The sequence below is a fragment of the Mercenaria mercenaria genome, chromosome 8 (genome assembly GCF_021730395.1).
Source record: "Mercenaria mercenaria strain notata chromosome 8, MADL_Memer_1, whole genome shotgun sequence".
NCBI lineage: Eukaryota > Metazoa > Mollusca > Bivalvia > Venerida > Veneridae > Mercenaria > Mercenaria mercenaria.
The window spans coordinates 79,925,540-79,997,628 of record NC_069368.1 but is presented as its reverse complement, the minus strand read 5'-3'; the positions used below and the strand labels follow the sequence as shown (position 1 = coordinate 79,997,628).

At 33.8% G+C, this 72,089-nt stretch overlaps 1 protein-coding gene across 1 annotated transcript; it reads left to right on the top strand.

Annotated features, from left to right (window-relative positions):
• Window positions 1-21,487: 21,487 nt before the first annotated feature.
• LOC123523259 (dentin sialophosphoprotein-like) lies at window positions 21,488-61,833 on the top strand. Its single transcript, XM_053549206.1, has 3 exons — window positions 21,488-21,591; window positions 43,797-43,952; window positions 60,240-61,833. Exons 1-3 carry the CDS (start codon window positions 21,488-21,490, stop codon window positions 61,831-61,833), a joined length of 1,854 nt encoding a protein of 617 aa, XP_053405181.1.
• The last annotated feature ends 10,256 nt before the right edge of the window (window positions 61,834-72,089 follow it).

Genomic DNA, 72,089 nt, shown 5'->3' with positions numbered 1-72,089 from the left:
GCTGGCTTTTTAAGAGTTTCGGAATTGTATAGTCTCAAATGTTCCGACATTTCATTTTACGAAAGCTATTTAGAACTGAATATCAGGTCAAGCAAAGTAGATCAGTCTAACAAAGGAGAAAAAGTTCAAATTTCTAAAACTGACAATATTACTTGCCCTTATAACGTTTTACAGTTGTACTTTAAAAAGGGTAATATTTCTGTAAATGATGACTGTTATCTATTCCGACAATTTTCTTTCTGTAAAAAACGTAATGATTACGTATTTCGGAAATCGAATCGTTTGTCTTATACTCGATGCAGTGAGATTCTTAGAGAATTATTAAGCGAACTTGGACTTAACGCACATGAATATGGAACACATAGTCTAAGAAGAGGTGGCGCAACAGTAAGCGCAATGAACAGTATATCAGATAGACTGTTTAAGAAACACGGAAGGTGGAAGAGCGAGAAAGCAAAGGACGGTTACGTCCTAGAAGACATTGATGAGAAATTAAGTGTTACAAAAAACTTGGGTTTATAAAAAAAAAAAGAAAAAAAAAATTAAAGATCTCATTGACATTACACTTCAAATATTTGAAGTAATTAACATTGTGTGTTACTGTTTACTTTATATGTAAAATACATTATATGTTGATATTTATAGTTATGCTTAATGAAAATTTCCAGTCTCAAACGTAATGTTATTTCCGGTTGTCGATTGATTTGGAATAAGTCTGCGTGGAGGCTGGTAATTTTCCGGTTCTTTATTTTTCGACGGTTTGCTAACGATCCCTCTAGCCTAATTCAATCTTGTGTTATGTTGTTTTTAAAGTGTATGTTCAAAGAGTGTAAATGATTTATGCTCGTTTGAGAGTAACGAATTAGAGCATAAATGTATTTATTATCGGGAGCATACACCGTAACTAGAAATTTCCTTATAAGGAAATAAGCGGGTTTATGATTATGATTATGATCAACAATTATTACGTCATACCATTTCACATGACTCACAGTATTTAATTTTAATTTCAGATTTACAGTTCGGCAGGCGATTAAATGGAAGTGTAACAATTGTGAAACATATTATGGACTCTTTTTTCGCCACATGAAATTAGTTTGGTTTTTCACATGCAATTATACATGTACATTGTTTTGTGCCTAAAGACGTTATTATACGTAATGTAAAAATCGATTTATATTTCAGGAAAATTCCTTCTATACTTTCAGTCATGTTTTTGGCGTCAAAATTACAAAAACGTTTTATTTTGCTTCAAAATTGGGTATATATGTCTGGCAGGCCGGAAGGAGCCGCTGGTCTTGAGCCTTGTACCCCTTCATTAAATACCTCCCCCTCCCACGACGGAGTAGGGTTAGGTATCCCGCTCGCAGCACACCTGACTTTGGCTTTTTCAGAAATTTACAAATATGTTTTTATAAAGATATTTTATTAATTAGAAATTTCATTAAAATATTTTGTTGGTGAACGAGAAAATGTGTAATATTTTGACAGTATGGATTCTGACAGTATATCTTTTTGTTGGTTGGGTTAATAAACGGTTGATTGGGACGCTTTGCTAACGATCCCTCTAGCCTAATTCAATTTTGTGTTATGTTGTTTTTAAAGTGTATGTTCAAAGAGTGTAAATGATTTATGCTCGTTTGAGAGTAACGAATTAGAGCATAAGTGTGGAGATAACGGAACAGATATACATGTTCTATTATAGAAAGCTAATAATGCCCAGTCTTCAACGTATAAAAACAAACTTACCACAAATACAATAATACTGTTTGGCTTCCAAATGATTATATGTATTTTTAGATAATATAACGATAAATGTATATATATTGTTGGTTGTTTATTAAATTTATATTTATAGTCCTTTCCATTGGCCTAGATGTAGTCACATGATCAATGATAAAAAGTCGTATCAACTCAAAGGCGGAGCCAAAAACACGTATTGACCTCCAGCTGTAACGTCATCAAGGTTTCTCGTCAAAACAATTTGACGTCGTACACAATTTAATACGAAAAATGACCGAAGGCTGCAGATATTTGTATTTGAATTTTATACTTATAAGTAGGCTGGATTAGATAATAAAACAATTGTTGCCTTTGAGGTTCGGTCGATATGTTCGGTGGCGCCTTCGGTTGATATCGCTTTTATCAGGTCGATAAATCCACATATCGACCTCACCAAAAGGCAATAATTGTATGGTATTAACTGCACAAACAAAGTTGATTTGTTTCATATGTGTTACAGTAAGATGGAAATAATCTTACGTTATATCTGGTACTCGAACATTTGAACTGTCTTAGAAGAACGATAACTTATTCGAAAATAATTACATTTCCAGCAGTTGTTACAGCGCAACTATAAGCGCAGTTGGCAGTCTGTTATTTAGTTATTATCCATTGGGGTTAACTGTCAAGTTGAATGGTTGCGGACGGTATCGGGACACTTAGCATTATTCGAAACACACTAGTAAAATCATCAGTTGGTAAACAGAAAAACAGATTAGTTTCTATCTAAGGGAAAGGCAATTGCAATGCAATGAAACAGAGACGTCTATAAACAAATAAGAAGACGGAGAAGGAAATTGTAGTGTATGTTGTTACTGTTTATTTTTATGCAAGACGTGTACTTGTTATAATGATATTTGTAGTGTTCTTATATGTATAGGAAATCATATTCAGCTATATAGGCTGTCAGAGATAAGCAAAAGAAAACTATTTGTTAAATTATTTGATGTAGAAATGAGTTATTTTTAAAAACAAATGAGCCTACATCTTAGTGGCAGAGAGTAATGATTTGGGAAACAAAGGTCCTGATACCGGACCTACGTCCACACATGTAAAACAAGGTAAAGGTCAAGATCGTTGCTAAAAAAGAAAAGTGGTTTTCTTATGCAAACTTCAGTGCTCTGTGCTTCCGAGAAATCTACCCTTACCTATTATCTTTAGTAACAGGTATATGTTCTTCGGAACTGTCAATTATCGAATAAAAATATATAATGAGAATAAGATTGCAGACCCTGTATATAGCCAGCTGTAAACCCGTCAAAATAATGAATAGGATTGTGGAGTATATACTATTTTTATTAGTTAAATACAGTATTTTTGCTGTACACCGTTCATGGTGTCTTTCAATGTGAATGATTGTTGATTCGTCTCTGTCCGTCGGGAATGCCAATCACGCTTCATCTGTCCTTCAGTGTCAACATTTATAGGGCCAAACAATTGAAGAGCTAAGCTTAAACAGACATATGACATTTGTGTATCAGTGATTTAAAAATAAGGGCAGACCCCCACCCCCTCCGAGCAAAACCATTGAGCCATGCATCGTAAAGTAGACCCGCAACAAAAAGAAAATATAACGGAAAAAAGCAGGCGGGTTGCTTTTAAATATCCAACAACAAATACATTTTAATTATATGCAAAACACATAAATGGGTAAGGGGTAGATAAAAGAAACCATAATCACACACAGCCTTAATATTTTTACTACATGTATCTGGAAAAAGCTTGCTGTAACAATTTTTGTTAGACTTGTTTTCTGTTATACAACCTATAAAAAAGTCCTTTGGAAATGCAATCAGGTGCAATCAGGTAAACAATAGCAGGCTCCGTTTGATTGAGTATGTTCATGTGAGGTAATTCAATGTTGAACACCCCAATGCCCACTAACAGCTTAAACGGAGTTCTGTTGTTGTAAAATTGAATGTTCTCCATAATTAAGCATGACAACAAAATACAAAAAAACACTGAATCTGAACGAGGAGACTTTTACCTTTTTAAGCTACCTTTTATAGCTACCACTCTGCACTTAAAAACTCCTGTAGTGGTAATAAATAAAATCTTATGACGATCGTTTGAAAGTAGAGAAAACAACAAACCAAAATAACAGCAGACTCCTGTTCATGAAAGACAATCCCTCAGATCCACTAGCAATAGCTTAAGCGGAATTTTATAACAGTAAAATTGAACGTACTCAATGATCTCAAAGAACAGGAAGACTCCAAGTTCGTAAGCTACACATTACTGATTACCATTCCTTTTTAGCATCATTTTTGTTGATATCAACTGTGGTTTTGTCTCTTTAATCTCAATGCTATTTGCGTTCTTGACTTGATGATGACAAAACATGACTGCAAAACAGAAATAAAAACCTATTGTAATGTTTGCACTCCTTATATTTTTTCAAACGATGAAATGGATTTTTTTTGTCGAATATATATAGGAATGATTTTTTTTTTGTCAGTCAATTCAGATAACTCGGGATGTACAGACTAATGAAGCTAACAGATAATTTTGCTGGACTGCTAGGTAATTACGCAAACAGACTATTAATGGTTCAAATATAATTAATCTTTTAATATTACCTATTTCACCACGTGACACTGCACAATTCATCAAAATTCAGTATTTATTTTTCTACTCATTTTTAATTTCAATCTCGCAAAAAGAGAAAATTGATGTCATAGAATCTAATGAATCTGACTGAAATCATACTAGCAGATTGCAGATTTGAAAACAAATCCGCTGCCGTTTCAATGCAATGACATATGACAAACAGCATCTTAATTTGTCTTAATGGAAAAACTATTTCAATATCATTGTTAAGGCAAGTGCGTTAAGAAAATTAAATAGTACTAGTCCATGTGGTTTGTGCTTCAGCAGTACCATGTAAACAGTATTGGCTAATGGTGCTATGACATAGTGTAACCAGTTTCTAAATTTCATTAAAGGCTGTACAAGCTATTCTAAATTAAAGAGATCAAAACTATATGTTTTGAAACGAAAATGGTGGAATCGAATATAATCAGATATGAAAGGAACTGCTCTAAATTTACAATAATTAGAATACTCTCAGTCGTTTTAGAGTAATTTTTCCCTTGAGACCTGAACTATTTCTGTAATAGTGTTAATGCAAATGTATTAAGCAATTACAAAGAAGTACTTTTCCCTGCGGAACAGTTCTAAATTACCATAAAAGTCATACTGTCCAGCAGTGTAATTGGTAACATATAGTAATTGTCTTAAGCAGCAATATTATGACTTTCATAGAGTTATACAAATTGTATGTTGGCTACAGAAGCACATCTTTAAACGTGTGATATTTCCAATTGATAGTAACTATTAGTAAATAAAACACATAAAGTAAAGGCCTCTGCATCGTTTGTTATCTCATTTACCACGGTTATAATGCACTGGGACAAGAACTGCGAGAGAGTAAGACCGAGTATGTAACGATGAACCGTAGTAAATCAAACGATAAACCACAAGAAGACCTTGATTGACCTCATGACAACAATAAAACTTGTCTCCTTTATACAGTAATGAATAGACTATACCATGTTCTCTTACCTGTCCGCATGTCAACCGTTGTTTATCGGAGAATATGCCACGCTTGATTTCCATCTTTCAACTGACAAGCAGATTCAATAATATAAACATGTGAAACAAACTAACATGTTTTCAATTACACTTACAAATTTTCACTTATGTATAAAAATGTATAAACAGGTATGTTTTTTTTAAATGTTTATAGAATTCATCACAGAAAGTTTCCTATGGATTTACATTTGTCCAATTTGAAGGTATCCTTTAATTGAATGTTACTATTACTACCATTGGCAAAGTATGATTAATTTCCGGTCTTTTGAGAAAAAGAAAACATATCAGTGTTGTGGATTTGATTATTTAAACATAGAGTCGATCAAATGAATGCAACCATGGAGAACAGGTAGTTAAACAATGTTAGTTTTCTAAAACAGATAAGATTTATGCAATTAATGGCTAGTCTCTGTTTTCTTTAAAACAGCGTTACAATTAATGATACAAATTGCAACATGGCGTGATCCTTATAATTTTTTCAGTATTATTTTCAATAATATTTGTCCCATTTCTATGAAAAATGAAACATTCCATTGACGTTGTACTGTGTCTCATACCTTATAGAAACAACTGTCAACCATTCCAGAATTTAATGATATATTTTACGATGTCGTGATTTTGTTTAAAGCTGCAACATGCAAAGGAGAAATACAAGGCATAAATCACGATACGAAATATAGACAGTATGTGAAGCGTAAATTTCTATTATTCATATACCGCAATATATTACACCCACGTCCTATGTAATCTTTTCAACACCTAGAGCAGTCACGATTTCGAATAACACTGCCAATATATTGACATTGATGCTTCATCAAATCCGGCTCATATTCATTTTTATTTTTTTCGAATATAGCGTGATTTCCATATGCTTAAATGTTGATATCTCAAACACCAACAGGAGTGTCAGAGAGAAATGATTTGGCAAAGAGATTCTGATGACGACTTTATTAGCCTACACATGAAATATAAAATTCCAGTGGCACATAAGGTTATGCTTATTGGAAAAAATGTAACGTTATTATACTATTCATATTTCAGTGATAACTGTGATATGTGCTAATCGTGAATTAGAGAACAGCTGTAGATTAATTAATTATTTGTTTTGAAATGGGTGTGTGCGCATGCTTCTCAATAAATTCCATTTAAGCCTCAAGAAATGTTGATAGCTAGCCAAGGTAAGATAACCATCACAGTGAAATCTTTTTTCGTACTTGATTTATCTGTTTCCAAAATTCAGGTTACAATTCATTTATATCATTATTATCAAATACAAATATTAGATGACAAATTAAACAAACTTTATTAGCAAAATCAGCATACACTATGCCTATGGCTAATAATGAACCAAAATATACGTACACAAAAACACATACGCACATGCATAACTTGACAAAGTACAAAAACAGTAATACATCTATATATAATATATATTATGTCTTAAATGTGGAGAAACAGCTAAATATCGGACATAAAGATAAGTCACATTACATTATCATTTCTTACTTTGAAAACTTCATATCGAGGGTTCAACGCTATAAGGGCGTACCTACATATAATAACTACAATGTATATGTAGATACGACCTTATTGCGTTGAACCCTGGATATAGAAGTTTTGAAATTTTATCTAGAGTCGACTGATTGATTCTTGACATTAAATTGTTAAACCTTGCTAGGAAAGGCGGTGAATTATTTGGAAAATGTGTTTTGCGTATACTGAAGTACTTTCGGCAAATGAACAGAAAATGAAATTCAGTGTCTACCGCATGCATATTACACTATTCACATATTATATTTTGTCTCTCAATTCCTTGTTAACCTGTTTCAATTGCCGAATTGTGACTACTTAATCTTAAGGACGCAAACTGATTTATCTTCTTGTCACTTTTAATTTTGTTTATCATACCACATTCATAAAACACTTTTCATCCGTTAGAGCATTCTACACGAAACACACGAAAACAAGTCTGAAGTTAAAAACCAAACATGTCAGAGGAGTAAGATATAAATAAGTGTGTGGCATCATGACTTGTGTTTGTAAGAAAGTTCCATAGTCTTTGAACAGTGTACGAAAATCTCCCTTTGTTATAAATCAAGACTCAAGTTAAACTAATGTGGTTACCTTAAAGTTGGAGTGTAACCATTTTTAATATTCATTACCTTAAAGGGTCATAATGCCTTTAGTTAAAATCTGGCTGTCACAATTTTTGCTATGGACATAAAATACGTATTTTTTTGTTAAATCTGATGTGTGATATTTGTTTTCTTATGTATTTGTCATAGGTATTATGTGTGTTATTTGTTTTATCATGTATTTGTCATAGGTATGACTATATGATTAACATAATAGAAAGTACTTTAAAATGCACTGTTTTGATTTTATCCCTTTATGACCCAGACTTCATAATTTCATGTGTAATATCTAAAGTAGCCTTTGTCTAACTATTCAATTATGTGTAATCTCTATTTGGACAGCAGCATTATCTGATTTTAACATAAAATTAAAAGCCTTCTGGAACTTTAAAGAATTTATCTTTATCTGCATTTTCAACAAAGCTCTTATAAAATACCAATGTAAACATTTTTATTATCAAAAAATGGCTATCAACGATTTTCTACCCGTCACATTTGTATACATGTTGATGTTTAATGGTCTTTCGGTCAGGTGGCAACTGTGATGAAGAGCAAATACTGCGGACAGCTCTGAACATTTGAAATGTCTTATGTTTTACTTTAAATGGTGTTGCATTGTTTATTTACGAATATCAAAAGAACGATGGACGAAAATTTTATAAAAGTTAAGGCGCAGTTAATGAAATTATTGCGTGACAGATTTCTGGTAAGATTCAATGTTGAGTCCGAAGCAGTATTTAAACGTCTGGACAACTTTAGCCACACAGAACTGATCTGTTTGAATGTTTTATATGTGATTGCATATTCATGTGTCTGTGTAGTCAATAATGTAAACAAGCAATGTAAAAACAGAATCGCGTGAACCGTCCTGCAAAACCTTGCAGCGATATCAACTTAATATGTATTTAGGACAATTTATTTATACATTTTATCTAAGCAAGTTTGACTTTAGGAAGCTTTTCATTGATATGGTTAAATATGATAAAAATGTGATTTGATAGGTTCTAGGTAAATGAGATCATGTTATTCTGTACACGGTGTCGTACATTTATTCTTCTCTGGGGTCAATATAGACTTCTGTAGGACTTTTGTGTGTACGGCATGATATTCCTATAAAATTGGGCATTGCGCTTACTGCTACAAGCACGCACCGTCGTTTATAACACTGAAAAATGTTGGAAAGACAAAAAAAACCCCGATAACAACACGCACACACATGGAAAATGCAAATATGTCGATTCTGGATTTATTGATAAAATTGCAATCTCCGTTTTACAATAATTGTCGTTCTTTATTCATTTAATTAATTAATTTATCTATTTATATTGTTGGGTTTAACGTCGCATCGACACAATTATAAGTAATATGTCGATTTTCCAGCTTTGATGCTGGAGGAAGACCCCAGGTGCCCCTCCATGCATTATGTCATCACGAGCGAGCACCTAGGTAGAACCACCGACCTTCCGTAAGCCAGCTGGATGGCTTCCTCACATGAAGAATTCAACGCCCCGAGTGAGGCTCGAACCCACATCAATGAGGGGCAAGTGATTTGAAGTCAGCGACCTAAACCACTCGGCCACGGAGCCCCCCTCATTTAATGAAATCTTAAAGTCATACCAGTGGCCATATTAAGTACAAGTTGCCATATCGACAATTTAGGTTATATTGTTAATTCTAAGCAAAGACATTTGTATAAACATGTTCAATTAGATCATTAAGGAGATCATATTACATATGTATATGGCTGCTTATAACAATAATGTTTTAAAATAATAACAATACTCTAGATGCGATAGATACATTTCACAAGAAATAACATACATACACTGTATTCTTAAATGACATGTTCAAGTAGCATAACCATGTACAACTTAGATCAAGGGAAAATGTCAATTATAAACAAATAGTTCTAGATTTATTTTTACTCTGTATAAGCTTTTATCATCATCTTTCTTTTCATTTTCTAGGTACAGATAAGATAATGAAAACAAAACATCGGGGAGAAAGGTACTGAACCATTTACGAAAGAGATATTATGATAGCAAATGCTAAAAAATATCCTATTGTAAAAACCTTTCAATGTAAGCGAGAATATGTTACTAAACAAACACATCATATATACAATACATGTATGCATTATGGACATTCTCATAGCAGTGTCACGTTTATGGAGAGTTTTAATTATCTATCTGAAAGTGAATTTAATTCATTTTTATGCTGTCAGCTCTGTTGATTGGTTTGAAACTTTTATAATATTTTTTTTCTTAAACTGCCTTGCTTCTGATTAAAATGACTAATGATTCTTACGTGATTATTCGAAACATAAATTAACTAAAACTGAAACAATTCAATATGTCGTCCTTTTTATATAAAACTCGAGCTGCTCAATCAAACCGAGCCTGCAACATTTTCGTTTTTGTTGTGTTGATCGACATGTAGAGTTTCCACTTTTTCTATCTGCTATCAAACATTCTATATCTTTGAACTTATACCAGCTATGTTTCAAAGTTAGCACATTTACAATTTATCCTAGGATGACTATATGGATCAGAGACCGCAAATATGAGCATACGTCACAAGCATGAGAGACTAACCTTTTCACAACCAACTTCGGTCAAACCGAAACTCTTGTCTTAAACCAAATGTCTTTAACCTTAAACTGATACTTCAAACTTTAAAGTGTTTCGTCACAAACCTCTGTTTCAAACATTGTCTCAAGTACTTCCAAGGTTCAGCTCTGTAACCTTAAATCATTAGCATATATAATACTGTGAGCCGTACCAATAGAATAATATAGACACAACTAAAATGAATCGAATATGAGGGGACAGCACCTAAATTATGGCTTAATTATTAATCATTTTTCTGCAAATTCTCCTAGATCTTTACTCTTGGAATTCTATCAATGATCTGACCAACCTAGAAGAGCAGTGTATACTTATATCCATGTATAGCGTCATGTATGGATATGCCTCAGACGTTTTCTATGTCCACTGTATACCAATAGTTTCAAATACGTACTTATACTTGACCTTGCCGAGTACATCGAGGTACTAATATTAATTAATATCAAGTTAAGAAATTACAGTAGGCAAGTCGATAGGCAAGTTTAAGGGGATTGGCTATTCAATGTCAAAAATGAACCTGTATGCGCATCATAACGAGGACATATTGAAAATATTATTACATTGGCTTGACAGTATTTATGTTTATTTTTATAGGAAGACGTTATATAACTAACATACTCTGTGATTGTTAGTTCATTAGGTTTTGAATAAGGACTCTAGCCTGGTTCAAAGGAAGATAGTGATACTCATCCGCAATGTCTCAATGTCTGGTTATTTTCAAATTGACATGTTCGGGCATTTATGTCTATGTCAGAAAAATCTGCCTGTTTAACATGGGGAAAATGATTTCCTTTCATTAATTTAAAAGCCAGTCTGCATTTTTTAGTTTAAGTATATAGTCCTCTAGTTAATTCGATTCCTTAAAGATGCTATAATTCAACCCTTTATTTGAATTCTGTAAAGAGGCATGCCAGTTTTGATTATGTTATCAAGAAATATTAACTATTAAAAGTTTGGTTTTGTATATGATTTTGATTATTCTAAATATCATTTCTTCCAACTTCACTGAGTAGCGTTTAAATACTTTTAATCCTGTTAGACTCAAAGTTTGCTAGTTGAATTTGTATCTTTCGTTGTTTTCCGGTTGTACATTGTGTCTATTCTAATAATTTATCTTCTTACTTTTGATTGTGGTAATAAGTTGGTAACGACCAAGTTCCTCCGAATATAAAATGTAAAGTGGGGTTGATTGCATTAAATCCCCCATAGATACTTCAATAATACCTTATTTTCTGTGTTGGCTAGACCCCCCCCCCCCCCCATAGACCCACCATTGATACCGATATCTTCTGTGCTTCCTGGATACCCCATATATACTTTAATGATACCTATATCCTCCCTGTTCATTGAATCCCCCACAGACCCTCCAATAATTCCTGTATTTTCTGTGTTGGCTGCACCCCCTTTAGACCCACCATTGATACCTATATCGTCTGTGCTTCCTGGATCTCCCATAGATACTTTATTGATACCTATAGTCTCCCTGTTCACTGGATCCCTCATAAATACTTTACATGTGCACTGGACCCCTCATAGACACTCCAATAATACCTGTATTTTCTGTGTTGGCTGGACCTCCATAGAAAAGACCTTCTTACCTTCATCTTTGACACAATAATCACCACTATTGATCATTACTTTTATCTCCTGGAGCAATTCTTGCTGCCTTTCTTCCAAAATATACAGAGTACGTACGCATCTTCACTCATCTCTGAAAAGCTTTCAAATTCGGAACATGTACTTTCAGAATCATTTTGATTTTGTTCAGTACAACATTTACTGTTTTCTAAAGAAATTTGTGGAACTTCAAAAAATGTGTCTCTGCCATTATCTTTCACAGGAAAGGCTGGCACACAAATGCATATGGAAATTATAAAGATTGTTTAGACTGCTATGTCCTGTCAAGACTGCTTGCGACTGTGTAGCGATCTACTGTAAGAGCATCAATCAGACTGTAAAATGTAGAGTCTGTTTTTTGTCTGTCAAGAGTGCCGCAGTATGTTCTTTCAATGTTTAATTTTTCTGCTTTAAAATATTGTCTAAATCACATCTCTGCCATAACTTTGGTGCTTTTTCCATGCCTAAAACCATTGTCTGCTGTACACTGTTTACCAGCACACTAGAACTGACTAGCCCCTTGATGTGATGTTGCTAGAAGTAAATGCATCCTGAAATACAAAATAATGTGTATAATGACTTGGGCACTTAATAACGTAGTTCTGTGAAAGTTTGGTGAAAATCGCAGGAGAAATGTAGTTGCACACAGAAGTGCATATCCAATATATATCAAAATGTACAAAATATACAAAGGGCCATAATTCTCCAATAAATGACCAAATAGCAAAAGCACGACAACATGCGCTGGGTCACTTTATAACAGTAGTTCTATGAACGTTTTTAGGATATGTCATGAAAAATGTAGGCGGAGTTGCACACAGAAGAGTATTTCCCACATACATGTATATTAATATGTACAAATTAAACAAAGGGCTATCATTTCGCCAACATGACCGAATCGCGAAAGCTGATGCACTTGATTACAGTAATTCTGTAAAACACGAAACAAACCCTGTTAACCTTTGACCTCGTAAGTATGACCTTGACCTTGGAGCTAGGGGTCTGGGTCTTGAGCATGACACATTGTCTTATTATGGGGAACATTTATGGCAGAATTATGAACCGGGCAAGAAACAGACCATGTTAACCTTTGACCTCTAAGTATGACCTTGATCTTAGAGCTAGGGGTCTGGGTATTGCGCATGATACATTGTCTCATTATGGGGAACAATTATGCCAAGTTATTTCAAAATCCCTTCATGTATAGCGGTTATGGACCGGACACGAAGTGTGACAGGCGGACGGACGGACGAAAGGACTCAGCATATTTCTATATCCCCTTTTTTATACGCCCGTTTGATAAACAGGACGTATTGTTGAAACGCCCCAGGCGGGCGGGTTGATGGGAGGCTGGGCGGCGTCCAGACTTTGTCTGGAGCATAACTTCTTCATGCATAGAGGGATTTTGATAAAACTTGGCATAATTGTTCAGCATCATGAGACGGAGTGTTATGCGCAAGAACCAGATCCCTAGATCTAAGGTCAAGGTCACACTTAAGGGTCAAAGGTCAAATTCAAGAATGGCTTTGTCCGGAGCATATCCTCTTCATGCATGGAGGGATTTTGATGAAATTTGGCACAACTGTTCAGCATCATGAGACGGAGTGTTATGCGCAAGAAACAGGTCCCTAGGTCTAAGGTCAAGGTCACACTTAGAGGTCAAAGAATACAAGAATGAAAACTTTGTCAGGAGCATTTCTTCGTCTGCTTGGAGGGATTTTGATATAACTTGGCACAAATGTACACCATCATGAGACGGAGTGTCCCTTATTTAGAATTACTTCCCTTTGTTGTTACTATAAATAGCTTATATTGTAACTTTTTCATTACTAGTCGTAGGTAAAAAATTGAGACCACTTTTCTGTAGTACAACATGCATGTTACATCCACTTGAGAGGTGTATTTTGCCATAACCGGGGTAAAAATAGTCACAGAAAAAGTATCCTTCCTTTCTGATCATCTGACATCAAGCTTGTCCATCTGTGAAAGCTTGAAGCAAATCAGGCTAATAGTGTTGGAGAAGTTGGACACTCATGATTTCGGAACGTACTGACGAATGGACAGCAGCAACGCTATATACCTCCCCATAAATGCGGGGGTGGGCATAAAGACATTTCCGGACGACACACTCCTTTCACATCTCATTAGATATTTATCACGATACTCTGTATTCAAAAGCGTGCATGAGACACCTTTTCGCGGATCTTTATCACGAAATAAGCAACACCATATAAAGCTTATGTCTTCAGTCAGATAACAATGTCGTTGTGGTATTCACTTGAATCAATGATCCAGCCGTCTGAATAAATTTATGAATTCTATTGTGATAACAACTGACAATGTTTGAAAAACTGCACTGTTTAAAGACGCGCCACAGAAAAACTGTATTCTTTTGTATTTCCATGATGGTAGTTATACATGATTTGCATAAAAATGAGAATACAAATATCTATTTACAAATTGACAGTGACATATATAAGACCAAGACAATGTGTTTAATGTCTAAACATTTTATTAAATTAATGTAGGAGTATTCACAGTACTTGATGCATTAAGTTAAAATTAGACCACACTTTGTTTCTACGGTGTAAGATGTTTATTTATGTTTTTAGAATTTTACTGAAAAGAGATTGACTAAGTTTCCAAATGAAATTTAAAAACGCATACATTCTGGGAAGGCCTTAATGTCCTTCTGTCCGCTGGAAAAAAAAGTTTGCCACTAGATTGTGGTGGATTTTTGAAGCATTTTACGAAGTTCAGAATGTGAATTGATAGCCCCTGTTCTGTATTTCAGTTAAAGCATCTGTCGCTAGCCGAACACATCACAGGAAATAAAACTGTCAAAATAATGATGGCCAACAGCTGAAATATAATTGGAAAACAGCACGTTTGTATTCAACGATAGTTTATTAATCTGCGCGTTTAAAATGATATAAATAGTTTATTCTCATTTGCTCTGCCAGAGTGGCGGTTAAAAATAAGATAACAGATATACATCATTAATAAGTAAAACAGCAGTTTAACGCAAAAGTATTGTTTGGCGTAGAATTACTGACCAGAGTTATGTTTTCTGTCTGTGACAGTTGGCAATGAAACAGAAGATTTAACTTTTCACACTATGTCCGTTTATGCACATGAAGTTGCTACATAGTGCTTCGACATTTTGCTACATGTTTTGTAATGTATGTCGTAGATATTAATTTTTTGTACAATTCAATTTGTCCTTCATCAATTATGAGAGGAATATGACATTGTCTACCAAAAAAAAACAACACACATTTTGTTGGTGTATATCTAGTAAGAAAAAAGGATTACAAGTAATAAGCTATACCAAAATAGATGCAAGTCGAAATAATGTATCAACTGATCGGCTTTCTGTGCAATTTAAATACTATTAGTTACACAGTATGTTGTTAACCTAATATATTACTTGATATAAACCGCCGGTCCATAGTGTGCTTTCCAAAATTAAAAGGTAAAACCGTAAAAAATAATTTCTTACATCATGTAATAAAACACATATTTAATGGTTTGCTGGTCATTCGTAAAAGCTATTCTCTCTCGGTATTTCAAGCTATACAATAAGCAAATGATATACACTACCAGTACGTATTTCATTTAAAATATTAGGTAAACTACACTCAACGCATCGTATTTATTTTACCGACTACTTTTTATGTGAATGTATCTTCTTATTTTGAACGAATCATATGAATACTTATCTATTAATTTCCCCATCCAAAGCCTATAACTGCTAGGCACACTTACCTGACAAGTTATTTTTAAATTTCGTGTTGCTTTCATCGAAACGTTGAAATTTGAAATGTCGACACTTTAACACTTCCACCTCCATCGTGTTATCATTTCCAAAATAAGTTCCGTAAAACACTCTAGAACAGCAAGGGAAATGACGCTGTTAAATAGAAATAAATAAATGGAAATCATACGATCTCAACACGGTGTTAATTGACCAATTTAATAACTAGAATTTAGTTATTAGACACACCGGTAGGACAAAGCAGCAACTATATATTGACCCTTTCCATCCAGCCCTCGTCATCGTCCGTCCGTCCCTTCTTTACTCGGACATAAATTTTCCTTGCATGGCTTAAAAGATACGGCCATTTGATATTGTTATAGAATGCTATATATAATAATAATAATATCTATAAGAAAATCGTTTGGAAGCATATAATGCAACCAAGCAAAATAACTGCAGACACTGTTTGATTGAGGCTGTTAAGGAGAGGTGATGAAATGTGCAAAAACACTCACACACCCTTACACCGGCTGAAACAGAATTCTATTATAATAAAACTGAAGGTACACCATGATTACAAAGGAAGGACCAAAAATAACAACTCTGAATCAAAGTACGGAGAAACATTTTACAGCAGCCGCACTGCACTTGAAGACTGCTGTTGTGATAATTAATAAAATATATAAGAAAATCCTTTGGAAACATAGGCAAACCATATCCGGATGAATTCCCTTACATTTTCGTATGGGTTTGTCACAAACATACAGAAATGTATCATTATGCAGTTAACTTATGCATATTTTAGAATATACGTGTACCATCCCTGGGGTAGGCATTATTTGACATAGGCTGTTGTGCTACGTAAGAAAATGTCTCTTTTGCAGCTCCAAAATGGCTCTTATGGTATATAAGAAATCCTTAAAGACGGTAATAGAAGCCACCTTTCAATTCTCTCGGAATAATTTATCAAAATCGAGCATTTGTTACAATGTAGATCAGATAATTGAACATTCATAAATGTTGTAATGTGTTCAAGTGTATAAGCTGAAAATAATTGGTACAGTCACTGTGCCAATACATACCCATAAAATTTCGTATGCAATTCCAAGACAAAATATCTAGAAATATCTAAAATATAACGATGCAAATTACCGTGAAGGCCTCGGAAATCAGGTCGTTGCCTTAGATTGTAAATTAGGGCATCGAAACGAGACATTTTTAGATATCACTGGCAAAGAGAAGATGGAAAATTTTGTTTAAATCATAAACACAAATTGCTATCAAATTAATGTAAAGAAACCATGTATGATTCAGAAAACACGCTCTAGAACTATAAATTGTATCGACGTTCTCCGAATATCTGAATATTACTTAATAATCGGAAATTAGGCCGTCGTCTTGTAACAGATAGGCGCCGGCATAATAAAAATCATTCAAGTTAATATTCTTGGTGGTCTCAAAACACAATTATAGTCCATAGCAGAAATCAATTAGAGTTTTTTATATGCATAAATCTAAGTTACCACCCAAGCACTTATATTGTTGAGCTTGCAAATTACAAGATGAACTTATTTACAGGTTCAGTGATATAAAACGAACACCACATAAAGTTTTTGTTAAAACGTAGGACAATACATTTAAAGACACCTATATAATTATTCGTTGCGTCAATATCGCAGCTACAGCAAATCGATTGAGCTATACAGAATTTCTTTTTCATCCAGTACTTGGATATAGGTAATGGTACCATACCGATCAATACACACAGTTATTCCGGCTCGTCACAACTAGTAGGTATTCCGGAAGGTTTCGGCCCGGTAACATTTTAACTTCTTCGATGTACAAGCATTGTGCATTTCACAATAAAATTACAGCAATGGCAGCTTTTTATTTCTTAAGTCTAACAAATCTAGACTGGCAAACAACTGTCATGAACAATCCACTTTTTGCTATACGTCAATATTTTATTCAATTTCTGTCCACATTTTCATACACATTTGTCGGGGCTGACCTGTCTGGAGTATTTTTTTAATAATTCGGCGCAGGAATATTGTCCTATAGAAAACAGACAAAAATAATTAAATGTATACATGTATACAAATGGCATAAAATTTATACAATGCCAATAAATACATATGTATTGCAATAGCACTTATACTGCATTTTTTCACTAGTATTTATGTATCATACTATGATCCTGTTCATGATTTTCTGCCAAATTTTTTGTTAAATGTTGACGTTGTCGTCATTGACGTCACGTCCTTTGTTTTGAACCCTGAAGAAGGCTAATGTAGCCGAAACGTTGGTAAAAAATAAAGTGACTTGTTAAAAAAGTTTTTGTAGTTTTGACTACCTTAAATACAGGAAATGTAAACAGTCACAATAGGGATGGGTTAAAATTTTGGACATCATAATTTCAGAAATACTACTTCCTAGGATACAATGACCCTGAAGTGACATCTAAAACGAACGAAAAAGACCGACCCATTCGATTCCCATGGAGGCTTTTGTACCTTGCATTTTGTGTTAGCAATTGCAAATGCAATGCCAAACTGTGCATCCGCTTTTTGCAATACATACACCCAAAGAGACTCTTTCTAAATGAAGGTTGTTTCCTTTTTTGCGTAAATGGTCGACAGTTATAGCAACTCATGTGTGGGCAATTCCAACAACAGCCAAACAGACATAGAATATTTATATAAACAGTGTATATGAAATGATGTCGTAAAACGTAGGCTGGATGATTTTAAATCATTTTGTGATTTAAAGTTTATTTGTCAGGCTTTACATAGATATTCATCATTGCTTTGAAGGAATATTTTGGCATGTAAAAACTTTTTAATGTTAGATCTACATTAAATTCAAATCTGATATTCAAAAACACAAACAAATACGTAAAATAAGGGGTTTATGTGTATAAACATTACTATGCATTAGTTGAAAAATAGTACAAACTGTATACATGTACAGATAAACACAGTATAAATGTGTACTACCACTTAAAAGCTGGCTGTTTTTTAACAATCAATTGTTACTGCATAATGTAGTTCTACATGCATACTTAATTCATATCTTTAAAAGGTAAATATATTTGATGAGGATTTATACATTTGAAGCAAATACCTAACGATAAATTATTTTACTGAAAGATGCTCACTGGATATCTTTAAAGAAAATATTAAGGGCAACTGTTTGCAATGATTTGAGTCCTTGTGGCAATATCAAATGCCGTAATACATTTGTTCATTGTCGATTCCTTTCTAAAATAAATAACTATTCATTTTTTTTTTGTCGAGAAGGAGCGGATTTTATAAACCTACTTCATAAACAGTATGACTAAAAAGCAGATACTGTCTTATTCGATGTTAACCGAAAGGCTTCAAATCCTTAAAAATGTATAACTTGAAAGTTGATGATATAACCTCATTAATTAAATCAAATACAATTTATATCATACTTTGCATCTATATTTACATTTTATTCGAAGTCTATTGTGATGAAAGTGTTTACATTTATTTTGTAACCATTGGCACATATTTAAGTGTGTTATTTGTACATATTTTGTTTTTTATTCTGATTTGTGCAATTTTTAATTCTTGATCATGCGTGAATAAGCGATAATATCCATACCACAGATGTGATACGATGCGAAAGGTTTATAGGATAAAACTGTGCGAAGAATTGGCACACTTTGAACTATATGTAAAGCTCAGACTTGATCATATGAAAGGGTTTTTCGACTGGTCTCACTTGCATCCTCCATGTATAATGTGTTCGAGGCATGTTTAAATAATATGATACGTCAAAGATGTAAAAGATAGAAACTGATATTTCTGGACCATTGTTTGAGGAAACAGACCATAATCTATTTTTGAAGTGAATTTTACTTTAACAACTACATTTTGTTTTGCTTTATAAATACCCGATCGTATGTAAAAATGCAGAGTACATGCAAGTTTCGTAGCTTAAAGTGTGCATTGACTAATGCGGCCGTGTATCTTTTTTAAAGATACTTCTTGTTTAATTTCGTTTCCCGTGCTTCGTGTATATCTGTTGCGCGCGTCGGCAGGATCGAAGTATTGGACTGTGACATTGAATTACGACGCCTCATGTGTTTATAGTCGTATACATTATAGAACATAGAACAACGCTCCAATTCAGTTATATCTAATGATAAGTTTCTATAGTAATTTTCTTGCAATAATCCAGACATTCACTTGCTCTATAGTGCAAATTGAAGCGTCTTCGGTGTGGGCGTAATAACAGAATCTATATTAGCATCCAGAATATTCCTGTCAAGAAAGATCAGTATGTTTTTGTCAAAAATATAGATTCTTTTGTTTTCATTGAAGTGGCTTTTCGTTTTGTAGAAATACACATCTGACAATAGTTACTAAACTAGACAAACAGGGAATATGAAATATGTCAAAGAAGTGGTAGCACAAAATCATGTGTGTCTACCATACATTTGGGAAATTATCGATGGAAACGATTTCATTTTAGACGTATTTATGTCTATTTCTAATTTAAAGACATATTTCAGAATTAAGCTCTATTCAGCTTAATATGTTATTTACATAAAATTTTAAACACATTAAAGTAACAAGAGTACATAAGCAAATAAAAACACACCAATCTGGTGATTTAGTGAATTCTATTAAGCCATCAAATAACTAGTAGGAAATGAGATTCTCGGATTAGCATCTGTCAACTAATCTGTACTAATGTCCTTCGATGCATCAATTCAAGCTTCATGTCCACTGCTCATTAGTAAGTATTATATACTTCTGAAAGTCACATTTAAATAACGCATAACTATTACTGCCTTGATCATCTCCGTGTTTAGACGTGATTCTCATTAAAAATCAGTGATTGCCTCAAACACTTACACAGACTTATTTTTCGAAAAACATAATACGGAAGGAAATGTAATATTAAAACAATTCTGAATTTCTTAGTTTTAACTTGCGCTATTTTTTAATTATCTGCTTTTAGTTTTTAAGTTAAAGTATTATAGTTGGTTTTATTTCTGTATATTAATAGTGTATACGAGTTAGCAATGACGTACCTTTATAACCCTGGTGTTAACAGTTTTATAAAAACCACATGACTATGATGTCAAGTTAAGGTGCAGCATTTCATAGGTCCCTATGATGTTTCAAAAACTTAGTTCTCCGTACTTGGCCACTAGACGCCTTTGTTGATATGTTCTAAATGCGAATGTACGGTACTTACGAGAACATATGTATTATGCATTGTGTATTGCTTTTACTATGATTGACCATGTATTGACTGTCTTTTAAACTTTGTTTTCAGAATGTGTTGCTGTACTACTTTAGAAAACGGTTATAATAAATTGGATATAGAAGAGTTTGACCTAGTGATATTATCGTATATCAGTACCATCCAGTTACACAAGTGGACACTAATCGAACTCATAAACCCTTAGGGCCTCGGACTATTATTATTGATATAGCTCCGATCCACCCCCGTAACATGATATACTTGCATATTATCAAACGTCGTCCACGGAAAGCGTGCGTAGGGATGCGATAATAGAACGTTTGTTTATCAGTTTTCATTCAATGCATGAATACTACAATAACTACAGTAAGAATCTGCGTTTAATTTGATGTGTAAGTAGAATTTTAAGGACAGACAAGGAGGCATCTTTTTATCTATTGCAGACGTCACTGCAGTACACAGTCACAGTGCTTCAATTTAAGATCTTTTTTATTTGTAGTTTCACTCGTAATTCATCATGTGACTCTTTTAAGAGAGAAGTAACTAGCACCACGGACAAAATAAACATGTCTTACATGCCGTATTACACTATGAATTGGACATAAAAAACTTATTGTCAATAATTCGTTTTAACTTTAATACTCTGGCACTTCTACCGGTCTTTTTTTCTCTTTCAGCAGCTGGCTAAAACCTTCTTAACCATTGCGAGTTAGTACAGGAAAGACGGTATGCGGGCAAAGGTTCGAAATGGAACAAGGTTGTTGCAGATGTTACATGGCGAGATACTGAGAAACTACACATCACACTGGAAGACTGATAAAGTTCATGAGAGGTAATGAACGGTGCAGCAAAAATATAAAAAAAAAACTGAACCCAAATATAGATAGACAATTTTTAAATCACCACACGGCATTTTCGAAAAATATAGCAACCAGTCTGTCCATGAGAGGTAATGAAAGGTGCAATTCTCTTACAACGTTTACCTTGCTTAAGACAGACATAGTCTCAAATGCCTTAAATTGCATGCCATAATGATAAAACAAAAAATAGTTACAGTTAAACATATACGTTATATCTGTAATATTCATAATTCAAGAACAACAAATAGACCCTGGTTTGCATAGCGTCTTAATTCATATTTGTGTTGATATTGTATCTGGTCGGTCATAAAATCCATTCAGTATTTCAGAATACAGTAGCTCAGCATAAAGACTTACAATATGTATGGGCGTAAGTATCTTTGTGCATTTCATTAAAGCTGAATTCTCATATATAAAATCTGTAAAAAGATCCTTTGGAATCAAAGAATGCAACCAAGAAGAGTCTGTTCATAAGAGGTAATGAAATGTGCAACACCTCTCACGCATGAACTCAGAAAAACGTTGTTTATTTCTTAATTATATGAAGAAATACTTCGTTGAATATGAAACAATGAAAATCAAATCAAAGTGCTGAAATGGTTTAATGAAAGTTGAAAAACGTCTGTCACCTTTCAAATGTACACTTAATTTGTTGTTCTTATTTACATTGAAATGCTTTACACATATCCGAAGGAACAACAATCCTCTATGGAGACATTTATTTGTTCAGCTGATAAGGTTATACAAATCAAACCACTGTTTAAATCAAATCATTGAAAGGAATAAAAGGAGCAAATTCAATTTTCAAATGTGTTGAGAATAAACAGACCCAATTTACTGCAGATATAATTGGGTTTATAAAACACATTATGATAATATGTACGCTTCTCGTAATACCGTACATATTCAAACGCCATGGGAGAAATAATACATATAATCAAATTCGCAGAAATCATAAACTGGATCTTGTCTTTTATATACCAGTTATTTTTAAATTATTAGCAAATGACTCAAAATTAACACAATCGTCATGGGAGGAGAATGTTATAATTTTCCGGCGAAGCTGTCCAAGCCAACTGTTGGACTTTTTAAAGAACCAATAAAAGTTGTAAATTTATCATTCTGCAACCAATAAAAACGGCGGTACTGGACAGAAATGAATACGGACGTGCATACTTTTGATTGGCTGAAATCAGTATACTGATTTACAAAAAAGTTTCGTTACATTTCAAGAGAGTATTTAATAGATTACGTCGATACTGTCTTAAATGACGTTATCGGAGAAAGCAAACGATTACTGTAATACAAATGTATTTATACACTTAATATTGGAGTTTTAACTAAATGATGAACTCCAAATTTTTGTATAGTGTAGTTAACGGTCTATCACCGTAAACTCTGTAATGTACTCTTGTGGATTGGTCTCCACCGCTTGATTAAACTAACAGTTACAAATACAAGTGTTTGATATGACTGAATTACAAAATGCCGTCTTTTTGTTGGTATATCTACCGAAAAGTGTCAGAAATGCAGATATGATTTAAAATTGCACAGAAATATTCAAACTCTTTAATCGTTTTGTCAAGAAGTAATGCATTTCTTATGTATATGTAAACACCGTGCGGCAGACTGGCATTGGAATATCACACTGAACAGTTACAGTGATTTTATTGAAACTTCGTATTAAAGTGGACACTGTGAGAAAGGATAACTTTATTATACTTCTTTATCTCTACTGCAATCCAACATATTCAAATAAATCCCCATCAACGTCGTATATCTTTTTTCCAGATATTTCATGTTTGAAATCCTGCAGCATAATTCACAAGAGAAACCGAGCCGGCAATAATGTTAACACCAGTAATTCAGCATTAGTGTCATGTGTTTGAAGAAACTTGTATTTATATAAATATGTATCTAAAGTATACTTGAAGTGATTTTCCTGTTACAGTTATGTTGATCGCATATGCTTAGGTGTTGAAGTTTATGTATGCATTTATGCTTAAATAATTGGATGTTCTCGGCAACACAAACACTCATTTTCTGACATTGGAAGTGTAATGAAATTAGAAATAAAATATCGTTATCATTTTCTAAAATGAATGAATGTACTTCCTCAGATACACTAATTACTTGAGTTCATTATGGATGTTGGACTCTTCCTTGCAGGTAGATCATTCTGACGTTTAGTGTTATTTTGTCCAAAAGATCCCAACCTCTGAACACGCAGTCGTCATTTATCACATTACGAAGAAATAAAACGCTTTTAGAATGATATTGCTAGTTTCCATTTCAAAACTTTAAGAAAACCATTCGCAGCTGAGATGAAGTGATTATTTTGTAAATTGTAAATCCGCTATTGAATAATAAAAAAAATAAGTAGAAAATAACCTCTGTTATCAATACCTCAGACAGCAAATTTCTTTCTACAATATATAATCTATACTGGACTAGATATGCCTTCCGCACACCACCTTCCGACATTATAGACGCATCTATGTCTGAATTATTTTCTTGCTAGAAATTTATGCTCGATCGAGGTAAGAAATTTATTTGTTAGATTTTTGTATGATTTTTGCATTACGATTTTTATTTGGTAAAATTTTGTGCATTCTACAGAATTCTGTAACATTTACTTTTCGGCATATGATTTTGGCTAGTTTCGGTATGTCAGGACTATTTATTAGATTTTTTCAGACTTTTGTAAATTATTTCGAAAGAGGAATCTAAAATGTTTCATTTATATATAAGATGTAAAATTTGTACTGAAATTTGTAACATGATATTTATAAAGTACTTCGTTTCAAAAACCTATGTCAAACATTTTGTTAATTATGGAACGCCATTACTGCATTGTATTGTTATGTATAAATCTATATGGCAAGTCTAGCACCATGTATGTAATATATTATTGTAATTTGTAATTGTGTGCCAGTCTATAGCACATCTAATTAATGTCCGTTGTAGTGTATGGCATTAGATATTATACGATATAACGTTTGATTTATATTGATTTTTTTTTAATTTGTAGTTGTAAATAATAGCTGCAGTTTATCATGTCCGTATCTATAATATTTTTTCATCATAAGCTTTTCATATCTTTTTCATACTTTAATTTTAGTCTTTTAAGTAAGTAATTTTTGTAATAATGGAAGTAATTAGTGACGTATTTTAATCATGTGACGTATGAACTTAGTAGCGAATATATTTTGTATAAGTAGCACGTATTATTTATGGGAGCCTACGGAGGTATGGTGTACCCAAAGGAGCAGTTTTATGCCCTGACTTTTTTGTTTTGCTATGGTGCTTACCATATGTTATATATTTTAGCTTCTTCCGCCAGACGATTTTCCTGGTGATGTCATAACCCGGAAGTACAATGCCCGAGGTTCACTTGTCTTCACTCGCCTGGATGTGATATTCCCAGCGCAGAGCTTTCGTCCCATGGTTGTGCCGTAAACCGCAAAGACGCTGATTTTTGTTATCCTCTGAAGTCAGCTCAGGGATGCAATCACCTACCACCATAGGGAGCCAAAACGGAATCAACGTATTCACGGTTTAAAGGGACTTAATTTACAGATACGTTTATATATTGTTTGTGCTACTTAAAGTTCGCAATTAAATTAAAGAACTGTGTCAAGTCACTTTAAAATGGAACTGTAAGAACTTTGTATCTGGTGATACTGAACTTTGATTTTTTTTCTTTCTTTCTTATAATCAGTTTTTTTTCCATATCATCTATTCATTGTTGATAATCATCTTATGTAAATAAATTTGTAAATATTGTAAAGGGTGTTGATTTGTTGTGATGGTTACTGTCGCCGGTACGGCCTTTCCTGTCACAAACTAAAGGGAATAATATGCTTTATAAATCATTCCTTTTTCAAAATTCCTGTGAGACAAAGTCATTTTTCTTATTTTATTTGCAAATATGGTCTTAACGTCATCTTGAGTTAGTCCTTTGTTCCCGACAATAGTCCTGTAGTTATCTTTGTTCCAGCTGAGTGTACTGTTCTGTCAATCCTAAAAATGACCAGGTATTGGATTGTATAGTAAATGTTTCATGGTATTCTGTTAGGAAATATGTTGTTATTGAAGAATCTGAATGATGCCCACTGTAGCTTTGGCACCACCAGAAGAACTGAAGATAATAAAATGCGGTTACGCGAGTGACAACCCATGTTCAACACAACGGTGCAGATGTATACAGGCACGGCTTCCATGTACAATAGTATGTACATGTCAACAGGGCAATGCTGATCAATGCAACAATGAACGTGCATGAGGTAGTTAAGTGTAAAGAACTCCACATAATTATTCTGCCGTTTTCACTGCAGTGCGCCTTTATCATACTTTATGAATACAAACACGCTGTTTGATTTTACTTTTAATGTTACTTAATAATAGCTGCCATATTGTACAACATGCACTTTGTAAAATAGACAAATATAAATAAAACATGTATTTAGAATGTTCTTGATGATTTACTTTATATATACTATCAGACCAATGAAATAAGACCAGTATTCAGCATTATTGTTTCCAACGTTTTTGAGTTTGGTGGCCATCTTGGAAGCCATTTTGCATCAGCTAAATAGTCAAGTGATTAAAACTGTAGTTTTATTTGAATAGATATTACATATTGCAACACTAATATCAACACATTTGATTACCATAGTTGAGTTATTAATACAATATCCCAATAAAGCAATTGCGGCGGCCATTTTAGCCGCCATTTTGAATTCCAGCTGTCCTAGATGACATCTTAGATTGACTAAATCAATAAATAAAGATATATAAATATGTTCGAAACATTTAAAGTACAATCAATCCGCAAATAGCAATTTGTAACTTATTTATTGCACCACTGATATATATTTTCTTATTTTGGCGGCCATCTTGGCCGCCATCTTGAATTTCTCAAAATGTTCAATGATGCTAGCTGGGCATCATTCAGATTCTTCTATAACAACATATTCCTAACAGAATACCATTAAACATTTACTCTACAATCCAATGCCGGGTCTAAAACAAATATGACATTTATAAACCAGACTTATACGGAAAGTACAATTTTCAATATCTTATTTTAATAATTCTAAAGATTGAAGTCTTGTTTCGGAATAAATATGCAAACATCCGCACTGAACGCAGTAGAGTGAATATTCTTGTTTATTGAATGGATGGAAAATAAGCTTACTAAGTCAGCCTATAAGAATTGTTGCAGAGCTGACACCATTGCGCAAAGATCACTGTCATCTGTTATTGTATCCTATTAATAGAATCAGAAAATGCTATAAATGCTACAGCTATAAGAACATCTGAAACGTATTATCAAACCACTTTCAAAGTCATTTATCAGTATTAAAGTCTTTACACTGGATTTTGCGATTTTTCTCTCAAGTGCAAAAGAGAACACACATTAAATCACACATAAATCATTTGAGACGTCTGTGGAAGCTATAACCAACCAGCAAATGATAAATGTAAACCCGTAAACAAAAATGTGTTACAGAAAAAATGATATCCGAGATTATTCAAAACAGTCATTATCGTCTTACTAAAAGCTAGCCTTCGTGTGTTTTGAACACAATAATTGTTATGATAAGTATTATGTTTCATATGAGCTTTAGTTTATATAAAATGTTCTGAGGACTCAAGACGTTCCTGTAAAGAAAAGTGATCGTCCCAACAGTAATTAGTCGGACAGAACATGAAATCCGTATATATGCACTTTACAACAACAACAACAACAACAACAATAGTTTATTTAAGTCTCACTTTTGTACACATATTACATAATAACACATATTTTAAAATATAAATACACGTACAAAACCACTCTATAAGAGTTATGAGAGACTAAAATCCTAAGACAATGAATCACTAAAAATATAGAATATTAAGATATACACGTACAGTTCTAAAAGAGCTAAATTAGCACATTAATATACTATGCCGATAAGAACGTTTTAAAAAAACGATATACATGTTAATTGCCTTATAATAGTACATACATATATTCATATATACATTTTTAAAAGTTCATATAAAAGAACAAATTTTGTACAAGTTAAGTAACATTATACAGCTTATTTCGTCTTTCACATAATATTTCAAAGCAGGTTCTGGCAGTATATTTAACAATATTTTCGTTTGATAGCAAATAAATAAACTTTTCAGAGTCAGTATACATTGAGAAAGACATTGTATTTCGTAACATTTTTAAAAAGTTCTTGTCTAAGAGTATAACTTGCATATAAATCAGATGCCGCTTTACTCTAATCCATTTATTTACACATTTACGCTCTACGTATACTAGAAATGATCTGATCCAATGTTTTTTCTTCAGTTACCAGAAACGAACTGTTCTCGTGCCTTAACATCGAGAATTTGGTACACTTATTACAATCAAGAAACTAAAACAAAAAAAGTCTTACGTTACTTTAATGTGCTCTGCAAAACTATTTATAATTATTATTTTAATATATAAGAATATAAATGTTAAAACTGAACGTCATTTTTTTTTTGGCGTTTTGCTAGCACGATTCATGGATTTGCCAGACGTCTGGATGTAGTTCATACCTTTCTAAACATAACAAATGATATTCAGTTTAAAGGTGCAGTTTGCAATAGATGCTTCGCTGAAAACAATTGAAATATGACAATAATATTGCGTGAGTTGCTCTATAGTTTCACATGGGGCACTTATTGTAGTTTGCTCTGTATTTACAAGCAGTGTGCTTGAAATTAACTGTATTTAGCCGGTAACGGAACCATTCCCTCAATCACAGTATTGAGTATTTCACGAGCTGTTGTTACAGGCTTTGTACAGCATCATATTCTGAATGGCTATCGCTCAAACAATGTGCAGTGTTTACGACTTATCTACCAACACTGAAGCTTTGCTAGTGCCTTGGTTGTAAACAAGAGCACAGTATTGCCAAGCATTTCTTCTGTTTCCCTTCCATAGTGGTTAAAAAACATTGTGGAGAATAAATTTGATTCGAGAGAATCATTTTGAATAATGTCCAGCTTGGGATAAAAAATCTCTTTGATGCATACACGAACGTTAGCTTCACATTGGTTACTGGCCTTTCCAATGCGGTACCCTAATTTCAACTTGTTGTTTTGTATGTTTCGATATTTAAATGTTATGTTTATTGCTTTGTACGCTATTCATCACATGTTTTTCCTTTTCCCATTTTACCCTATCATCATTCGTTTTATATCTAATATAAATACAAAGTTGATACTTGGTATTCGAAGTAATCCGTCAACTAATTGATCTTTCTATGATGACTGTTTGTATTTGTGGTTGGCGTACTGTACAATATGTGACACTGGTTGGGTTTGCTGTGCTCAATCCTTCCTTACATGTTATTTTGTGGGATAGCAGTTTGACCGTTTTAATCATATATAGAGAATATTAGTTACTGTCTTATAAATATAAATTCATTAAGTGAGTCGGAGAAAACATAAAAGTCGAGGCTCTGCCGAGACTTATATTTTCGTAGACGAACTTAATAAATTTAAATTCATAAGACAGTAACCCAATGTTCTATTTATCCTACCTTCTAATCTAAAATCATTTTTTAATCAAAATTCAAAATTTACTACCAACTACTTCTGAGTCTGCCTTGCATAGAAATTTAAAATTTAATACGCCCCACCATTACACAAATAGGTCTTTAAAATCCAAAATATTATTAGATAAAAGCTGAAAAACAAAGGCTAACCTTGTTTTGTGCCCGACCTCTCTGTTCTGCTTAACATGAATGAATAATTTCAATTTGCTGAGAAGTAAAGTTTTGAAGTTCAGTTGCAAGTCGGATTACCTATCCTCACCAAACAAACGATAGACGTGACTTATACAAACGCCATAATGCCGCTTGACAGAACAAATAGGCAAACCGTTTCCTCGATGATTTTATTCAATAACACTCCATTCAAGATGCAATATATTCCTTGATTTAAGTGCAGAAAGCTAAAATCCTGGACAATCGCTATGTCATTTTCCGTTTCTCCGAGCGTTTCCGTTATAAAAACTTTTTGTGGTAATTGCAAATACGGTATGCATACGTTATACCTTCGTACCATGGTCTCACGTACCTAATAAAGGCGCGTTTATAAAAATAATTGCATAAATATGTCTTTTAGCATATATTCTCAAAAACAAGATGGCGTCATTTAAAAAAAATCCAAAAAGTAGTCCACCAAGCTTTATCAAGTTACTGACCTGATAAAGCAAAATTTATCATACCCTTTGACTTTTGCCTTTATTTTGCAAGAAGGTACGATAAATTCAAATAATAGTGCGCACATTGAAAAAGAGCCTGTTTACGTTGGGGAGACATTAAGTTGTCAAATATATTAGGTTATGCAAAATAAAGCAAATGTTTAAATTATATTATTGTAATAAAACAACGAAACAAATTCAATTTTCAAACGCGATGAGAATAAACATACCCAAATTATTTCAGATAAAATCGCGCCTTGCTGGCAACAAACGTTATTTTTGTATTTACGCCTCTCGTAAATTTCGTATATATTCAAACGTCATGACAGAAATGTACCAAACAAAATCTTTTACGACATCTACTTCTGACACCATTTCTATTTTATAAGACTAAATGAATGTTTTACTACATGTGATTATTTCACATTCATTAAGTTGCAGTTAGTATGTAGGTAATAAAATGAAGTATTCGTTCATTTCAGATGTCTGTAAAGAACGCGACTGTCATCAAAAAATAGTCTTTTGTAGCATCTGTAAAATCAAAGAAAAAGATGATAGAGCTGTCCTTCACTCTAATAGTTAACAGCATGTATTACAGAACGGTGCGAGTATAATATACCAGAGACATACAACATTTAGGACAGGAACTGAATGTAGCTCTATTACTGTACAATATAAAACACAAAACATGACAGACTACATCAATATATATTTATCAGTAAGTAGACTAAACTTTTGATTTGTTTCATTTGATGCAATGAAATAGAAAAAGTGGAAAACCACAGGTTGCTCAACACGACAGAAACATAATGTTGCAGGTTGGGTTTCACATATGACACACTGAATAGTTCATCTAACCAGTACTAAAGACTTTAGTATTAACTTTTGTGCAAATACGGAACCATACCACATTACTCCGAGATGGGGAACGACCGACTTCAGGCAATGCCTACTGTCACACATTTACGGAGAACATCTTTAGTTTTATCCTGTCAAGGTAACAGGTTTAGATGTTACTGTTGAAAAACGATAGTTACCAGAAAACATTCTATGGCACAAACCAAAGAAAAAAAAACTAAATAGTTCTGATAAAAGATTTTTGTTTCTGGCTTATGCCGCACATATCCATTAAACACTAATCATCACTTTTAGTAACCACGGCAACAAAGATGTTTAACAATATATATCTTGCATTTTCATAATATCTCTATTATTCATCCTGTTAAGTGTACCTTAAAGACAATTAATATTAAAATGAGCCATTTTGAAAATATGATAAAAAGCTGAATCTGCGTGGTTCAGACCAGCCAGTGCCAAAGCCACTGACTGTTGAACTAAGTTATATCATTTAGTTTCCATGGTAACATTAATTTAGTTATACATTGTAATATTACTGTTTCACTAAAAGAAAGTAATTTGTATACAAATATATATATATAAAATATGCAAAAGTCTGTACCGGATCAAGTATACTATATAGAAAAATTAACAACATTACATGAGTAACATTGTATTTGCCTACCGGTTTCGTTTATACTCATCAGGGCAAATATAATGTTATTCATGTAATGTTTTTTGGTTTATATATATATATAATTACATTGAAAGAAAATCATGAATTATAAATGGCACCCGCTTTCTTCCAAATCACAGTCAATCAGTCATCAAAAACCAGTTTCTTACATTTCTCAGGACATTTCAATACCAGTATCTTAACGTTGCAGTGTTTTAGTCATTTTTCAAAACGGAAGATTCATGAAAAAATCTTCAGTAAATAAAGGTTAAAATTTAGCTTATTAAATAAAAAAAGACAGAAAATATCAAGTACTTTTAAGACTTTAGGCGGTTTCTTACACGTCAAGTTATATCATCTGTGACGTCATTTATGGTAACAGTATTTTGTAGCGTTTTTCCGGTAATCTATTTACAAGTTCGCATTATTCAACCGTTCAACATCATGTCACCATATGTTAATGAAATTAGCCGGTAGAATGCATACACAAAACATTTAGTTTGTCGTAAATGTTACCCGTACGTCGCACGCTATTTTGCACATAGGCGATCGATGTGTATGCAGCTATTTAAATTATGAGTAACTGACGTCCATGTATGTTTTTAATACAATGATTAAAAGATTTAAATTACATTTATCCTCGTTTAATTTTTAGATAATTTATAATCGTAAAATGCATAGAAAATCGAGTTATCATCAACAAAAATGACGAAAAATGTAACGTTACACGTAACAAGATGTTAGTATGGCAGTCGATTTTTGACGATAAATCTGTCAATTTTAAAGATATCTGGACAAAATAACCAGCAGGCGACATTGAATTTTGCCGCGCATCATTCAATGCGTTTATATTACGTCATTTCGTATTTACTCGCTTTCAAATATTAACAAAACCTTGGCGGTTTTTCCTACAAGCGTTACGCTCGTTATCCTGGTACGTATTTATTCAATTATATTGTAATAATTTATCGGAAAAAAATACCAAAACTTATACTATCATAAAACGCTTACATTAACAATTATGTACATGTTTAAAGCTATAGTCATTAACAAGTATTAAACGACTAAGGTATATTAAAAAAAATAATTACATACTGAAAATGTTACGTCAAAAAGTCCATTTTAAAAGTGAGTTTCCCCATTTTATGCGAGTTATTATTGAAAGTTTGCATAATTCATCTTTATAGACGGCTAAAAGTGCATTGTATGGACTTTCTAAAAATACCTGACTTATCTTGTTAGTATAAAACTTTCATGAGCCATCATTCTGTGAAAAAAATACATCGTTTACAGTAAAGCTGCAAATATTAGATTGCATAACGTTACGTCGTATAATTTCACTTTGCTGTACATAAAAACGCAACGTTTTTGTTGATTTTGTTAGCTCGATTTCTATTAAATAACTTTAAAATATTTGGTTCAGTTTACAAATTTGTGACGCATATTATAGAATTTTATTTTCTTTCTTCTATATTTTCAGTATTTTCGAAATAATTTATTCTGAACATTGTGCCTTGCAGTAAACTGAAAGTATGAACGTCTCATCTATGATAAATGGAACATATCACTTTTATATTCAAATCTAAGGTCCAGTCCAAAAATATAATGTTCTGTAAGAAAATTTAAAGTTGTACCGGACTTATAAAGAAAGAGAAAATTGAATGGTAAGCGTCATTTTATTTAACGTGCAACGAAAATGGAATTATTTTTAAATTACTTTCTCAACGAATTTATATTACGTATTACTACAGACCTACCATCTATAAACTAATCGAATGTTCTGTTTCCCGTTTAGTGTTTCGTGAAACCAGTGTTTTAAGTGGTAATTTACAGGTCTATAATTTTATGAATGTATTACACTCGAGGCATTGTAATACGGTGATAAAAATGAAGGCGATCAGTTAGCCTAAGAAGTTTAAATAAATAAAAGTATTATTTTTATCTACACTTAAGTAAGTACAATTTCATGTTGCACTTTAGCTCAGAGTTGAGTTTACATGATTTCATCATATCATATACGCATATACATATATGTATCATATACAGCTTTCAAAACTAGAACAGTCACTCTTGGATAATTTTCTAATATATATAAATCAAAGAGGGGAAAATATACTTTTATGTTCTAATGAGCACACAAAAAGAATAAAAATCATTAGGCACAGTCATGGTGTCTTAATTGATAAATTTCAAATGAAAGGAAGTCTGCTTCGTTCCTAGTCCCCACTCACATGGTCACACAATAACTACTCCATCGCTCCCTCACGTAGGTCATTTTGCTGTTTTTTGATGTTATATAGCAGTAATTCGGTCAAAAATGTGCTTCCGCAGTGTAGCGTAGTCGAAAACATCCCTAATAAATGGAGCTTTTTTCATTTTAGCGCATTTGCGCGTAATCCTGGGAACAAAAAAAAAATTGCAATTTTTAATTTACGGAATGTATTTTACCTAAAATAAGTTTTTTATTACCCCAAAACGAAAGTGCGGTGTTTATTCTGCGGATCGCTTTCTGAAATGCGGCAATATGAGTGTACTTATCTTCAGTTGACTTGTATTCCACTGCATACTTATCAACACCTTTTTTTCTTTTTCGTTTGCTTAATTTTGTCAATGATTACTCTATCTTATTGATATTTACCCAAATGAAGTGTGGGTTCAATCATTCAGTTTTTCATTCTATCTCAATCTTATTAAAAATTTAAAAATGAAACAATGCTTCAAACTTAATCATTTTAATGATGCCAGACGTACTATACTTCAGCAGTAAAATAAATAATGATAAGCATAGAGGAAAAAATAAATAAACACGTACTCGAATTCTGTGGCCTCAAACTACGGTGTTTTAGCCATCACATTCTCTCCAAAAGATATTAAACGATATCGCAAAGTTACTATGGCGATCAACAAATTAATTAAGGCGGTATGACGATATTGTAATGCACAAATTTATCGATGCGGTACGTGCAGTTACGACGAAGATACGTGATGTTACGATTGAAAAACATCGCGTCCCCATCGTAACTTCCCGTATCGCCATTGTCGCAAAATATCTAAGAGAGAATGCAAACGGGACACTGTGCTCAAACAAATACATATACTTACTAATCACATGTATGATTCCGCCAGAGTTCTGTCCCCACGCCCCTCTCCCTCACTCCCCTTGTCTGAGCAGTGCGGAGAGGCGAGAGTGGTACCGCCAAAAGAAGAAAAAAAAACACAGAAACAAACCACTTGAACAGAAAAATGAACGCAAAATTACAACCCTAATTATTATACATACTTTTCTCATAGTAGGCAAGTTCATTTCATTTTGCGGCGTACGCCGTTTTGCCGCTGGCGGCTAGGCGTTCTAACGACATAGGCACAGAGGCAAATCATATATTTTCGCGATATAAGGTCGGATAAACCTTTGGAAATATGGGGTAAATATCAGTAAAAATATAAATACTGCAAAAAATGTTTTGCTAACTTATTTGAATAGGTCAAAATAGAAATCCAAAACATTTATTACCTTATTATTTTTTTTAATTTGCAGCTCTCGCGGCCAACATACGCCGGGCATTCGTGTATTATAAGACCGACGAGAATTTTTTTCATGCCATTCACGTGACTAGCGTATTCAGAGTTCAGTGGAACTAATGGCCCAATGCAAGTGAATTTACTGTTTGACATCGGATAAAAACAGTGCATAATTCTGAGGCACTGCAGGATAATTCCTACATGCAAAGTAAAAAAAAATTAAAATTAAACTTTAATGCATTTATTTGCATGTAAACGGCGATGATAAAAATGATACACTGGACATTAAATGTCTGTCATTAAAACTGTATATAGTCATTTCACTTCGGTTAATCAATAAATTGAAATATTTAAAATTCACCAAACTCACAATTAGTTATGAAGAGAAACATTATCTCTGTAAAACTGAAGACAGATTTTTTTCTGGTCACATAGAATGATTACTAAAGCTTGAGGGGCACATCTCTTTAACAGAGATAAATTGAACTGATAACGATCTTTCCGTTTTATATGAATAATCTACCCTATGTGAATGAAATCAAGGTAATCGACGTAACTTGAACTTTCAATTTATCTTAGATAATACTCCAGAAAAATAAAGCTTGTTCCGGAATTATAGGCTGTTTATACCGAATTATCCTATATAATGATATAGAGCCTTAGCATTCCTTTCTGCGTAATTGGTTGTCGAACATGTAATTATCACAAAGTTACCGAACGTGTTTTAATTTATCATCAAAGAGTTTTATACTGTTTGATTTACGTAGATAAATGGTGTAATACAGATAGGTTTTTGCCACTGGTTCCTTGAAACAATTAATGCAAATTGATATTTTAGACTCTTCGTTATGTTTAACAAAGGCAACGATATCTAATAAAGAAACAGAACCTCAAAGTTTCAAAGAAGTGAAATGATTTAATAATATGCAGAAATGGTTCCAGACTTGTTCAGATTACCTAAACCTATTTTACAAAGGTGAAAATAAGGAATGTTTTGTTTATACTGACGTTCTGCTATTTTTACACACCTGTGTTCCCACAAAATTATTACCAAAACCTATTTTACAAAGGTGAAAATAAGGAATGTTTTGTTTATACTGACGTTCTGCTATTTCTACACACCTGTGTTCCCACAAAATTACAAATGCCTCAGGCGCAGGTATTTATAGGCATAGACATCTATTAGTTTACTGACATAATTGAGTTGGAACTGAAAACTGGTTTATACTCAATTTTCATCACAAAATTCATCAACAAAATTCGCCTGTTTATAGCATAGATAAGCTATATGAAAAAGACATTAGATTTAAACCAGTGACATATACTCCCGTGACGACGGATATCATTAACAATGAGATGTTTGAACGTTTTCTGTATACTTCTAGGGATTTGTTTCACAACTGACATATTAAAATAAAGTATTATAACAAGTGACAGTGTATAATGTAGAATAGCTCTATATTGCACTATTGTGCAGATAGAATATTTGTATAAAGTAAGATATACACTGTAGGTAAAACTTATCATCCTACTAATACTTATGACTACTTTTGATGTAAACAATGCGTCATTTTTGTTGGCGACTCCATCCTACTGATAATAATTGTTTTACTACTCTTAGTGTTTAGTATGAAATAGTAAAACTTATGAGTTTATCACAAGGAATATAGATTGCAAACTATCTTGTTGCTATTGAGTATTCAAGATTTTGTATCATTCAGGTAGTTAAAAAAGTAAACTTGGTTTAAAGGTTGTTCTGCACGCTTGATGAAACCGGTAGTAATGGGACAGACAGACAGAATATTTTATTGACGTAAACTGTACAGTTTTTTGTCATACATACAATATATACACATACATCAATGGGGTAACGTCATTTATCCGGATAACGTAGAATAAAGCATGAATTAATGGCAACCCGTGAGTAAATTTTTTTAAACCGCAACGACACCATCTTTCTAAAATAAAATATGATATCAAAAGTTTGTCACGTTAAGAAATTCCAAAACACTTCTTTAAATCTCGCTGAAATGTGCATATTTCTTAAATCATGTACAAATATCTTAAATAATAATAATAATAACTTTATTTAAAGAGGATAACATATTTGGCTATTGCCAGTCTAACACATGGTCCTCTAACATAATAATGTAAAATGTCATCCTAATATATACAGTGAATTGAAAGACATGAATAAAAATAATGTATTATGCATATGAACAAATTAACTCTTAGTGGCATAAATAGTATGTAGTACAATGAACAGAGAAGAAGTTCTAAATTACAATTCATCAAAACCAAGCACAAGACCTGTATATTTCACCAATTTATAGACCATAATATGGTTATTTATAATAGTGAGGAGTTTCATTAAAATCTACATTGTAAAAAAATCGCAACAACGTAATCAAAATAGTGATTTCCCAAAGACTCCCATAAAAAAGCTTATGTAAGGTCCAAATTGTCTATCAAAAATTCAGCCACGCGACCATATCTTTTTTACTAATGTTCAAAGTAATTTCTGAAGTTTTGAAAAGTCAGAGTTTTATCGAATTTTACTTCGTAGATGAAAATTGATCCGAACGTGCAGAACTACCTTAACTTTAAACATAATTGATCCTACTGGTAACCGAAGCATGTAAATATTAGCTAACATCCGCGCATGATACATATCCATACAAGGCCTCTTTGATACCATTCGAACAACAACGGATATTAATGTATAACATAATTATATAGACCTTAGAGGTATGGTTTCCGGCGAACACCTTCATCAAAATTCCGACAGTGATATCAGACTCATTTGTACGCGTCGGTGCGTTTTACGATTTTGAATAATCACTGTTACTGTTCAGACACCCAAAGGAACAGTGTAAGTGCAATAACATACATAAACCTTATTACCAATATTGTGCTGATAAATAACTCTGATACTAAACCATGTTCTTACCACAATGGAATGAAAGCCACAACAGAAAACAGAACATGCAGTGTACACCTGTATGTTTATCTAATGATACCTTAATTAAAATGTTTTTTACTTAGAACTACAAAAATACAACGATTTTGAAAACAATAAGATGCATGCGAAACATTATTCTGACTACGAACCATGTGTTAAATATTGCAACAAAAAATGTAAAATTTGGTTAACGATTAAAAACTAACTTCCTGTCCGTGTTCTGTTACTTTTCTTTCTCTTTCTTATATTTCTCTTAGGGACAATAAACATCAACTCGGGGTAATCCTATGTCCCTAATGCCGGTTTTACATATTTACATATTACGCCTCGACCTTCCTTCCTTTTTATTAGTTACCTTATTTTCTATTCCGTGACATGATGTTCTTACCATTGCAGGCGTCTGTTCTAGAAGAAGATTATACTAAAATTTTAAGAACTGGTCTGCGTGGGTAGATATCCGATAGAAAGTAACCCTTGCCTGCGGGAATGTCAAATGTACGCGAAACATTAAAAGCCTTTCATAAATAGGCATAACGTGAACAAAGATGGTTGCGTTCTTGTCAAGCTTAACTTGAGCAACACAAGTTCCTGTGCGCCATTGTCAAGGTAATACTAAATGCTGTTACTCTACTATGTGATGGAGACGTGAATAGGTATACAATATCAGTAAATTAAAAAAAGGTCGTTTAAAAAGACTGCGTTTCTTGTGTCTTCAATAATGTCTTCATTGTACAAACAAAATTAAATTAGATTGTTTTTTATAAAATTAGAACTTTTTTCTCCTACAAGTAAATTTATTATAAGCAATGGAATTTATTAAGTGATATTTTCCTATTTCTGCCTCCGGGTGTATTTCACTTAATTTTGTATCAAAGTTATCTTCATTGTCAGGTAATGGTAAAGTTCCGTACAATAGACATTTTAATGTAAAACGTGCCTTGTGTTGATTTTTGCTACACTGATTTTAATAGAAGAGAAGTTTTTATACAATGTTGATTTGAATTAAACATCTCAAAGTCGTAAATTAATATATTACCTAAATATAGAAAAAACAAAATGTCAAGCTGATTTTAAGTCATTATTTGGAATTATTTAACGTGTCATAAGTTTTGATATTTTCGAATGCCAAAATAATAAATTACTCACGGGCTTTTCCGTACTCCGAATCTAGTCTTTATTCCACATTATAAGGATAAATGGCAGTTACGTCGAGCATTACCGGTTTTAGTGAAGGACTACATACATTTGTCTTATTTTTTTAAGAAATTTTTTATATCCTTTATTTTCTAAAATTCTATCCATGAAATTAATTCCTTTAGTGATAATAATCAAAATGCGGAATGTAAGACAATGATGGATGACGGCAGACGATGGGTGGCAGAAACGTACTTATTTCGAAATTTGACTTACGTCCCGGATACTCAAAGGTTTCCGTCTGTGTTAAATCAGGTAAAAAGTAATAGCACTTGTTCTTCACTCTGTAATATAACAATAATGTGTGCTTTAAAATGACATTTTATTTAGACCGTTGGGATCCCCTGTAGGGTGTATAGGCATTTAAGCTTTTCCTATCCCCCTTTTAAAATCAAGGAAATCTGGTCATTTATTACTTATTTTCAACACATGTCATACACTTGTTTGTGTACTTTAATATAATTTGTCCTTGTTTTATATAGATGGACCATTAGACTAAGCAAAGAATTTGTCTGAGATTTAGGAAAAAGGCAGGTTAAATATACTTGGGTGTTTCGGTATTAATAGATATTTACTGGGACAGTCCTCATGCAAGTAAAAATTTTATGGTGGAGTGAATTAGTCACCATTGAAACATTTTACACGACCTTTATTTCAAAGGCTTCGACACTGCTGTATTCAAAGAACATATTTGCAAAATGGGTTATAACAGTAATTCACGCATGAACGTGTACACACACGAAAAAACACGTATGCACACACGCACACATACACACACGCGCGCGCACGTAAGCACACACGCAAAAACGAGGCAAAAAATAACCCATGGATGGATGGATGAAACGAACAATTGAAAGAAGACCATGCGGAACGGCCTTGGAACTGTCAGTGGCAAAAAACCCACTGGGGAGCTTATACGTAATTATAGTACACATCGGACCTCACTCTTAACTACATTATAGGACAATGTAAATGAATGTTATCCCCAATAGGTGTATTTATTGCATCACATTAACTGGTTTTAAAGGAAAAATATTGAGACATTTATTTTAAGTTTTTGACCATGCCCAATTCGTATTCAAGAATGAAAACTACTGCAAGTACCTTAGAACTGCAATGTGTAATTTGTTGCAGAAAACCTTCCTAAAACGTATTACTGAAGAGAAACTAGCAACCACATGATTTAAATTAGAACGTTTACTCTGTATTAATTTGAAACCTATTTAGAATTACTAAGTCTACTTAATTCAATGGTGTATAACTAATTATCTTATATAATATACTTATGAACATCTAATCATAACCAAGTCTCAAAAGTTATTTTCGTATGCGGTTTCAGGATTATTTATATAATATGTCTGTAAGGACAAGTAATAAAGTATAGCAGGCATATCTAACAGCTTTTCGTGTCAGATCTATGTTAATATGAATGAGTTCAGTCTGAAATATTTAGTGATGCATAAATTATTGGTAATACGTGGGGCGAGGGAACTTTTTGATTTCATACTTTTTTTTGCTAGAGGTGTTTTTTCGTGTGTAAAATAAATTAGTCCAAATTGTTTTCCCCAATTCCACAAAGTTCTTATATAGAAACGATCTTGTCAAGATAACTGTGATCATCTGAAAGTTTTGCAACAATTTTTTTCAACAACTATTTTTAAATATACTTGATGTCCAGAATGGCTGAATGTACTGTCTAAATTACCTGCATATACCATTTTTTTTTACCTTAAAGACGTAATCAGGTTGAAAATATCTAAAGGTCCTTTTATTACACTTTGCGCGAAAATATGATATAATGGTATGGAGGAAAGATCTATTTCGTTCTAACGCAATTCATACATTAATCAACTATAATATGTAAAAGTACATAAATGTATGTAAACCTACAGAAATTTGTTTGTCTAGATTGTTTTATACATGACTCCGAAGGCCAGTACAAATCTTTTAAATCGCAGGAAGTAGTTTTGCTAGTGGACATATCTGAATACAATCCGTGAACAATGTTACAATTAAGACTTCCGAAGAGATTGTATAAGTACCAAAGATAATTTACAATTAATTATCTTTGTCTCATTGACAAATTCCTCCAACATGAGCACATTTCAAATGTTCAGGAATGCTCAGGATCCCTTATCGATAGGGATACGAGGGTTGTTAAAAAATAACGTATACCTTTTCTCTAGCTTTAAATGAAAAAAAAATACCACCGTAATTCGCAATCTTTCTGCTCACTGCACTACAAATGTGACGTGATTCTGACTATACAGTCAGGAGTTACGCCACTTCGAAACCAGTCACTTACACGAACCCGGGGCACCGTGATAATATTTTAACAACGTTAAAGACGAGATGCTTTGTAAATTCCTTTTATTAATTTTGATGAACAACAATGAGTTGTTTTGTTAGAATACTGAAAATTATGAACACTTATGACAAGCATCTCAGACAGGGTGCTAAACGTGAGTACTTGGTCTTTATCCAAGGCGTCATACATTGACGTTAACGCGGAATCATTAATGTCTGTATGTCAGGCAAAGTCAGCAGTGCAAATGTAACCCTAAAAATGCCAAGAGTAAAGCTAATATCAAGGGTCAAAGGTCAAATTTGTGTGAAAAATCGCATGAATAGCTTCCTGTTTGAAAAACAACAGATATGTATTAATCATTATAAGTAATTGCTCGTGATTTATTTAAATGTATATTTGTCTCAATCTGACTAAAGTACTTGATCTTCTAAACGAAGATCTGAGAACGACCTATTCACATTCGTCTTCTGTATATTTTGGATTTCCAGTATTGCTATTTTTATGTTATCCAATCAGACGACTTGTTCGATTGTCAAAGGATAAGAAAAATATGCGGTTAGTCCAGGACTCGAACCCGGGACCCCTCGCTTACAAAGCAAGTGGCCTACCGACTGAGCTAACCGGCTATCTGATACATAACGACATAAGAATTGTAAATATCAAAAGTCAATGCTACATGTAGATTTGCAAGATGTTGCAAACTAGGCTCTGATTGGCTAGCGAAAGAGCCGTCAGAACGAGGCAATGAATAGGTCGTTTTCAGATCCTATGCGTAGCGTAATATAGGAGATGTACTTTAGTCAGATTGTATTTGTCTCACAATATCAGTAAATAAAGATATCGTCTAAAATCAGACAAGTTCAAATGTAATATTAAGGGTCAAAGGTCCTTTTTCTAAGTAAAAGAATAAAAAAATAGCTCTTTAACTTTTCTCTTTTTATCAATATCTTGTCGATATTAGTCGATGATATCAGTTCATTTTAATGTATAAGTGTTTAGGTCATGTCAGGTATGCACATATAATTTCAAAACATTCAAGTTCAATCATAAATTGAAAGGTCAAAGGTCAAAAAGTGAGTAAAATGTTGCAATAATATCACCTATTTGTATATACATTTTTGTATTTTTATTGTTTAAAAGTATTTGTTTTGTCATTTCAGTAACTAATAGGTTCATTTTACAGTATATATGTCAGACGATGTCATAGAGGAGACAATAAGTCAAGGTCAAACTTGGTATTAAGGGCAGGGGTCATTTTTGTGTAAAAGATCAAAATGTAGCATACTTACTCATTACTTTGTTAAAAAATAGCTTGTTGTTATTATTCACTGTTAGAACTTTATTTTAATGTATACATGTCAAGCAAGGTCAGCAATGTAGGTTTTATCCTAATAAGTCAAAGCCAGCCCTTTTTATCCAAGGTCAAAGGTCAAATTTGTGTGAAAATTCGCAAAAAAAACCAGCGTTTTTGCAATGATTTTTCTTTATTGTTTTAGGGTGTTTTTGTCAACACTAGTAACTGATCATTATTCATTTTCAAGATATTAAAGGTGATATCATTCTTCCTTAATTATGAAAAATCAGTCATTGTCAAACCTGACATTAAAGGTTCAAAGGAGAGGGTCTTCAAGAAACTTGCCATTATGAAAAAATGGCTTGAACAAGATGGAGAGCAAATGAAAAAATCCTACGGCAAGTCTACACAGGCACCGTTCGGCCCATAGCAGAGTACGCATACACCTCATGGGTAACTGCTTCCAAAACCAGTACAGATAAACTGGACGAGGTTCAAAATTCAGGCCTGAAGATAATTCTCGGAGCAATGAAAACAACTCCAATAAAAGAATTGTAAAAGACATCCAACTTTGAGCCATTAGAGACAAGACAGGCATACAATAGCTCTTGTGCAGGCAGAGAAGGCAATGAGACTTCCTTCACACCCACTCCTTTCAAAACTCGAGAGCAGAACTGAAAAAACATACTGAAACGACAGAATCTCAACGATATCGTCAAAGAACTGCAGAAATGAAAAACAGAAGCACTGGACACAGAGGCAGAACCGCTTGTGCCCGATGAATGGGTTCCTAGGCAATGTGCTCCAAATATCAGATTGGAGGTACCAGGAGTAGAAGAAAGGGGAAAACAACATCAGGCCCACCAACAATCTTTACGCTAGAAATGATCAATGACCGCTATCCAGCACACTCTTGGATCCAAGCATATACCGATGGATCAGCGGAAAAAGCAGTTCAGAATGCTGGAAGTGGTGCCTACATCAAATTTTCTCTCACTCTCTCATCCAGTCGGCAAGAGATTCTCAGACTTTAGAGCCGAGACGCAAGCCCCCACTTCGGCCACACCCCAACTGTATGAGCGAGGAGAAGATGGACAAAATATTGTTTTCCTGACAGACTCCAAGTGAGCTCTTCAGACTCTCAGCAGGTCCATCAGACATCTTTACGAGACAGCTGCTGGAAATGTAGGTATAGCCGGAGATGAAGCTGCGACAAACTTGCAAAGGAAGCAACCAAGGAAATACAGTTCCAAACCTCCAACTTCATACAGAGAATCTCAGATTCTGCAGAAAAACAGATTTTCGTAAGAATGGAAGAACATAAATGATGGAGGCTACCTGCCAAATCATGACAGTCTGCACAAGCTAATCAGGCACAGCCAAACAACTATCCTCCGTGAGCGCACTTGACACTGTGGCCTGAGAAAACATATGAAGAAGTGCGGTGATGCAAAGACACCAAAATGCCAGTGCGGATCAGAGGAACAAATACCATTCCACATCCTGCAGAGCGGTTTCTATCTGGAAGAAGTACGCCAGGCTGTTTAGCCCATAGACATCCAAAATGAGACCAAGCCATGGGGAGATGCCAGCGACATGCAAAAGCGGTGAAATTCACTGCCGCATCTAGTGGCAAAGCAATGCCTATCTATATTTTGTTCTGGAAATTTGATGTAGGCACCAATTGCAGCATTATGAACTGCTTTTTCCACTGTTCCATCGGTATATGCTTGGATCCAAGAGTGTGCTGGATAGCGGTCATCGATAATTTCTAGCGTAAAAGATTGTTGGTGGGCCTGATGTTGTTTTCCCTTTTCTTCTACTCCTGGTACCTCCAATCTGATCTTTGGAGCGCATTGTCTAGGAACCCATTCATCGGGTACAAGCCTCTGTGTCTAGTTGCTGCTGCCTTTCCTTTATGCAGTTTTTTGACGATATCGTTGAGACTCTGTCGTTTCAGTATGTTCTTAGTTCTGCTCTGGAGTTTTGAGTGGAGTGGGCATGATGGTAGTCTCTTTGCTTTCTTTGCCTGCACAATGGCTTTGTACTCTCGTCTTGTCTCTAATGGCTCAAGGTTGGCTGTCTTTTTCCATTTTTTTATTGGAGTTGTTTTCATTGCTTTGAGAATTATCCTCAGACCTGAATTTTGAACCTTGTCCAGTTTATCTTACTGTTTTGGAAGAAGTTACTCATGAGTGGATGCGTACTGCTATGGGCCGTCGTGCCTTGTAATTAACGTAGGATCTAATTATTGTCCCCAAACTTTTAAAGCTTTTTGAAAGGCAACTTTTGAACACTTTTTGCTAGGGTGTTTTTGAGTGTAAATAAATTTCAAATCAGAATATATCCATTTCACAAATTCTTAGAAAACGATTTGTCAGTTAACTGTGTCATGACAAAATAGCAAACAATTAACAAATAAATAATTGATGTCAGAATGGCTGGATTACTGCTAAATTACACCATAACATTTCTTTACCTTAGATAAAAAGGTGAAACTAAGGTCTTTTATTAATTTGGAAAAAATTAATTGAGAAGACACGTTAGAATCTAATAACAAAAATGAAGTACATAAGTATAAACTACAATTGTTGTCTAAGATGATAATATACATGACCGAAGGCATAAATTTTTAACGCAAAGGAATAGTAATTTTGTATGGACATATTGAATACAATTAACAAGTACAATAGACCCGAGATTTTAAGTACCAAAGGTGATTACATTATTTCTTGTCCATTGACAATTTCAACATGAGACATTTCAAATGTTACAGAATGTCAGTATCCTATACAAGATAGAGTGTTAAAAAAAAATATATTTCTATAGCTATAATTAAAAAAAATTACACACGTTGAATTTGCATCTTTCTCTTAATGCACTCAATGTGAAAGTGATTCTGACTAACACAGGATAGCCATTCGAACAGTACATTAAACACGATACCCTGACGTTGAAAATATTTTAACAACGTAAAAAGATGTTGTAAACTATTTATTATTTGTGACACAATGTTTTTTTGTAGAAATGAACTTGACACTTATGATCAGATCTAGACAGGGTCTAGAACTGTACTGATTTTAACACGTATACATTGATACGTTACACGCGGAACATTAATGGTAAATTTAAATAAAGTCACAGCAAATAAGCTTTATGAGGTAAACAATATCGCATGAGTCAAAAGAACATTGCGCATGTAGACTTACTAACTGATATTAGAGCATACCTTGGCAAGTTTTTTTGGTATAATACAATATGCACTCATATGCTTATCCAATTACCTTACATGGCTAAATAAAAATGAAAAACTTATTGATCGAATAATCGTGTGAAAATGCCATTTATAATCTAAAAAAATAGATGAAAGGAATAAAGTGGTGAGAAGATTTCATTTTGCTGTAAATAGAACGTTTGACTAAATTACTCATGAATAGAGTGTCCATTAAGCACCATGCAAATTAAAATATATTGATTGTGTGGAATTTGGCTGTATCGCAGTTACTTGAAAAAATTGTAGAAACATTTTATCAACAAACTATTTTTTAAGAAAAGAAATAAATTGTCAAAATGCTATTTATTATTGTTACAACAGATAAATCCATACTTTAACTTAGAAATGGTTCATGTTCATTCCATTAAACTTTTTTGGATATATTCTTTCTAATGTCATGGTGTAAATCAATCCTTTACTCTAAATTTGTCTAAAATGCTAGTGATGACTAAAAATATATAGTTTCTGAAAAAAACTTTAATGAAAATAATTGGACGTTATTTGATCTGTCCAATTTCTTATCCCAACTTTGATTTTACTCCTATCACACCAAAAGTGAACCTAATATCTCAGAAAACAAGTTTAAGTATAATAATGGTTAAGCCATACGCATGATGTTAAAATACTTTTTCAAAATTGTTTAAATTCAGTTTCTAGGATACAATCGGCGGAGCGAATTTGGCGGGAATATAAAGTTGTCGTGTTTCCGCAGCGAGAATTTAATAATGAACAGGCAAAAATAATATTTAACGTTATCGTTAATTTTGTACTGTGGGTTTAACTATGATAAGACATATGGCAACTATCATGCTTTTAATGATCTGGGAAGACCACTGGTGCTTCTCTTAGCATTATTACATCACTGACTGGCATCTTGGTAAAATCTACAACGCAAACGAGGTTTTGAACCAACAGCGACCTTAACCATTCGGCCACAGATGATCCTACTAATAGATTCTCTTCGGAATCCATATTTGAGAGGACGGCATCAAGGTGCCCTATCTTTGATAGAGGTTTCCATGCCAGAAGTATATTTTGAATGAGCAAAATTAGTACATTCACAATACTTAGGCTGAAAACTCTCCAGTCACCGTCATGCTAGACAAAACACAGAAGAAAAAGACTTGTCGATGTTGTATTTCATACGCTTAAATACGTGGATTTATAAAAATTTGAATAAAACGTTGTGTAGACCTGTATATGTATATACTTGCTACATGTTTGTTACTCTATGCTATCGTTCAGATTCTCTACGGAATTGACGAAACTATAGAAAAGGCCGAAACTTAATTATTGCCATCAGATTTATACATATCTCCACAAATAGACTACATTAATAATTACTGGTATAACGTAGGCAGGATATGATTGTCATCCTACACAATGTTCTTTTATATATCAATTACCTTAGATATAGACTTAGTTACGATGGCTGGGCGTTAAGCAGTCTAACAAAAATCACAGGAACATACACAAGAAATGTAAAAGTGTAACATTTCACGCAAGCTGTGATTTACGCGAGAAAAACATTCAACTCTTAACAGTCATGAAATATATATAAAAAAATAGAAATATATAAAATAATTAACGGATGATAAAAATGTCTTTAAAAAACAATGTAATCAGAAAAAGCTATGTAAAGTCAAAGACATAGAAATCTGATATAACGAATCAATGCCTGTCTGTATCGACAAATCATACTGTTTCTATTTGTATTGTTGAAAATCGTTGTTCGCAGTGAATAAGTATTAAAGAGGCATTTCTGAGTTAACAAAAATCAAGCTAGATCTCAGTAACTCAGTCAAATCTGAACACTCCTATGAAATGATCATTCTTTCGACAGGATACTAATTCCACTTTTATTACTTGTCTTAAATCTGTATTCACCCATTCCAGTTCGTTATTCAATTTCCGCTCATTTCAATCAAATTGGAAACCCTTGGTTACGCACATCAAAATAATAATTTGAAAAAAAAATAATTGCTCGAAACAGGAAGAAATGATTGAAAGCTTAACGTCTGTAGACAACACTTAAAACCATGTTATCCGACTGAACTATCTAACAGTTCCTTGGAGTCATTGTCTTACTAAAATTGTATATTAGCCTGAGTGGGAAAAATCTGGCTTTGATAACATCTCCCAACCAGATAATACTGCAAATAAATCTTTGAAATTTTGTCCTGGATAATGTTCCTAACTAATTCCGCGATTTACCGTACTGTATTACATATAGCGTGCTGTTTTGTCAGATTAAAAAAATCTCCACTCAGTCTGGTAACTTTGATAACCACCAGATTTCCCTTTGGAAACTTTCCATTTAACTCCGTTTCCATTGTTTTCTTTACCACGTAAGAGAAAGTCTTTGCTTTCCAAAATACTAGTTTAGCGTTGTTGCAAACCTAATGTTCTTTTATGATAAATCATGTAAATTTTCTATTAAGTTGTGCAAAATCAGTATAAACACTCAACTGAAACCGGAGAATTAACAAGTAATATATCTTTTCAATTCCGTGGAATTACCTGCAATCAATTTCTCTGAAATAATGCAGGTCGATTTCCCTTCACTGTTATTAAGGAAGGTCCCTAAAACAACAGGACAAAAGTCCAACAGGAAAAGCCTAATTCAAAGATCGCAGCCGCACGTATTGCTCTCCACATGAAATGTTGGTATGTGAAACTAAATTTTTCAGCCAAAGGTCATTGGCACCATTGACCTAGGAGTTCAGATTTATCACCTGAATATGATTTGAGTTTTAACTCATATTTTTCTATTGGATATTCTTTTGAGACATTATTATACACACATTCTGGGACAATGCTAACCGGCCTGTCCATGTCTAACTCTATTGGTACCACCGTTTTCTCACAAACTTGATTCAAAATAATTTTCCTTAAAGCTGTATCCAACAAAACGAAACTGGCATACGATATTTAAATCTTCGCTTTTAGATCTACCAGCATACATTGCACCGATCCAGTCAATGTCTTTTGGGCTAAATCTTCTTTTCGCTTGCATGTTTTAAAGCGGCATTTGCCCGGGCCGTGTGTCAACACAAAAACATTCAGTAGGCTGTAAACTTATATCATGACCAACTTTTTCTGTTTTCGTATCTACTTTGTTCCAAAATATTTATGTATATTTTATACACACAGCGACATCCTGAGGCTTGAAAACCGTGATGTCCTCACAAGCCATCTCCATGTCTGTTCCAGCTGGACATGAACCTTCAAATGTCATATTATCTTCACAGGATCAGACTTCAAGCACACTAGCCGATCACCAAAGGCATCAGACAGAACATCCTTAAATTCGCAGGATATGACCAGCTTCCTAACTGCAGCTTAACGTTCAAAAATATCGTGCGGTTTTAATTAATGTTCTTTTATTTATGTTTTATCCTAAGGAAGCGCCTGCTGAGTTGTAATTCTTAATATTCCATATGGATCTGGACTGATAACCAACTACGGCAATTTGTTTTCATGTTATATTCATTTTGTACTTAAATACTGTTGTCTCGGGTTAAAATTTTTCCAGTTTGGCAATTTTTGCCATAATTGTTCAAAGTTCTTAATAAATACATGTTGCAGAAGTAAAATATTGAAATGAAAAGTGAATATATATATCACGTTACTTTCCGTCCGTTTCTTTATATATGTTATGTTTATTGTTTGGTTTATTGGTGTGTTACTTCTGTTTGAAGCAACGAGTCTAATATATCTTTCCACTACAGTTTATATTTTTGACTGGCCTACTTTGCGATGTGTGGCTCTGGCAGTGTGACTGGCCTACTTTGCGATGTGTGACTGGCCTACTTTGCGATGTGTGGCTCTGGTAGTGTATGATTTGCTTAATCTTCTCTACCCTTACCGTTTACTTTTTGCGATTATTATTATAAACTTTAATACGTTCTATGCTTCCAAAAGATGTTCCTATTAACAATCACATAAGCAGAGTTTATTTCTGTGTGGTACCCTTTCAAAGCCGTTGACGGATGCATAATTGCAGAGTGCGTAACGCACCATAATCATAATGGCCCAGGGTAACAAGAATATCAACGCGTTCTGACGTCGACTTCATGTAGCAACGTCATAATTGCGTATGATAGGGTGCTGAATCGATATATTCTCAAATACCGATGACATTGTTCATGAAAAAGCAATACAAGTTATAGATCTACTCATACGTTTGTGGAAATTGTGAAAACTGAAATATAAAAGATAAAAATAAAGAGAAGATATATGATATAAAAGCTATTATACGGCATGGTGTGTGCCTTTTAGCCATAACGACACACCTTGTTTCATAATGGCCTTCGGACTAAAACCTCGGACAATTATGGCACTACATTTTCCTGTCTGGAAAGAAGGCACAACTAAGCCGTATATTAACCATTCAGTAATACTATTGCTACTATACATAGAAACAAAAATGATGTTGTTCTTTGCCAGCGCGTGCCCGTTTTTATTTTTTCATAACGGACCATCGAGCTTTTTACCATGATGTTAGGGACAACGTGATCCCCAGGACGGGGGCCGGTCTAAAGAATCACTAAAAATTACGCCTGTTTTCAAACGTGACTGAGTTGGATGTAATATCAGACTGAAATGAAATGAAAGTGGTAATTACGTCACGAGATGGACTAGCACGCAACATGTCTGTATCATCACGTAGTTTATACAAACCGGCTCCATGATTAAATCAATCTGATAAAGTTCAGCTGATGACAGTTGCCTACTGATGTATTAATGTCAGAATGATGTTCCGGTATTTGCAAAGACGGCGAATAAGCATCATATTGACATTGTTAAAATAAAGCATACAGGGTGTCCAACCCAAGCGACTTTTGGACACACGGAGACAATGTCCTGGTTTTGCTGTCTTCGACACACTTTATTTTCTGAAACCCCGTCAAGTAATAAGGACAATGTCCTGATTTAGGTAGCTTTTCGACGATATGTTCCTTATTACTTGACGGATTTGCAAGTCAGTTAAAGGGTGTCGAATCAGTTCACAGTACTTTTCTCAAACACTCCGCCAAAGTGCGAAAGTGTGTACGTTATCTACACACTGTCAGGTAGTCCAGGAAAAGCACTTAAGCGAAATATTTGGGAAATGTACTGACAACTGATGACAGATGTTTCTGCGGAGGTAAGCACTCATTTTGCTGTCTTCGACACACTTTATTTTCTGAAAACCTGTCAAGTAATAAGGAAAATATGGGCAAAATGTTACCTGAATCGAGACGTTTTCTCCATGTACACGGTATCCAAGAGTCACGTGGGTTGGCCACCCTAACATAATAAGTAAATAAACACATTTTAAAAAAGCATTATACTGAATTGCAGCCGCGATTCTCTTGCACAATGTTACTGCTATAATTTATACAAAAACAAAACAAACGTTTGCCTAGAAGATTACAAGTATATCAACACAATGTAACATTTAAGTTTTATTGTCAATGAACTTACTTGTGCTGTACATAATAACGTGGGCCTCAAAACGCAGTTCTTATCAAAGAACATCAGTGGGGGAGGTGATTAGGTAGACATGTCCCAGAATGTATTTATTGCAAAATCACGTTTCCAGTACGTGTGTGTTTTATTTCAGTCGTTTGCTAATAAAGACACGTTTTAAAATGGTATTGGAGGAATAGCATGAAAATTTTAAATAACACAGTTTTCATTCTTTTTTTTTTTGACGTTTCACTATAGCGTTTGAATATGTATGACATTACAGGGAGCGTACTGTTAATTATTATTCCTCTCTTAACTTTATGTTCATCAGAATAAAGCAAATCTGTTTATTCTCAGCGGATTCGAAAATTAAATTTTCTCCCTTTATTCCCTTCAATAATATGATTTTAAGATAGGCTTGAGTTTGCATAACCTGATAATCTGAACAAATAAATGTCTCTTTGTGTATCCATGTAACTTACCCTTTTGCATAATTTTATTTGAATGTATAATTACAAATGGTTGAACTGTCATTCAACTTTGATAAACGCAACATGGTATGGAACGGATATTTTCGACTTTCATTTAATGTGTCAGTTTAGACTTAGTGACCCTGTTTCTTTTGGAACATGGAAATAATTCAATATTTGAATTGTAGAGATTTTCTCAAGCTGGCGCTAGAGTGTATGAAGCGTGTTACACTTTCCAATACCTCTCACGAATACATTCAGTGGAAGCATGTCTGTTACTATTTTACTTGGTTGCGTTCTGCATTCGAGACATCTTTTCAGACTAATTGATTTGATGTTCAGTTTTTCTTAACGTACTCAAATCTATAAATAAAAACTGCAGAAGAAAGCAATATGTATTTTGAATTTTGATACAGACATATTATGAAGTACTTATGGGAATGGTCTATGGTTGAAATAGTATATGTATATCATTAAATTTGTACGAAAAACACAATACGTGCTTTTAGATAATAAAGCGTACGACTGAAGCCGGTGATAGGCGGCGTGAGGGGCGCGTTGCAAATTTCATTACCCTTACCTCACATTACGAACTCAGTCAACTATTTTATTCCCCTTGTATTCATTTGTTCCTCAAGATTGGTGCCAAACCTTTCTTCTAGACGTCTTTTTTGTGATCTCTGATTGTAAAGTCATTGTTCTGGGTGTGGTTTAAACTTATTTACTGCATAATTACAATCGGCAAAAAATACAGTAGTAGCAGACGAGAGATGTAGCGTCTAACAGTAAGTTTCATTAAACGCACAACATTTAAGTGTTTGTCATCCAATCTGATGCCTTGGATACCACATACTGGCTGAGTTTTTGTCTCTCCATCATATCACTCGGACATTTAAAAATATCAAGATTTAATAAAGATATAAATTATAAAATGGTCAATTTCAGTTAGGATTAGTACAAAGTATTGCAATCTACAGAAATCGACACAATTTTAATATAAATAACAGTTTGAAAATACATAAAATCATTGAGTACAATTAAAGGCACGTTCTATAAACTATCACCAAACTGTTTCCAGGCGAACAATTATTGTCAAATGTTTTATAAGAACATTTATTTATTGATGTCTACTTTCAGAAGCATATTTTGACAAAAGATGTTGAAAATTGTAGTTGCAAACGTCTTATTGGTAGCCTTAAGGGTAGAGAGCACTCATTTTGCTATCACGTATGTCCCAAGCTGTCTACCGTAAGGAAATACTGCTCGCCAATCATTATGATTTAACACATCACAGGTAATTGACTAGTTCATGCTTATTCAAATTAAGTCTTAATTTATTGTCACATAAGATAGATTATTGTTAAGGAGATAGCAATTTTTTACTGAATATCACACGTTTTTTACTTGTGCTGTGACTCTACCTTTGTACATATTTAATTAATAGATAGGTTTATTTCAATGACCTATGTGTATGTATATTAATATATTGCAGTATTCTTTGCTATTCTTATAGATAACCAGCTTGTAATTTAATTTTAGATAACATTAAACAATACATTTACAGTTTTACTGTAACAAGCTCTCGGGTTTGAAGAAAACTCGATGGAAAACATTTATTTTTATAGTTGTCAGGGTAAGGTGTAAGAGCAAGGTATTATGTTACATATACTGATAGAAATGTTTCACTGCCCGCAACCCAAATGGCATACCTCATAATAGGCATTTTTAAGGCTAAGATTCATTGATACTTGTTATCTGAGGACGTTTATAGTATTTTTCTTGTTGGTTTACTTCTTGCAGAAGTACTGAGCATATGCGTTTATGTTTCTTAAGATTTGCTTGCGCTTCTTTGTTGTTACATATAATGCCCTTTGTTAACAATACGTATGTAGGAGATTACCTTAAATTCACGCAATTCTGAATATATAATTAAGAACTGTTTAATTGTTATCGAAAGACAGGACGTGCTTTGTGTTTGAACGGTGAAGAATAGCTTCATTGTAACAATGCTTCTTTTAATCATTTTGATTTGTTATCTAACGGCTATTTGAGAATATTGCACAGAATAATTGGTAACTTATATCTTATATATTGTAAGGCACTGATTGGAAATTGTGGCTTCATGAAGCAATATGAAATAATATGAAAACTGAACCAGGTAAACGTCAGTATATCGGGTAGGTAACTTCAACATTAAACAGATGTTTTACTTTTTCACCAATTAATTCTTTGACAGGATTTTTCAAACAGAGAAAAAGACGTTATTAATTGTTGACAAAATTGCCGAAATATGAACTTACATATCATAATGGCTGACACTGTGTTCCTAAAATCATCACTATTAGAGTGTGTAAACAATTTTCAACTTTAGTCTTTGTTAGGTTTTATGTGCGTGTGTATTGTTAATTTGAGTTTGTTGGCTTTCCTCTTTCATAGTGAAGAACATCAGTAAAACATTTACGACTTAATAAAATTACTGAAATGATCGACTCTGTCATCTGGCAGTTTGTGTAAATTTAAAATTTAAAATTGCCTAAAAATTACTTTATTCCTTTTTTGAAATTTTGTCAGCTTAACGAATACTTGGACGATGACTTTCATTTGAATTAATTCTTCTAGTTTTTTTCTCTTTTAAATACTACAACATTATTCCTGCTGGAAGCGTAAGTCGAACAATACATTTTAAATCTAAAGTATAAAAAAAAGAAATTGATACAGGAACGCCCAGACAAGAAAATAATTCATTTGACTTATCCAGAAGGTACTGTTAACACATATACAAGCTTAGCTTTGAAAAAAGCTAGTATGATATATGCGATACGTTGTCGATTTAATTTCGTGAAAATAGTTACTTTAACATGTTTTAAACATTTAAAAATTTCGTTCAAATGTAATTTAATGATATGCGGATTTACTTTTTTTACCAGAAATATTTATCGACGCTCATCGATTACAACATGTCAGACTGTTGCTCCCCTTTACATGTATAATCTTGAAAATAGTATATCGGGTCCTGTATCTAACACAAGATTACAATTTTTAATTCTTTACACTAATCAATTTAAGGTGAATCCCGAAACAAATTCTACCAATTTGACATCAGTCTCCACATCTCATTCGTGCGAGAGATGAGCTTGTTCTATCCGCATAATGCTGAGCATATTAAGGGATCAACTGGTACCATTTTTCACATCCATACGCGACTGGGGATCGAATCCGCAACCTTCCGGACCGGAGGCGGACGCTCTACCATTAGACAAAATTACTTCACTGAGAGTGGAAATCGTGTGACATGATCACCTTCGGATCGAGAGCTTCGGTGTTTGAACCTTACCGGAGATAGAGACAGAGACGATAGATCACAGATAGGCAGAGTAACTGTTCTAACGAAGATACTTTATTCCAGAAAGATCTAAGATCTGCAGATGACGATAAAGCGACGCAGATAATTTATTCTTGAGAGAGTGGCTTCATATTACAATTAAGGACTGTTGCTGGTCCTATGCGAATGATTTATTCCTCGGCTGGAACCTTTTAATCAAGTTTTTTTTCTCCACAACCGAGATTTTCGGACTTTATCGTAGATGTTCATATGAAATTCCTATCGTAATATCGTCCCGCCGAGGCGGTCCGAAATAATTCAAGGCACGTTCTCCCTCTCGATTAAGAATGACATATTCAGTGTTCCTTACTTGAACGTATGTCTAGTTGATTTTAAGTTCTTGTCTCCTGTGTATATCTACAAAATAAAAAACTATACAGATGACTAAACCTTTTATAATTTGATATTTTCATTACTTTCAACTTCAGAAACGCAAAATCTTAATATACTTTCTATACCCTCAAGACGCCTCAGTGCGTGCTATTCATAATAAATCGAGAGAGTTTCTGGATTTTTGTGTCGAAATACTGTCGAAATTGATCTTTTCAGACATTTCAAATGAAGCGTTTATCTAAACTTCATGAAACACAGATTTTATTGAACTTTAGTACGTTTAACTTGATGTACTTTTAGGTCAGCCTAATATTTTCGGTAATTCGATCACGCGGACGTCTAACTGAAAAATCTCTCTGTTTCATTGAGCAACATGTACGTCACTTCATTCCCACAAGTAATGTGTATGCATATTGTAAATCCCATGTCGTAGATCTGTTATATTTACAGAGGATTTTAAGTCAAGCATTTCTCCAGATTAAAAAGCAGACGTTATAACTGCATTAAGAAGTATATCACGCTATCTGAGTGATACTCCCTTTTATTATCATGACATGTGTACTACCTGCTGCAGTTCCTGTAGAATAAATCAAACATACCACATTATAACACAATAATACATACACAAACTAACATAAATAATAAAATGTTATTTTAATTTTAGTACTGTAGATTCCCCACCCATCCCCAAACCCCATCTGGTATGGGTATGTATCCCGGACAACATTTTCTTAATGGATATGTGTTTCTCAATCAATGCATTTCATTGAACGTAATCAATAAATTACAAATATATTGCCTTAGCAATGGTAATTATGAACTGCGTAAATATCAAGCTAATTCTACTACCATGCAAATTTTATAGTTTACTTTAAAATATATATCTTGGAGAAGGCTCATCAAACCTGATTTTATGTACAATATTGTACCATTGACTACAGTTTTATATTAGAATTGGAAAAGTTATAAAATGTCTTTTAAACGTACTGAACTGACCGTTTTGATATACACGGCGTGTCTGCTGAAACATGATAAGGGTTTACATGTTAGGTTAGGTTCGTACCTTTAATCAGTTTTCGCCACTGACCGTTCCAATACATTGCCCTCATTGTGTTCTTTGTGTTTGTTCGTAACATCAGTTTTGTCTATATGTCTTGTTTTGTCTCTGTATTTTAATTTCAATAATCTAAACATAATTTATATATCCATAGATACAATGTTTTGGAGCTGAGGTGTGAGGAGTCTGAGATCTTCGAATATTGCTTTTTCTTTTTGGATATTTTTACCCTAATGTTTAATAAAGGTATACGTGAATCAATTGAATAAACTGGCGAGATCTAATTGCAAAATACAGTAAAATCTGACCGATGCTTTTATTTGTTGTCAAAGAAATAATTCTAAATGATTCTTTGATATTGACGAAATGCTAATCCATTTTCGTATCCTTTGTATCGTATCACATGTCTAAAAGCTCGGAAGTATGAAATTAGACAAAGGAAACAAGTGCGAAGGCGAAAAGCCTTTTAATAACATAGTGTCTAAGCTTATCAGTCTTGGTTTATTGGACATTGTGTGGCGTTACTCCTTGCTATTTAACTTATTATTACACTGGTAAAACGGAAACACACTGTCGATATGTTTTATACAATACATCGGATCACGTGTTTAGGATATAATCTTTGATCATGCAAAAGGAGAAAGTGTTGTTAATTTTATTCTTTTGAAGTCACCGATTTATATTTGACGTTCGAAGAATGACTAGATAACGATTATATTGGTATTTGCGTAATGCGTTTCAACTGTTAAGCCATACATTCTGTCCGGTGTATTGGCCGATTGATAACTCCCCTACTGCATATATATGAAATAAGTATAATTTCTGTTTCACATTTGACCATGAGACAATGAAAGTATAAACTCTCTCAAGAAAGAAATAATGACAAATAGAAATAACAGTAAAGATCTTTCAGCAATTTTATAAAATAATCTAAACTTCACGAAACTATTCCATTTCTTATTAACACTGTCATAAACACAGTATACAATTAATATATCTATCGTATTCCGGCCCGTATCGATGGATCAGTATTACCACATGATTTTTCTTTAGACAACAATTAAAAAGATTGAAACAGAAAAAGTGGAAACTCCACAGGTCTCTCAACACAACAGAAACGAAAATGTTGCAGGCTCGGTTGGATTGAGCCTGTTCATGGACGGCAGTGGAAATGCATGCTACCGTCCAAGACCTCTAGCCCCGGGTTGAGCAGAACTCAACATTTACACATGCTGCAAGTACAAAAACAAAAATAATTAGACATCCGCAGATGTGTTCGAAGCCTTTGAATCCCGTGTGGTTTTACCTTGCGTCCTATGCGAGCAATTGCAAATGCACTGGCAAGCTGAAAACTAGATGTGGCATTATATGAACCCAAAGAGACTCTTTCTAAATGAAAGTTATTTCCTTTCCGCGTAACTGATCGATGGTATACTTCGCAAATATTTCAGTCTTGGTTATGTTGAACATTAACATAACAAGATTTAGCTTACCAAAAGATTCCTTCTAGCGCATATTAAATATTCTTTTTAAGGGATCTGTTTTTAGCATCCTGTTACAGATGTTTAATAAAACAATAATGAAAAATATGTATTGTTAGTTTACGTGCATTCTTATCTAGATCTATTTAAAAACATTTAAAGTTATTTCGCACAAACATATATTTTAACTTATAATAATAATCAAACACCTTCTACTTAAACATTATATCAGCGGACAATAAATAATAAAGACCATCATTCTATCAACATTTCGGGAATCTTCCCTAGTGGAGTGGCACAAATCGGAATTCGGCCGTATGTTAGCCTCTTTGTAAATTTAAAGTTTCACATACATGGACAGAAAAGTGCTGCCAAACGCCTTGCTTAATTGCATCCCATGATTGATACTTCCAGCTCCAGGCCGTCTGGGACCGTAGAAGTTAAGTTAGAAGAAAATGACACCAAGCAGAATAATAGCAGACGATATTTTGACGGGAGTCTATTTTTAGATGATGCTTACTCATTTAAATAATCTCCATTCTTCATTATGACAAGTTAGATTTAGGAGTTATATGATTTTAACTATATTATTGTTTCTTGAAGACTTGTTATTACATAGTTGTATTTCACTAAACTTTAGTCTAAAGATTGGCTTAAAGATGCGCAAATACACCCTGGCAAAGAGGCTATTTGTAATGAATATGCATGAGTCCAAGATGGCGGCGACCTACTGGAATTCGGATGCCTTTGATGATACCCTTGTATCCATTACCTGCTCAGTCAAGTGTGACATGTTCACCATAAGTGTTCCTTCCCTTGAGAAGGAACAATAAACAGTCCGCTGACTAGCTGTTACACAAAGCTAAGCCTATGTCTCATTTACATTCGGATAAACAAATACATGTATTCCTTAGGGTATAACTGAAATTGCAAACCAGGATTATGTATACATTATTTTGTCCTGAATGTAGGACTAAGAACATCATTATGTCTAATTATCTGTATATCTCTTCTAATTTTAGTCTTACGCTACTAATGGTTTGCAGCATATAATTAGGTCATGGTTTGTCTAAAAACTGGTATGCTATTCCATTCCCAATTACATAGTTGTTGTCACATATATTTGCACGTCTCAGTGCGTCCCGGTCTAAAATTATATAGTTGGCAATGGTCACCTTTCCAGATGTAATTCCTGCCAGGAAGCGATACACAGCTGCTGAATACCAAACTCCGTGAATCTTGAGAAGCTCAAGTAGGGACATTTCTTGGGGCTTATTACTGTCGATTGGATACAGGGCGAACTTTCAAACAAGAGTCATGACGATGTAGAGTACATGTGTGGATACTGCTCACGTACGACACGTCGTAATGTGCAAACGTGTTTTTCCACGAAGTTGCGAATGGAAAGTGTGGGCACTGATGCGACGTTAAAACAAGTGATACTCCAACAGCCGCCGTTAGTTAATTGCGTTTCATAGATCTAAAGTCTTTTTAAATAATCAGCAAATTAAAAAACAAAGTATAATAGGCCGTTTTAAGAATGCCTTCGACCTTGCCACACATTAAAAATCCCATTTCTTTATTTTGATATATACCCAGATGGAAAGTTTACAGTCGCAACAATGTAGTTTGTTCTCAGATGAATAACGTAAGAGGTAACTAATATAGCCATAATAATGACGAATCTGTTTGGAAATAAACAACATTATTGACGTAGTACCATCTGGCAGAAATTCAAAAAACAAGATTAAGATATCAGTAATTACAGAGAAAAATCTAGTATATGTCCTCGCGATACTGACACTAATATTTCATGCTCATTGTTTAGGATAACAACCACGAAAAACGGATGAGTAATAACATCTTCCAGTTCATTGCAACGCGTATACCAAACATAAAATCTTCAGAAAATAGATCGTTCGGAAATTATACTGAGGAATTGGAACAAAGTAGATAGTTCATATTCTACTTTGTAGTTAAGAAAACAGTTCATGTGTGATTGACTGAAGCTACTAGAGCTGAAAATAGACTCTTGTTTGCTCGCAAATTATCACGCAGCACTGCATGCAAGATTCATTTGAATAATTAGATAACCTCCAATAAACACCTACAAAACACATAGTTCAAACTACTTTACCAGTAGTTCACACAATATAGACAGTGCTGCCCACAATATAAACAGTTCACACAATACAGATAGCTTACACAATACTGATAGCTCACACAATACAGATTGCTCACACAATACAGATAGCTTACACAATACAGATAGTTTACACAAAACAGATAGATCACACAATACAGATAGCTCACACAATACAGATAGCCCACACAATACAGTTAGCTCACACAATACAGATAGATCACACAGTACAGATAGCTCACACAATACAGATAGATCACACAATACAGATAGATCACACAATACAGATAGCTCACACAATACAGATAGCCCACACAATACAGTTAGATCACACAATACAGATAGCTCACACAATATAGATAGCTCACACAATACAGATAGCTCACACAATACAGATAGCTCACACAATACAGATAGTTCACACAATACAGATAGATCACACAATACAGATAGCTCACACAATACAGATAGCCCACACAATACAGTTAGATCACAAAATACAGATAGCTCACACAATATAGATAGCTCACACAATACAGATAGTTCACACAATACAGATAGATCACACAATACAGATAGCTCACACAATACAGATAGCCCACACAATACAGTTAGATCACAAAATACAGATAGCTCACACAATATAGATAGCTCACACAATACAGATAGATCACACAATACAGATAACCCACACAATACAGTTAGATCACACAATACAGATAGCTCACACAATACAGATAGCTCACACAATACAGTTAGCTCACACAATACAGATAGCCCAGACAATACAGATAGCTCACACAATACAGATAGCTCACAAAATACAGATAGCCCACACAATACAGTTAGATCACACAATACAGATAGCTCACACAATATAGATAGCTCACACAATACAGATAGCTCAAACAATACAGATAGCCCAGGCAATACAGATAGCTCACACAATACAGAGAGTTTACACAATACAGATAGCTCACACAATACAGATAGATCACACAATACAGATAGATCACACAATACAGATAGCTCACACAATACAGATAGTTCACACAATACAGATAGATCACACAATACAGATAGCTCACACAATACAGATAGATCACACAATACAGATAGCTCACACAATACAGATAGCCCACACAATACAGTTAGATCACACAATACAGATAGCTCACAAAATATAGATAGCTCACAAAATACAGATAGCTCACACAATACAGATAGCTCACACAGTACAGATTACCCACACAATACAGTTAGATCACACAATACAGATAGCTCACACAATATAGATAGCTCACACAATACAGATAGCTCACACAATACAGATAGCCCAGACAATACAGATAGCTCACACAATACAGATAGCCAACACAATACAGTTAGATCACACAATACAGATAGCTCACACAATATAGATAGCTCACACAATACAGATAACTCACACAATACAGATAGCTCACACAATACAGATAGCCCAGACAATACAGATAGCTCACACAGTACAGGTAGCTCACACAATACAGATAGCCCAGACAATACAGATAGCTCACACAATACAGATAGCTCACACAATACAGATAGCTAACACAATACAGATAGCCCACACAATACAGTTAGATCACACAATACAGATAGCTCACAAAATACAGATAGATCACACAATACAGATAGATCACACAATACAGACAGCTCACACAATACAGATAGCCCACACAATACAGATAGCTCACACAATACAGATTGCTCACACAATACAGATAGATCACACGATACAGATAGCTCACACAATACAGATAGATCACACAATACAGATAGATCACACAATATAGATAGCCCACACAATATAGATAGCCCACACAATACAGTTAGATCACACAATACAGATAGCCCACACAATACAGACAGCCCACACAATACAGTTAGATCACACAATACAGATAGCTCACACAATACAGATAGCTCACACAATACAAATACCTCACACAATACAGATAGATTACACAATAGAGATAGCTCACACAATACAGATAGCTCACAATACAGATAGCTTAACAATACACATAGCTCACACAATACAGATAGTTTACATATTATAGATAGCTCTCACAATACAGATAGCTCACACAATACAGATAGCCCAGACAATACAGATAGCTCACACAATACAGATAGTTTACACAATATAGATATATTTCACAATACACGCACTTTACACAATATAGATAGTCCACACAACACAGAGAGTTAACACAATGCAGACAGTTCACTCAATACAGAGATTTTACACAATAGATGGAGTTCACACTATACAGCGCAAACCCAACCATTCCCGTATTCCTACCATGGTTGAAAATCAGAGGAAAAGGTAAAGATAAGTTATCCAAACTAGATGAATCATAATGATTACTACATGCGATGACAACAAAAAGCAAACACGACTAAAAGCTCGTGTAAAAACTATTTTAAAATATATAATATAATAGGACCACATACGCATGTAATCAATGCCTTTGTAGAAGGCACAGCCAAACAGCAAAAATATGATGCGACAAAACAGCGACAAAACAAGTCAGAGGACGAGTGTAACAGTCAAAGTGTATATAAAAGAAGGGACTGCCATGACGTCTAGCTTAAATTAATTTCTCCTCACGGACAGACTGAGTCTGCTATTATTTCTGTGCTACCAGTATCTTCTCACACTGACAGCTGTAAAAGTCTCCAGGTACTCAGTGTTGTTTCATTTTAAGATCCTTTGGGTTTGGATCCATGTTCAATTTTGATATAAAATAATTCCGTTTATTTAAATAAGCAAATGAAGAAAAATGAGCAAAAACGTAGCGCAATGAATGAGGGCGGGACAGGTGATGCATATTCCATTGCCTCTCACAAACAGATTTAGTCACAACTAGTCTGTTGTTTTGCTTGGTTGCGTCCTCCCGAAGGATCTTACATTTTTTTCCACTTGTGCTGTCAGACTCAATTCTAAAGATCGCACAGACAATGATTAATTCACTAGAGTGATTCTGCGCCAGATTTACATTGTACATTTTCTAATTCGATGTCAGTCATTCTACATCAACGAAATGTACTTGATATTTTATTGAGGTACCATTTTGTACGTAGATGCTTAATTGCACAAAGCTAAACTAGTATGATAGCTTTAAATTTAAATAATAGGATGACTATATTTTTGACTTATTACGAGATTTTCACATTGCTGTATTTTAAAAGGAAGTGATTACTATTATTTGATGTACATTTGGGATCGATTTCGGCTCGATGCCGTTATGTATTTCCTGTTTAACATATTTTAAAAGATGAAGTCGTCCTTAAGATACATAATTGTTTACTTGGCAAGGTATAAGACCGACTCTTGGCGTATTACTCTCACTGACAAGTCGATTTACCTACAATCTATTCTATACTTGATTTCTCTTTTGCACTTGACATGAAAATTGCGAATTCCAATGTAAGGTTTTACGATGATAGATTGGAATTTAACTGTTTCCTTGTTATTTGCAGACGCCATAATCGCAATTTGTAATGATTTTACGGTTTTGTTGTCTGCAATACTTGTTTATATCAGAAATTACAACACTGGAATTTGTACACAATCGCCTTTAACATTAAGTTGATAGATTCTAGAATCTGTCCGCAACTATTGTTCGTGGTTAGCATGAGCGCTAGGTGTCAATTTTAACAGTTATAAGGGTAAGAAAACAGGATGCGGCTGATATAAGTCGCACATTTATTCCCATTTCGCAACCAGTCGTTACAAAATTCTATTAACAAATCACCATATGAGCCGTGCCATGAGAAAACCAACATAGTGGGTTTGCGACCAGCATGGATCCAGACCAGCCTGCGCATCCGCGCAGTCTGGTCAGGATCCATGCTGTTCGCTTTCAGAGCCTATAGCAATTAGAGAAACTGTTAGCGAACAGCATGGATCCTGACCAGACTGCGCGGATGCGCAGGCTGGTCTGGATCCATGCTGGTCGCAAACCCACTATGTTGGTTTTCTCATGGCACGGCTCATATATTTTGTTTTTAATATTTTACATGTCTTTTACATACACCGACAACATATCACATTGTTGAGAGAACTGTTTGACGGAAAACCCAAATATGAAAGATTTATTTTCCAATAAAACTGCAGACTTTCATTTCAAAAGCATAAATAGTTATAATGTCTTCTGTTTTCGGAAAGAAAACCATGTGCATATTCCCAAAAGTAAAATCACATTTGCATATGCATGTGCAGTTGGGAAATATAACTTTATAATCAAATAATGGTTTATACACATAGCTCACCATTGACTATCGGTCTTTTGTATCGTAATAAAAGTTGTGTAAATGTAATATTTTTGTCATAGAACCAATAATTTGAAATAGCATGTTTTTTGTTGTTTTTTTTTTTATTTAAATTCGTCATAAACAGTCTATGGGTATTTGGAGTTATAGCACTTACGTATAACAACGCAGGAAAAATCATACGTAACATCCAGTTCCTCAGTAGTTTAATAATCAGAGAAATACATTAGTAGATCTATATAAATGATAATGAAAAGCGCTCAAAATATTTTGAACATGTCAGCAATCAGTTCAAAGCTCGTGTATGAACTGAAGAGTTATTAATTTGTTAAATGAGAACATCACGTTATCCCCTTTCCTGGAAGTTACTTGCAATTTACATATTTGGTCCTTACCACAGCTGATCAAGTCGTTAACCGAAACAACCTTCTGTGTACATACATCCGAGCTTCTACCACCTTAAACAATGTTATTAAGTTTTCTGTTTAAGAGTGTTTATGCGAATATGATAATAATAAGCTATGCAATTCCAAATGCACCAATATTACAATTAGGCAATTTCAAATTTTGTCATAGGTTGTAGCGTACCGTTGTGTCTCATTTGTCTTATAGGCAGCACAAAATGTTATTTGAAAATATTTGACTGTCTTTGAACTTCATTTTAGCATACTTTAAAATTGATATATTTTGTTAGTCACTTTAGCTCTCGAACGTATATAGAGCTATCTTCCTTCTGTGGAGAAGGTTCTGATAAAAGTTTATGTTTACGACGATTCCATTAACTCACACAACCGCAATCTTTCAGTGCCCTGTGGCGGCCGTAAAACGTCTCCCCGTAATTGGACTCAGTTTTATTACGTTCTCTGGCCCTTTCATGGAGTCCATTCACTATCTACGTAATAGAATTACGCTTACGCCGGTGCCCTGGACGTGAGTGGCGTTGTACATTTGATTACTACACGTATACAGACTCGGTTAAACGGATTCTGCTGTCATTTTGTTCGGTTGCATTTCATGTTGCAAAGGATAGTGTAACTGATTTTATTAGAAGTAAAGAGAATCGGTATCGCTAGCAATTTTAAAAAAAATTTAATCATGAATTTTTCAAAATCAGACTTTCTCTGTTTAAAGGCCGTTTACTAGTCTGTCTTTGTGACTGTTCAAACGTTGTCGGAATTTTATAATTATATCTTTTAAATAGGTCTCTTTAAATGTGGTCTCAATAGATACTTAGATTACATAAACAACCATTTAAACTCGTTTTAGCTGCTAAAAGCTCTTGTACCTCTACCTATTTATCTAAATGTCATATAGCCTTTAAAGCCCGCATTTAAAGATACTGTGATAAAATATGCGAAAAATCTAAAAAAGAAAAAAAAATATAAATAAAATAAAATAAAAAAATAAATATTTTGATAAGTGAAATATATATAAATTCATGATTAACAATCACAAGATTACATAACTTTATATGACACGTTACAAACCAACTGCTTTGGACCAATTTTATATTTCTTTCATTTAATTTCAATACAGCTTTTACAGGCAGTACAATTTAACGTTACAACATGTGGACCTTTGTTGAAAATTTATTTATTATGAGCCTTTCTCCATGTACACAGTCACATGAACTTACAGCATTTATCAAAATATTCGCGTTGCTTAGACAAAAGTCTAAGAAAAGAATCCGCTACTGTATATAAAGGTCGATCCTATTTAAATTTATTTAAGTAGATCTCCCTGAAATAAAAATCGGATTCCTTATTCGTCATTTCAAGTAATCCCTCTACTATACGTTTATAGAGGTGATTTTACTTTTGCGGCTTTGCTATTATTAATTCCGTCCCACTTATATGGGTATGTTCGTATAACATCTTATGAGATTAATACGGTTTGGATCTTTTCGAATACTATAATAAACGTCTCCTGTGAACTTTAGTCAAAAACTCAGACCTCTGTTTAGATTCTGTTTACATTTTCGAAAGATTATATGTCATCGTAGATTTCAAAATATTTTCGCAAAATAAAGTGACGTTTTAATTGAAAACTTGCGATCCGGCTATTTTGCGATACATCGCATGTTTGGTGTTCAGCCCTTTTACAGTTAGTCGCTATATTTTCTTTAACAAAACAGACGGGAAACTCGATTATTTGCAGTTTTAAGTCCATTGAAACCAAAAAACTTTCAAATTGATATTTCTTATTTGACCTGCTCTGACAAGCCCTAGATTGAAACATTTTCAAGCGAGGCCCAAATCTGCTCTTTTATTTGTTCGTTTTCCCTCGTTGTCTTTGCGGTTTACGTTGTGTAAGTATTTTTGTTTATGAATAAATCAAGTTACGACTTGACAGTGCCCCATCCTTGAAACGTGACTTGGCATTCTGTGCATCATTATCCGTTTACATGTCAACACACATTATATAAGTCGATCAATTTTGTACAGTAAATCATAGTCTAATACTTCTCACTGGCCACTCGACTGATCAAGGACTGATTGATATGACAATATGTATTATCTTTTGGTCTAGACAATTGCCCATTCCTGTTTAACATTTCAACACTGAATAATGAGAATTTAAGCAGTCTAAACGACAGTAATTGATTATAGTATAGATTAACTGATGTTCTTCTGTTATAAGTCTAATAACTTGTATTAATGCGCTAGCTTTCATAAAGCTTGAGATACGTGTACTTTGCATGAATGGAGATTAGAAAAAGTACAGTAACTGATTTAGTCAATACAAATGCTGCAATATACTTTAAATCGATGTTTAGATTAGCTGTTTATTGAACTTATAGTATTGTCTAATCAACAAATTCTTTTTCACGATAGAATTTATCTACCAGAGTATTAACCTCTTGTTTCCTGAATAATATTTCTTTAACTGGTGGACGATTTATTAAAATATATTTCAGTCACGTGTCACATAAAAAAACACTTCTCACAACCCGAATTATATGTTATATGCATTCAGAACTTTTAAAGGATCACGACTTTATCTGAAACCTATCATATATGCTGCAGTTCTCATAACTGGACATACTCTTAATATTTTAGTGATAACATCTAATCTGAGTCCACAGAGAAATGCGTCTGCGTCTTTTTATTGGCAAAGACAAAGCAAATAAGAAAATAAGGAAATGCATTTGATGGTCAAACAAATGAGCCGTGCCATGGGAAAACCAACATAGTGGTTCTGCGACCAGCATGGATCCAGACCAGCCTGCGCATCCGCGCAGTCTGGTCAGGATCCATGCTGTCCGCTAATAGTTTCTCCAATTCCAATTGGCTTTAAAAGCGAACAGCATGGAGCCTGACCAGACTGCGCGGATGCGCAGGCTGGTCTGGATCCATGCTGGTCGCATACCCACTATGTTGGTTTTCTCATGGCACGGCTCAAATCATAAATTCCAATCATGATATCTTCCTTATTCTAAAACATATTTCATGCTTATATTTTTATCCTTGTATTAAGAAAAAATTTCCCCAATGTATAAACTTATTCTTTGTGTTGTTTTTCATGGAGCAGGTGGAGGACTGAGATAAATATAATATTAATTATGAATTATTTAGTTTTCATTACAGCCGCATTTCCGCTAATAGTGTAAGGAACTATGAACGTATTTCATGTATGTCATGTACCCATCATGTAGAGTAATAGGTGTGTATACAACTGTTATATGTACATCGAACCCGGGACCCCTCGCTTCCAGGGCAAGTGCCCTACCGACTTAGCTAACCCGCTATCTTACACTTTACGTGACCAAGTTCGTACCATGACATATGATTTCTCTCAACACACGAGGGCGTAGTCGCAATGTGAATGTGGTCGTCATAAGAATTGTAAACATGAAAAACCCAGGCTAAATATAGATTTTTTAAACTTACAAAATATTGCAAGTAAGCCTTCTGATTGGCTAGCGGAAGGGTCGTCAGAACAAGGCAATCAATAGCACGTCTTCAGATCCTAAGCGTAGCGTAATAGGAGATGTATTTTAGTCAGATTGATGTGCCTCATGTACCAACCATGTAGAATTATGGCTGTTTATACAACTAGTACTGTTACATATACATCAAATACCAATCATGTAGAATTGTAGTTGTTTATACACTTGTTACATGTACCAATCATGTAGAATTATGGCTGTTTATATATGGACCACTAATACCAACCATGTAGAATTATAATTGTTTGTACAACTGTAATGCTTTATGAATAATGTAGGCTATTGATTGTTGAGCTCGTGTCATATCATAAGATTTTAAATAATTATGTTAATAATATACAAGGAGGATATTTGTAATGAATTATTTTTTGTTCATTTTAAAGTACGAAATGTTACGTAAATTTCGCAGTGACAAACGTTTCAGTTATAATTATCGTAGACTTCATTAGATATTCTTGAATTAAATGCACTGTATCCAACATGTCTGTACAGAATGCAATTTATCAGTTGTTAAATAATCAATTAGTCATGTTGGGACATCATTACTGCATTCAATTAATGGCCATGAATAAAAGAATTATTATTTGTTTTTAAGAAACTACATAATGGGTTTATTTCTGATACATTTCAGAATATAATTATCTGTGTAACTCTATTGAATAAAACAGCCGTTTTAAAGAAATAATTTTTCTTAGCATACATTACCTTAATAAATAGATGACCTTGAAATTTACATATTCCATGTATTTTGCATGATATAATTTGGTTAACTGTGTAATAACACGTAGTTGTATACGCATCGTTTTCAAAACACAGCCGTGTTTGAGACGATCAGCGCAGAACTGCTAAAGTCTCATTGTAAATGGTATAAAATGCCAATGTTTTTTTTTCAGTAGGAAGGAGAAAGATGAATGTTGTTGTAGCTGCGCTCATTCTGATTATTTTTCTGTTAAGAAAGTTGGCAAATAATGGGTCATTTGCTTGATTTTTTGCTAGACTGGTTAAAGTTAGAGAAAAACGCGTAGTTCAAATTATTAAATACTAGATACCTGTATGAAGGCGGTTAAAACGCCAAAATTAGTAGATATATAATACATCCATTAAAAAGCCAGTCAGTGCAGTGCATTTCAACGCCGTCTAATCTAAATGTGCATTCAAAGCAATATATTTTGAAACCATTTAAAACAAAACATTAGACGGCGTCAAGTTATATGTCATATCTCACTTTACACTGCACGAACTTAGGTTGCGTCGAACGTCTTCACATTGGGCTGCATGGCACCATAATTTGTCGGACGATTTCGGCATCAAGTTTTTGAACACCGCTTCATATTAAACAACGCGATTTCATTATGCATTATATGGCGTCTAGTTTTAATAAATCATCTCAAACTCACGTTGCGTCGAACGTCTTCACATTGGGCTGCAAGCGTTTTTAAGATGGATAAGATGGCGTCAGATTGTGATAATTCATTTCACTTTACACTGTATTAACTGTTATGCCGCATAGAGCTTGCGCCGTATACAGCTCACATGTGAGCTGTATTCGTTGACTATAAAACCGTATCGATAGCTTAGCGCAGTACTGGTCCAACTCAGTTTTCTAAAACATTTCAGGAGAGGCAAAAAATCGATCCTATAAAAAGTTATTTCGATTGAAAAAAACATAAATTAATATGTTGGCATAAAATGCCTTAAGAAATTATGGTTTAAATTCATTTTTTGTCTGAAAGCAGTTAAAATAGTGTATTTAAGAGTTGGAACCATTATTGCATTAAATTTTCAGTGCACTACAAGACCAACTTCAGTTAGTCCATTTTCACATTGTATTTTTTCTGTTTCAGGGCTAATTAAACTGCAGTTAGACTTCTATTACACTGAAAAGAAAACATTTTTTTTGTTATTATACCCAAAATAAATATATTTTTAAGAGAAATGATGAAGATAAACATTATTTTGTCTTGCCCATCCAAAACATTTTAGACAAAAACTAACCGGTTTTTTAACTGGCCTTTCTTTTTGCTGATCTTTTTCTAGTGGCAAAGTTGTGATATACCTTCAGATAAGCCATATAAAAGAAATTGTAACAAATTGTAAAAATTAGCAGGTTACCAGATCACCTCAGTACAACTGAAATAGGGAAAACGGGCACCTCAGATTCAGTACACTTGAAATAGGGAAAATAGGCACCTCAGTTAAACTGGAATCCTCAGTACAACTAAAACAGGGAAATAGGCACCTAGGTACAGCTAAAATAGGGTAAAAATGCACCTCAGTACAACTGGAATAGGGTAAGATTCACCTCAGTACAACTGGAATAGGGAAAATGAGTACCTCAATAAAACTTAAATAGGTAAAATAGGCACCTTGGTACAACTGAAATAGGGTAAATGCAATGTTTGAATAGGGAAGGAAAATAGGCACCTCAGTACAACTAGAATAGGGAAAATAGGTAACTAAAATAGGGGAAATGGGTGTTGCACGTTTACTATACAGACGTGTATGAAAACGCAGCTTGATTACATATCATACAATTACTAGTAGTTCGCACACTTCCAACCCTTGAACATTGAATTCAACAACAGCAATAAAACCTAATAATATATAAAACTAAATTTGCAAATCAAACAAATTATTCACAGCTACTTAAAATCATTAGGGAAATGGAGCTGGCATCATTTCTGTGGTGGAGATATTGCAAGATGTTAATCATGTGAGAAAAATATGCAACCAGACTGAAACTTAAACTTGTGGCCTTGGAATCCTGTTCCTGTGCTCTACCGATCGAGCTACCAGGCTGTTTACAAATTTTCTTCCAGATTTACATTACATGTTTCTCAACTATATTGAAATTCTTCCTCAACGGGTTTCAGTCGTATGCATTTATTGCAGGTGTCGTAACCAAGTCAGATTTACATCTTCGAAACCATATGTTACAGGGTCGGATAAATATGCAGAAGGACTTGGACTCAGACCCAGAGTTTTTGCATGCTGACCAAATGGCTTGGCCTCCTGTCCATTTTCTTGCAGAGTTTTTTAACTTTGAGGACTGAGTTGTTAAAACATGCAAAATATGGTAAAAACGAGTTGTGAAAACATGCAGTTTTGAAATTTTGTAAAAAGTAGTGATTTCTAAGAAAATTCTGCATAATGCAAGAAATTGTTTCATTAATGACTTAAGTGAGCATGCTACCTATTTTTGCAGAACAAAATGAGCCTTAGCTGAATTTATTTTAGGTAAATTGGTAGATACTGGTAATTCTGACAAAATTCATATAAAAAATATGGTTCTTGGCCTACATAGTCACATAATGATGATAAACAAGTGTGCCAATATTCAAAGCTGTACCTTTTATAGAGAAAAGGTCGGACCTAAACTAAAATTTTAACCAAGAAACTCAAATTTTCTAAGTACAAAAAGGGCCATAATTTTGACAAAATGCATATCAGAGTTATGGTTCTTATGGTTCTTGGCCTACTAAGTCACCTAATAATGACGAACAAGTGCTCAAAGTTTCAAAGCTGTAGCTATCATGTTTTTTTTCAGAAAAGGTGGACCTAAACAAACTTTTAACCAA

What these genes read in the sequence shown, in the direction of transcription:
- LOC123523259 (XM_053549206.1), top strand. Translation starts at nt 21,488, where the DNA reads ATGCGGGCAAAGGTTCGAAATGGAACAAGGTTGTTGCAGATGTTACAT. An exon ending in ACTGATAAAGTTCATGAGAG is followed by an intron (nt 21,592 to 43,796) that starts GTAATGAACGGT and finishes GACTCTCAGCAG; the next exon opens with GTCCATCAGACATCTTTACG. An exon ending in CTGCAGAAAAACAGATTTTC is followed by an intron (nt 43,953 to 60,239) that starts GTAAGAATGGAA and finishes CTACTTTACCAG; the next exon opens with TAGTTCACACAATATAGACA.